The sequence below is a fragment of the Oncorhynchus tshawytscha genome, linkage group LG22 (assembly GCF_018296145.1).
Source record: "Oncorhynchus tshawytscha isolate Ot180627B linkage group LG22, Otsh_v2.0, whole genome shotgun sequence".
NCBI lineage: Eukaryota > Metazoa > Chordata > Actinopteri > Salmoniformes > Salmonidae > Oncorhynchus > Oncorhynchus tshawytscha.
In genome coordinates, this window is record NC_056450.1 from 1,557,379 (window position 1) to 1,629,467 (window position 72,089).

The 72,089-nt window shown below is 43.3% G+C and overlaps 2 protein-coding genes and 1 pseudogene across 2 annotated transcripts; 1 reads left to right on the plus strand and 2 right to left on the minus strand.

The window, feature by feature from the left end:
• Nucleotides 1–20,821: 20,821 nt before the first annotated feature.
• On the plus strand, nt 20,822–30,011 carry LOC112221379 (angiopoietin-related protein 7). Its single transcript, XM_024383531.2, has 5 exons — nt 20,822–21,386; nt 28,316–28,416; nt 28,499–28,693; nt 28,986–29,181; nt 29,266–30,011. Exons 1-5 carry the CDS (start codon nt 21,029–21,031, stop codon nt 29,433–29,435), a joined length of 1,020 nt encoding a protein of 339 aa, XP_024239299.1. The 5' UTR covers nt 20,822–21,028; the 3' UTR covers nt 29,436–30,011.
• A 17,304-nt stretch (nt 30,012–47,315) lies between these two features.
• LOC112221378 (intelectin-like) lies at nt 47,316–48,595 on the minus strand. Its single transcript, XM_024383529.1, has one exon. It carries the CDS (start codon nt 48,532–48,534, stop codon nt 47,542–47,544), a length of 993 nt encoding a protein of 330 aa, XP_024239297.1. The 5' UTR covers nt 48,535–48,595; the 3' UTR covers nt 47,316–47,541.
• A 4,777-nt stretch (nt 48,596–53,372) lies between these two features.
• LOC112221493 lies at nt 53,373–65,814 on the minus strand (annotated as a pseudogene).
• Between the last annotated feature and the right edge of the window lie 6,275 nt (nt 65,815–72,089).

A 72,089-nucleotide genomic window follows, 5' to 3' on the forward strand; every position in this document is an offset into this window, starting at 1 on the left:
CACCACAAACAACTTCAATAAGGGCAGCCTCAGACTGAAGTATGTAGCGAACAATAGAGCAGCTGAAGAATTCAGATTTGTGTCATCAGGCAACGAATGACCTCCTATGAACACGAAAGGCTGGAAAAAACAAACCAATAAAAACGCCTCTGGTGAGTGACAAAGCAGGGGTCCTGTCGACACACAGGGGATACTGTTGTCATAAAAGCACCCTTCAATCTGAGAGTAGCCCCCTGGACTCCTTTTACCTGCCATCCATACAAGTAATGGTCATTGCTAATTTGCTATCATGAACAAGCCAATTGCCGACTGGAATGTTCACTCACTGGCTTTTGTGTGTTAAACATGTATTTTTTTTCACCCAAAAAAGGTGTATATTGTGAAAGGTAAATGTGCTTGCCCGGCCCATCGGCATGTGTCACATTTAGGAGATAAATTATGTGTCATCCGCTTTTCGGTCTTGACAATGATCCCCCAGCTGTCTAATGTGTGTTTAAGAACCCCATACATCTGGAAGCACTCATCTGAAACACAATTCTGTAGTATTTCCTCAACTATGGAAATCCACGCGTGCAGTGCCAATACATCTGTTAAACTGTAGCATTTGAAGGAAGGGGGGTCCTGAGAACAGCAGGCGAGAGAGTTGAAAGACATTGGAGCCTATATGTCAGGAATCCCAGAGTGCCCTGGGGTCGGGGCCAGACTATTGTGTTGGCTGGACCCAGGGAAGTGGTCATCTGAACACAAACACTGCTGTTGCTAACCATATGTATTTTTATAATACAAAATTGGGCATATCAAACATTAAATATGCGGTAGGAAATAAGTAAAAGTAAAACAGAGTCCACATTTTCTAAAACCACAGGTAAGCACTATTTTATTTAGCTTGGCAAGTCAGTTAAAACCTCTTGCTCCTACCCCCTACTTTTTCGAACATTCTGTTAAAAATCGTGCAACATTTCAGCGCCCTGCTACTCAGGTCAGGAATATAGTATATGCATATGATTAGTATGTGTGGATAGAAAACACTCTGACGTTTCTAAAACTGGTTAAATCACGGCTGTGACTATAACAGAGCGTCTGTTTCATCGAAAAGCGCAGGAAAATCTGATCACTGAAAATGGAAAAAAAAAAAAAAATATCCATGCGCCACTTCCAGGAATTGTTAAAGGTGAACCGTATTAAATGAGGCCGAGGTTGCAGTACCTACAGCTTCCACAGGATGTCTAGAGTCTTCTCATTTGCTTCGGATTTGATTCTTGGTCGAACCGACCCAAGGGAACCGATTCCCTCCGGCCTCCAACAGGATGTTTTGGTTGAGATTTTTCCGGACATTTTTTCCAGACGACCACCTATAGAATTTACATCGCCTCCTGATGAATTGTATTGCTTATTAACGTGTACTAATACCTAAAGTTGCATTACAAAAGTATTTCGAAGTGCTTTGTGAAAGTTTATCGTCGACTTTTTTACTTTTAAAAAATGACGTTACGTTATGAAACGCTATTTTTTTCCGTTTATCACACAGTCTTCATAGATCGATATCTAGGCTATATATGGACCGATTTAATCGAAAAAAAGACCCAATAGTGATTATGGGACATCAAGGAGTGCCAACAAAGAAGATGGTCAAAGGTAATGAATGTTTTATATTTTATTGTGCGGTTTGTGTAGCGCCGACTATGCTAATTATTTTGTTTACATCCCCTGCGGGTCTTTTGGGGTGTTACATGCTATCAGATAATAGCTTCTCATGCTTTCGCCGAAAAGCATTTAAAAAAAATCTGACTTGTTGCCTGGATTCACAACGAGTGTAGCTTTAATTCAATACCCTGCATGTGTATTTTAATGAACGTTTGCGTTTTAACTAATACTATTAGCGTTTAGCGTAGCGCATTTGCATTTCCAGAGCTCTAGATGGGACGCCTGCGTGTCAGGTAGGAGCAAGAGGTTTTAAGAACAAATTCGTATTTACAATGACGGCGTACACAGCCTGGATTCGAACCAGGGTGTCTGTAGTGACACCACTAGCACTGAAATGCGCCACTCTGGGGCACTAAGCATAGGCTTTATTTATCTTCAAATGTTTATACACAGTATCCATGTTTGAAATCTGCATTGCCAACTACTTACTTAATCTGCATACTGTGTACTTATCATACTACGTACTATTTAGCACGTACTGTTTAGTAAAAGGTATGCAGTACCCCACGGCCGAAATACATACTTTGTGCGTTCAAGACCACTGGGAATTCGGAAACAAAACAAGCTCAGACTGGGAAAAATCGTGACATCGGTAATGTTAAGGTCGGAGAAGTCAGAGCTCTAGGATGATGACGAGTTTCTGACTTGTAATATCGAGTTGCATGACCTGAAAGGAAATATTTTCCCAGAGTTCCCTGTTGTCTTGTTGCACCCAGTTACGGCTTCATATGAACCGTAAAATAACATTTGTAGCCCCACCCAGTGACCTTTCGAGTTGTTTTGGGCTAACGACATACACTACATTACCAAAAGTGTGTGGACACCTGCTCGTTGAACATCTCATTCCAAAATCAAGGGCATTAATATGGAGTTGGTCCCCCCTTTGCTGCTATAACAGCCTCCACTCTTCTGGGAAGGCTTTCCACTAGATATTGGAACATTGCTGCAGGGACTTGCTTCCATTCAGCCACAAGAGAATTAGTGAGTTCGGCACTGATGTTGGGCTCTGTTAATGCCAGTCAAGTTCGACCACACCGATCTCGACAAACCATTTCTGTATGGACCTCGCTTTGTGCATGGGGGCATTGACATGCTGAAACAAGAAGGGCCTTCCCCAAACTGTTGCTACAAAGTTGGAAGCACAGAATCGTCCAGAATGTCATTGTATACTGAAGAGTTAAGATTTACTTTCACTGGAACTAAGGGGCCTAGGCTGAACCATGAAAAACAGCCCTAGACCATTATTCCTCCTCCACCAAACTTAACAGTTGGCACTATGCATTGGGGCAGGCAGCGTTCACCTGGCATCCACCAAACCCAGATTCGGCCATCGGATTGCCAGATGCCAGATGGTGAAGCGTGATTCATCACTCCAGATAACGAGTATCCACTGCTCCAGCGTCCAATGGCGTCAAACTTTACACCACTCCAGTCGATGCTTGGCATTGCGCATGGTGATCTTAGGCTTGTTTTACGGCTGCTCGGCCATGGAACCCCATTTCATGAAGCTCCCGACAAACAATTATTTTGCTGACATTGCTTCCAGAGGCCGTTTTGAACCCGGTAGTGAGTGTTGCAACTGAGGACAGGCGATTTTTACGCATTTCAGCACTCGGCGGTCCCACTCTGTGAGCTTGTGTGGCCTACCACTTCACAATAACAGCACTTACAGTTGACCGGGACAGAAGGGCAGGGCAGAAATTTGACGAACTAACATCGGTGACATGTTGAAAGTAACTGAGCTCTTCAGTAAGGCCATTCTACTGCCAATGTTTGCCTATAGAGATTGCATGGCTGTGGCACGGTTTTATACACCTGTCAGCAATGGGTGTGGCTGAACTAGCCGAATCCACTAATTTGAAGGGTTGTCCACATACCTTTGTAAATATAGTTTATTTGGCGTAAACTTGTACCGCAGGCCTACATGTGAAACAATTGAAGTCACCTGAAGTTTGAGAGGAATGGGAGATGCAGTCGGGGAATGATATGCTGAGGCCTTGTAATGAGGATGACTGGCTACTCTGAACTGTGTGTGGTGAGCTTTCTGATGCTCAGAGCTGTTGACGCATCACCCAAGTGGGTGCCTTACATTGTGAAGGAGAAGTCCAGTGGCTACACGACTCAGGCTGGTTTCCAGAGTAGCTAGCCTCTAAGAGATCATCACCAGACTCCATCTTCACCAACAGCAGGGAGGTTCCCAGAGTAGCCCTCCACAAGATCATCACCAGACTCCATCTTCATCAACAGCAGGGAGGTTCCCATAGTAGCCATCTACAACATCATCACCAGACTCCATCTTCACCATCACCAGGGAGGTTTCCAGAGTAGCCCTCCACAAGATCACCACCAGACTCCATCTTCATCAACAGCAGGGAGGTTCCCAGAGTAGCCATCTACAAGATCATCACCAGACTCCATCTTCACCAACTCAGGGAGGTTCCCAGAGTAGCCCTCCACAAGATCATCACCAGACTCCATCTTTACCAACTCAGGGAGGTTCCCAGAGTAGCCCTCCACAAGATCATCACCAGACTCCATCTTCATCAACAGCAGGGAGGTTCCCAGAGTAGCCATCTACAAGATCATCACCAGACTCCATCTTCACCAACACCAGGGAGGTTTCCAGTGTAGCCATCTACAAGATCATCACCAGACTCCATCTTCACCAACAGCAGGGAGGTTTCCAGAGTAGCCCTCCACAAGATCATCACCAGACTCCATCTTCATCAACAGCAAGGAGGTTCCCAGAGAAGCCCTCCACAAGATGGTCACTATACTCCATCTTCATCAACCCTGACCACCTTCCTCAAATAAAACCATGAATTGTCCCTCTCCATCTTTTTAGAATGCATGCACTGAGACTTGGCCTATATTAGTTGACCTAGCTAACAATAGCTAGGCTATTCATGATGTTTTGCTTCTTCCTTTTTTGCTTTTTATGTGCTTTGATATGATTAATTATTTATTTACACCAACAGTAGATGTATCAAATATATACATTTTTAATTACAAACAAAGACTTTAAATGAGAAAAAGATAAACCCACTTTGAGTTTAAAAAGACTTCACTAAAAACCATAGCTCAACACAAATAAACCGATGTGACAAATCAGGAGAACTACAAGAAAAGAGAAGCATTGGGACCAGCACCGCTGTGGAAAATAGGAATGTAGCTTGGCTACCGTGTTATTAACGTTAGCTATAGCTAGGCTACCGTGTTATTAACGTTAGCTATAGCTAGGCTACCGTGTTATTAACGTTAGCTATAGCTAGGCTATCGTGTTATTAACGTTAGCTATAGCTAGGCTACCGTGTTATTAACGTTAGCTATAGCTAGGCTACCGTGTTATTAACGTTAGCTATAGCTAGGCTACCGTGTTATTAACGTTAGCTATAGCTAGGCTACCGTGTTATTAACGTTAGCTATAGCTAGTGGAAGTGCATAGTGCTGCATTTTTGTGGTATTTTTTCTGCCGCGTTCGCCAATGCCTGGTATTGTCATATGATCCTGTATACAGTTTGAAAACAAGCCCTGGTATTTACAACAAGTAGCTAGCTAGCTAACTAGGCTAATCTTAATTATTAAGGTGTCGCTCAACAGCAAGCAAGTAATCCTGTAGCTAATGTTACTGTTCAAACAGGTATAATTTATAGTCCTACTAAAGCACATAGCTAGCTAGCTAAAGGCATGGCAGGCAGCAGGCTGCAGATCTGTTTTAAAAGATGCACCGTTACAATGACATTGTCGTGATCATTTTAAGGAGAACAAAAATGACTTAGATTTGAACGTCACTGCAAAAGCTTCGCTATTCACCTTCTCCCAAGTTGTGTTCTTGTTTACTTCAAGAGATCTAGCTATCAAAACACCCCCTTCCAATGCATAGTGGCTGTGAAATTCCTGAAAAATTTGCAGTGAATTATACTAAATTAGTAAACAATCCGGTCATTTAAAGTATCACCGATTTTCGAAATGTTACATACTATTAAACAATATTTTTTTCGCATACACAAATTGCTTACTATATAGGATGCAAGTAAGTCAGACAAGGCCAGTATCAAACGCACCACTTGTGTCACCACAAAACTCTATAAAGAAAACTATTGGAAAATTAAGTCATCAAAAATGTAATGTTCGTGAATAAGAAGGGTTTCATACTTTTGTGGTTTAATTTCCCTTTTGTGAAGGACCTTATTATGCAAGAGGAGGAAACGTCAGCCATATGTGATTGACAATAACTCACGCATCAAAGAGGCTCATCTCACTTGCCACTCGACAGTGTGGTGTTGTGATAGATCCCTGTGGCACTCTATCCATCTATATCGGGACTATAATGTATATTCCATACCATAATTTCCAAATGCCAAGTTTGGCATTTTAAGGCTATTCAGGAGCATGAATACCTTTCATAGGGCAGTGGAGTGCTTTACCTACAGTATGTGGCTGGTATGACAGGATATTGGGATGAAATTAGTACACAAAATATACCGTAGCAGCGTACGGTCATGGCGGATATGTCTGCCTGTATTCATTGCAAGGCTGTATCGTACCTCAACCCCCACACTTCTCTTTATCAGATATAATATAACCTTCCTAATTGAGGTGTAGAACAAGTAGGCAAACAGGTGAACACAGGGAAAGTGGACCACATTTTTATAGTGGGATTTCAAGATTTATAGTGGGTTGGATATCGATACATGATCTCAGAAGCTGTGTTGTAACTGTAATTCACAAGCTAGAGAAATAGTAGGACACAAAAGTTTCATAACACTCCATATCTCCCCCTTTATACTATAACGGCCTTGGATCATACTTTCCAATAAGTGGGCGAGACTGATAACAGCATTTTCCGATTGTTTTGTATAATGCAGCACCACAGGGGCAAGAGTCAAGTGACTAAGGGAAATCAAACTGGACAGAAAAGCTGCAGTTGCATAACATGGAAGGTGGCATCAATTCAGTCTGTCTGTCTGTGCATTTGCAAGATAGAAAGAGAAATTCTCAATAGTTTAGTGTCCAATAGTTTTTATTATTATTTTGTTTTATTTAACTAGGCAAGTCAGTTAAGAACAAATTCTTATTTATGATATGATGGCCTACCCCGGCCAAACCCAGAGGACCTATGGGACTCCCAATCACAGCCGGTTGTGATTGTAAATTGTAAATGTTTTCTCCAAGAAACAATGACTAGCCAAAAGGCTATTTACAGGATATGCGCTTTCTTGTTTACGATTAATGCTCCCACACAGGTACTCATTTCCTTGAGTCATTTTTATTCATCCCCTAAATTACCACCTCTAGGGGTAATTTAGCAAATACCTGAAGGACAAATCAAAAACAAAGAAAAATTAAAATCACACACACACACAGGCGCCCACGCAGCACTAAAGCTCCCCAGATGAGGTCTATTGACGAATTGGAATAAGTAACAGTGTCCCTCAGTCATAGCCCCAGCTTCAAATCAAATCAAATCAAATTTTATTTGTCACATACACATGGTTAGCAGATGTTAATGCGAGTGTAGCGAAATGCTTGTGCTTCTAGTTCCGACCATGCAGTAATAACGAACAAGTAATCTAACTAACAATTCCAAAAACTACTGTCTTATACACAGTGTAAGGGGATAAAGAATATGTACATAAGGATATATGAATGAGTAATGGTACAGAGCAGCATAGGCAAGATACAGTAGATGATATCGAGTACAGTATATACATATGAGATAAGTATGTAAACCAAGTGGCATAGTTCATTAAAGTGGCTAGTGATACATGTATTACATAAGGATGCAGTCGATGATATAGAGTACAGTATCAACGTATGCATATGAGATGAATAATGTAGGGTAAGTAACATTATATAAGGTAGCATTGTTTAAAGTGGCTAGTGATATATTTACATCATTTCCCATCAATTCCCATGATTAAAGTGGCTGGAGTAGAGTCAGTGTCATTGACAGTGTGTTGGCAGTAGCCACTCAATGTTAGTGGTGGCTGTTTAACAGTCTGATGGCCTTGAGATAGAAGCTGTTTTTCAGTCTCTCTAAGCTTTAAACACAAACCCTAAACACAACCAGGTGACAGGGCTCACATAATATGCTTCACGGTGAGGTCTCCGACAACACAGCCAGCAGCCACCTTACAAGACAACCATCCAGCCAAGCCACTTCTTTGCTGGAAATATGGCCCAGAGTCATTAACAGGCTGAAGTTACCCTCTGTTTTACCCCTGTGAGGCATTACCCCAGCCACCAAAAAGTCACTGGAAAAAGCTGTAACAGTAACGAGTGGCTGTAGCTAGATACCTCTGTTGTGACTGACTGTAACTGTAACTTTACTGAGTGGCTGTAGCTAGCTACCCCTGTTGTGACTGACTGTAACTGTACTGAGTGGCTGTAGCTAGCTACCCCTGTTGTGACTGACTGTAACTGTACTGAGTGGCTGTAGCTAGCTACCTCTGTTGTGACTGACTGTAACTGTACTGAGTGGCTGTAGCTAGCTACCCCTGTTGTGACTGACTGTAACCGTACTGAGCGGATATAGCTAGCTACATCTGTTGTGACTGACTGTAACTGTAACGAGTGGCTGTAGCTAGCTACCTCTGTTGTGACTGACTGTAACTGTACTGAGTGGCTGTAGCTAGCTACCTCTGTTGTGACTGACTGTAACTGTAACTGTAACTGTACTGAGTGGCTGTAGCTAGCTACCTCTGTTGTGACCGACTGTAACTGTAACGTGTGGCTGTAGCTAGCTGCCCCTGTTGTGACTGACTGTAACTGTACTGAGTGGCTGTAGCTAGCTACCTCTGTTTTGACTGACTGTAACTGTAACGAGTGGCTGTAGCTAGCTACCCCTGTTGTGACTGACTGTAACTGTACTGAGTTGCTGTAGCTAGCTACCTCTGTTGTGACTGACTGTAACTGTAACTGTACTGAGTGGCTGTAGCTAGCTACCTCTGATGTGACCGACTGTAACTGTAATGAGTGGTTGTAGCTAGCTACCCCTGTTGTGACTGACTGTAACTGTACTGAGTGGCTGTAGCTAGCTACCTCTGTTGTGACTGACTGTAACTGTAACTGTACTGAGTGGCTGTAGCTAGCTACCTCTGATGTGACCGACTGTAACTGTACTGAGTGGCTGTAGCTAGCTACCTCTGTTGTGACTGACAGTAACTGTAACGAGTGGCTGTAGCTAGCTACCTCTGTTGTGACTGACTGTAACTGTAATGAGTGGCTGTAGCTAGCTACCCCTGTTCTGACTGACTATCTGTAACAAGTGGCTGTAGCTAGCTACCCCTGTTGTGACTGACTGTAACTGTACTGAGTGGCTGTAGCGAGCTACCTCTGTTGTGACTGACTGTAACTGTAACTGTACTGAGTGGCTGAAGCTAGCTACATCTGTTGTGACCGACTGTAACTGTAACGAGTGGCTGTAGCTAGCTACCCCTGTTGTGACTGACTGTAACTGTACTGAGTTGCTGTAGCTAGCTACATCTGTTGTGACCGACTGTAACTGTAACTGTACTGAGTGGCTGTAGCTAGCTACCTCTGTTGTGACCGACTGTAACTGTAACTGTACTGAGTGGCTGTAGCTAGCTACCTCTGATGTGACCGACTGTAACTGTAATGAGTGGCTGTAGCTAGCTACCCCTGTTGTGACTGACTGTAACTGTATTGAGTGGCTGTAGCTAGCTACCTCTGATGTGACCGACTGTAACTGTAATGAGTGGCTGTAGCTAGCTACCCCTGTTGTGACTGACTATCTGTAACGAGTGGCTGTAGCTAGCTACCTCTGTTGTGACTGACTGTAACTGTAATTGTACTGAGTGGCTGTAGCTAGCTACCTCTGTTGTGACTGACTGTAACTGTAACTGTACTGAGTGGCTGTAGCTAGCTACCCCTGTTGTGACTGACTGTAACTGTACTGAGTGGCTGTAGCTAGCTACCTCTGTTGTGACTGACTGTAACTGTAACGAGTGGCTGTAGCTAGCTACCTCTGTTGTGACTGACTGTAACTGTAACGAGTGGCTGTAGCTAGCTACCTCTGTTGTGACTGACTGTAACTGTAACTGTACTGAGTGGCTGTAGCTAGCTACCTCTGTTGTGACTGACTGTAACTGTAACGAGTGGCTGTAGCTAGCTACCCCTGTTGTGACTGACTGTAACTGTAACGAGTGGCTGTAGCTAGCTACCCCTGTTGTGACCGACTGCCCCTTGAAGTCATAAGAACTGTGAGCTCTTGTCATATTGGCTATAGATTGGGCTCAAGCATCTTTTTCTGATTCCCCTGGAGATTTTTCCTCCCAGACCCAGAATTTGAGGTTGTTCCCTGGCTGACACTGTCACCATCGCTTTGGTTTATAAGAGACAATGGGCTTTAGCCTTTTGTTAAGTGCTTTGAGACACAGGGCTTAGTAGAAAGCACAATGAAAATCAAATGTAATCGTACTGCAGAGACCAAATTCATGCAATCATTTTTTTCACTAAACCTACAGAGGCCATCTAATTTGACCACACATTTCCATATAGTCCCAAACGACAGAGCTCAGCCATTTATTATGTAATATTTGTGTTGTGGAGAAATGACCAGGCAGGAGACGGGAGTACAGTTTGTTTTCGTTTAGTCAAAACCCCTCGTGCTCTACAGTTCCCGGCATAATAGTGCGCATATGCATTTCCTATTAGGTGTAGTAACGTAACACTGCCGTAATACATTACTGCTTAGTAACTAATATAAACAGATGTAGATCACACATATTACAAAAAAACTTTGGTCTTATTGTCGTTTATCATGTCAGAAAATAACAAATACTACAGTTCAATTAAACCCAATCGACCACCGTTGGCGGTCAACCATTCAATATTTCTAGTCATGGTAAAAGTATTCAGTTACCTGGGCTAATCAGAAACATTGACTAAGTGTTGCCTCTTGGCTCTCATGATTAATATAACTGAGGTAGAACCCCTGTAATTGAACACTGGAGGGGAATCACTCTACACTAGAGGAAGTTTTAAAGAGTGGCACGAACAGCTTATCATGTTACATAAATCATGGTTGAAAATAGAGGTGAATCATCTTGAGGGTCAGTCTATATTGTGTGATAAAAAAATATGTATAAATTACAGTTGATTTGATCCATTGCTTTACCAATTTAAAAGGGTATTATACATTCAAGTATTGAGAGACTTAACAAAAGCAAGACATGCTGAACTCTCTGGTCGATTAAAGCATCCACATAGAGAAACAAAACACACTATTCTCACGCAATCGTCCTGTTTTTTCTATAACATTGAGTAGATTGGCTTTTGGTTTTAAATTAGACAGAATATAATCCTCAAGAAAAATGATGTCAATTCTGCCACAGATCATAAAGTATGTGTGAAGGAGAGAAAGACAGAATTACTGAACCTAATCTGCAGTAATCAGGAAAGTATCATTTTAGGATTAATAGTGGCAAAGGTTTGACAGAAAAACCTGTAAAAAATTACACAACATTGTGCTTTTGTCAGAGTTATATTAAAAATCAGTTTTGGGAAATTAGGGATCAGGTTCTGTTGAATTGAGGTTTTTCAGATTGAGTATTGTGCACATATTTTCAGAGTATTTCTTCAATGTGTTTTACATAATCATGGTGGAAACTGTACACACAGTGGACGCTTTTCAGTTCAACACTCACAATAGGTTTATTGACAAAGAAGTGCCCTGGAGCTCTTTCAGCTTGAGGAGTCTCTGGAACTTCCCATCCTGATGATACGACCTCTTCAAAGCCCCATTAAAATTGATCATGCTGTTTTGCTCATCTGCAGCCTGGCTTGGTTTTCCGGCAGTATCGGCTTCACCTTGTCTGTAATGTATCGGCTTCACCTTCAATAATGACCCCTGACAAGAAAACTGGAAAGTCACAGAGCATTCTACGCTAGTGGCCGATTTTGTCTAGACTTTTCACCAAGGTTCAGGGCGAGAGCCAAGAATTGCACGTGTAGGCCACGTCTGAATCAGGAGGAGCAGCATGTGAGGAGAGGAAAAGTTATTTGAAGTGGTCTTTAAAGAGACTTCAAGCAATGGGCAGTGTCGGCTTCCCTGATGGGGGAGGAGGCGACCTGATCCATCTGCCAGAAAGAGAAAACAAATCCCCCACAATGCACAATGAAATGATACGGTAACAGATATGTTCTGTTGAAGAAAGTTGTTTGAGTCCGACGACACTGTGCCCTTTCGCCCCTCTGAAATTGCAGTGTTATTGGGGGAAGCTATGGCAAGCACTGGTTGATGGCTATATGGCAGGGCTGGAGTCAGATAAGGCAACTAACATTGGGTTTCTTAATATAATGGTTGCCTTTTGGTGTTTGACTCCTTGACTCTATTAACCCTATCAGTCCCAGGACTCCAGCAAAAATCGGCTTTTCATTTATCTTATTTCTATCTGCATGTCCAGCATTTATATTTAGCCTCACAATGATGTGTTTTACCATCTTCTTTTCAGGACAACCAGGGTTACAAGTAGAAATCAAAACTATTTGATATAAACAGTTGCATTCATGAGTTTTATTGATAAATGTCAATGAAAAAAAGATCCGCCAAAGCAAAAACCTGATCAAAATGTATTTATATGAATGCTGTAAGTACAGAAATGACTTGTTCAGTGGGAAATGAATATCCAACTAGTCAGTGGCAACTGTTTGGAGTTTGTGACAGTAACTATGTGAGCTTATTACAGTATTACAGACACTGTCCTTGGATTTCCTATTATCCACTATGTAGAAGAGCCCCTTGCTTTCTAACGACTCTTGTATAGCTTGTGAGCGTCATAGAGCAAAACATGTTCCAAGTGTGCGTTTGTGTGAGTCTCAGCTTTTCATAGATAGTAATTTAATAAGCCATTCGAACTCTACAGATATGTTTGCAAAAAGACCTGGCCTCGGGCCCTTTTGGGGGCCGCCTTTGGCTCACAAACAGCACTACTCAGCCCCACTAATCGCAGAAGAAACAGACGAATCCAATGGTACAACCCAGAATTCTGTAGCTCAAACACACGTTTAAAAGAGGTTAGAAGTGCAAATCGGTGGGACTCATTGGGATAAGGCTTTGAAAATGTGGAAAAGTGACAGCTGTTTGACATGTCTCTGGCCGTGGTGCATATTCATATTCATTTCTGGTTAGATCAGAATATCCATCATAATCATTGGCCTCTACAGAGACTTAAGTCAAAACCACAAGTCCAAATCCCCATCCCCATCGATGGCTTACAAAAGGGCAGATTTAGCCAGATAGCTACAGCAGGACATCACCACAAGCAGACAACGTACATGTTTTTTTGAAAATGACGTTTTGCAAAGGAAGTGATGTGATTGGTCTGAAGACAAATCTAAACTGGCCTCTCTTGGGGGACGTTTTGCTGCACTAGGACAACCCACAGTTGAGCTCAGCTCAACACTGATTGGCTAATTATTTTACAATCGTTTTATCAAGGGAGGCCAAATGCTTGCTGGCAGTGACCTACTTGGTGTGTGAACTGCTGACTGCTCACAACTTACAGATAGTTGTTGATACATCGACCAGGATCAAGTGGCAGGGAAATTTGTGACTTGTTTTGGTAATCAGTGACTTTATTGGAGTGGGAGTGGTTTCATCTCTTTTCTGAATGTTTACAGTTTTTTTATGATCTGTGTATTAATATTATTCGTATCAGAAATCCATTCGCATTGCTAGTTATAGCCTAATGTTAGCTAGCTAGCTAACATTGAACCTAGTTGGTTAGCTTTAGCTACCTGCAGATTCATACAACAGCTATGACAATCAGTTTGTATTGGTAATAGTATGTGTGGGATTATGCTGGTTCAATGTTTAACTAGCTAGCTTGCTACATGTCTAAACTAAAGACTCCACTTCGCCAGATGATTACATGACCCATCAAGGTAGCCAGGTGTGTCTGGGGGTGATTATTGTATTTCATTAGTGGTGTAAAGTACTTAAGTAAAAATAATTTTACGTACTACTTGAGGAGTTGTTTTGGGTACCTGTACTTTACTTTTTATTTCACTTCATTCCCAAAGAAAATAAATGTACTATTTGCTCCTTACATTTTCCCTGACACCCAAAAGTACTCATTTTGACAGGAAAATGGTCCAATTCACACACTAATCAAGAGAACATCCCTGGTCATCCCTATTGGCTTTGATCTGGCTGACTAAACACAAATGCTTTGTTTTTAAATTATGTCTGAGTGTTAGAGTGTGCTTCTGGCTATACGTCAAAAAAAAAAATTGTGCCGTCTGGTTTCCTTAATATAAGGAATTTTAAATGGTTTATACTTTTACTTTTGAGATAAGTACTTTTTAACAATTCCATTTACTTTTGATACTTATATACACTTAAAACCAAATACTTTTAGACTTTTGCTCATAGTATTTTACTGGGAGGGGTTTGCTTTTATTCTAAAATATTTATACAATATTTTTATCTGGCAGGTAACCATTTCACTGTACCATTTACACCTTCTGTATCCTGCGTCACAAATACACTTTGATTTTATTTGATCTAGTGTGTGTTCACCAGAGATGGGAATGTGAAGAACAACATGACCTGCACCAAGGTCAGATTAGGATATAGGACAAGGGCTAGATAACTGCATTTTAAGTGGAGTTTTCTCCCTCATTGTAGGCTACTACTTTAAACCACTTTTAGTCTTGAAATCTTTGTTTTTTTACTATACCTCCTTACTCCCTCTGTTTAGCACATGGCCTCACATGTGAATCCTTAAAGAGATGGGTGGGGCTAAGGCCTAAGAGGGTGAGAACGATGCTGAATGGGTGTAGACAATGAAGAGCTCTCCAATAGGTGTACCAAAATATTTCTCAAACCTTTATCAATTTTCATAGCAGAATTATTTCCCCATTGTTTCTCAACTGCAATGTATGATATACAGTTTTGTAGCTCTGAGTCTCTACCTATATCAAAAGTAAAGAACAGAATAAAAGATTTTGCTACATAAGATCGAATGGAGCCGGTCGGTCACATATGTGTCTTGTTGACTGTGATAAAGGCACGGGATCATAGGCAATGAGTGAGTTTCAAGTTAGTGGAAAATAATTTGCTGTATAAGAATGCACCTTTTATAATAAAGCTTTCCATGCATCATCGCATTTGCATACATATGTAAGAGCTGTTCATTGCATGGCTGAGTGCATATAGCATAGAGTAGTCCTAGGCTAAACCACAGCCTATGTGTTTTTCTTTCTTTGCATGGGAAAAAAATGTGTATTTTTATCAACACATTTCATGTAGTTCTACAAAACTTTATATGACTGGAGGCATTAGCAGAATATTTGTTTTATATATATTTTTTAAATGTAACCTTTATTTATCTAGGATAAGAACAAATTCTTATTTACAATGATGGCCAACCCCAGCCAAACCCGAACGACGCTGGGCCAATTGTGCGCCACCCAATGGGACTCCCAATCACGGCCGGGTGTGATACAGCCTGGAATCGAACCAGGGTCTGTAATGATGCCTCTTGCAATGTCAGAGTGGCATAGACTAAGATACAGTAGAATAGAAAACCGGTCAAAAGTTTTAGAACACCTACTCATTCAAGGGTTTTGCTATATTTTTACTATTTTATACATTGTAGAATAATAGTGAAGACATCAAAAATATGAAATAACCCATATGGAATCATGTAGTAAACAAAAATGTGTTAAACAAATCAAAATATATTTTATATTAGAGACTCTTCAAATAGCCACCCTTTGCCTTAATGACAGCTTTGCACACTCTTGGCATTCTCTCAACCAGCTTCATGAGGTAGTCCCCTAGAATGCATTTCAATTAACAGGTGTGCCTTGTTATTAAAAGTTAATTTGTGTATCACCACCTGGTACAGCAAATGCACCGCCCACAACTGCAAACTCTTCAGAGGGTGGTGTGGTCTGCCAAACGCATTACCTGGGGAAAACTTCCCGCCCTCCTGAACACCTACAGCACCCGATGCCATAGGAATGCCAAAAAGATCATCAAATACATCCACAGGTACACCTCCAATTGACTCAAAGGATGTCAATTAGCCTAACAAAAGCTTCTAAAGCCATTACATAATTTTCTGGAATTTTACAAGCTGTTTAAAGGCACAGTCAACTTAGTGGGTGTAAACTTCTGACCCACTGGAATTGTGATACAGTGATACAGTGAATTAAGTGAAATAATCTGTCTGCAAACAAGTTTGTTAACAAGAAATAACTTGTGGAGTGGTTGAAAAACGAGTTTTAATGACTCCAACCTAAGTGTATGTAAACTTCCCACTTCAACAGTTTTTATTTATTTTCTTCTTGGGGGGGAATGTGGGAGGGGTCTTGGATGTTTGAGGGACAGCTATTGGGGAACTGTGGGGGGACCCTGGAAGGTTCTGGTTCACTTTTATTGGCCTGATGGGAGATCTTGCAATGTGCCCTTGAGCAGGGCATTGACCCTGGATGCTTCTGTGTGTCGCTCTGAATGGGATTCTGCTGGATGACTGGTGTGGTGTCGTTGTTGAGTGGCTTCACTGCAAGTATATTGTACGTTTCGGATATTCAATTTTTTTTTTTTATACATTTTATACAACTAACCTTGTGTTCCTTATTCCCATAAAGAAGATTTGTCTTATCCTTGTGAGATCATCCTTGATTTTGTGGGAGTGTTGGAGAAGAAAAAATACCTCAATAGAGAATGTAACAAAACCTGCTCCCGACTTGTTTGTTCCACCTTTCCTTCCCAACCATTGCTGGCAGCAGTGCAGCTGCATTGTGAATTCACGTGGAATTTCATATTGATGGCATTTACAGTCACAAATACCCACTGGACATCTGTTTCTGTTAAAATGATTCCACTTCTAATGATAATCTGGTACATTTTTGCCTTTGTTCTCATTTACCAACTTATGTTATAATTAAGTTTCCTCTTAAACAATGGAACACATTTTGTGTACGGATTCCTTGTTTCCAAAACACATGAATTACATTGGTTTAGACTCATAGAATGGCAACACTGGTATAAGTGTATTTTTGCCTTTCTGTATGTTAACCTATTGGTCACACTTTCATTTTCGTTTTGAGCAAGTTAAACAAAAAAGTGTACTCAGAAATTCTATACTTAGGTCAACCAAAATACAAATGGGATTGGAGAAAAGAGTATGATTTAAGAAGAAATTTAAGCAGAACCTTTTTGCAAATGCACCCACATCGACTACAATTTAGTTCAGAGAGATCAGGGAGAACCCACAACTATGGAACCAGATTTAACTGTAATTTACCAGAAGTCACAAAAGTCGGGATGACTTCTTTCCCCCGGCACATTGTCACGCACCATGTCTTTGAAGAAAAGCCATAGACCACCGCTCGCTGAGATAAGAAAACAGGGGGCTCAGACGAGGAGAATAATATCTTTTTTTCTTCTCCCTGTACCCTCTGTTCTGTTGCGTCTACCGTTCTAAAACTGGGTGGTGACTTGGCGGTAAGTACCTGGCTCCTGTCCACCATGCTCTAATCCACACCACCTGGAAGCCATGGCAGTGTGAGGCACCAGACCCGCCAGTCGCATGCAAGGCCTTGAGCTCTTCCGCTCAGACACCAGGCGCATACTGAGGCACTCATTGTAGCTGAATATGGAACCATGTATTGCACTGCAAGGCAATTCTGGCTATCTAGATTTTAGTGGGTCAGGCCACGTTATTCACATTTAACAAAACAAATGTGCAGAATATTGAGCAGCCTCCTCACATGGGGCATTCTGTACATCCTGTTCCTTCTGCTTCATTATTATAAAACTGTAAGCACCAATAAAGAATACAAATAGCACTTGGAGAAAAAAAAAATTTGAAAAGCACAAGTATAGGATATTATATATTAATACACTTCCAAATGTATCAATACATTTATAAAGTATATCCCTACACTTTCAGTTCATCAATAGATTTCTATACTGGCTACATTACCACCTGGCTTTCAGGTTGATATTGATCTGGAAGAGAGAATAAACAGTAACTACACACTCCCTGCTTGCAATTTAAATAAATAGCTACCCCTATTTATTTTAGCTAACGATGTTATCCAAGTTTCTAGAAATCTTTCATCCATATAGCTACAGTATGGACCACATATCTGCATGGCATTGGCTCAGTACAAACCAAAAAAGAATTAGAGATTCATTCACATCACTACCAAATTAATGGAAATCATAGCAAAGGCAGAAGGTAAGGGACAGGTCATTTAATATTTATTTTATACTGAACAAAAATATAAATGCAACATGCAACAATTTCTTTGATTCTACTGAGTTACAGTTCATATGAGGGAAATCAGTCAATTTAAATACATGAATTAGGTCCTAATCTAAGGATTTCACATGACAGGAATACAGATATGCATCTACTGGTCACAGATACTTTACAAAATGGACCTCACAATGGGCCTCAGGATCTCGTCACGGTATTTTTGTGCATTCAAATTGCCATTGATAAAATGCAATTGTGTTCGTTGTCAGTTCAGGAATAAAAATGTGCTTTATATTATTCACATCATAAAGTGAAGAAGCCGGATGTGGAGGTCATGGGATGGAGTGGTTACACGTGGTCTGCGGTTGTGAGGCCAGTTGGTCATACTGCCAAATTCTCTAAAAGGATGTTCCGAAAGCACTGTAAATATAGTAGGCCTAGCCTGTAGAAAGCTGATGGGATCCTCCTATTTCAGTAGAGGCCATCACTCTGTTTTCTCCCGCAATTGCATAGCCTACAGAAATGTTGCGCAACATCAGCTCATGGGCTTTCGTGACGTGTTTAATTTAGATTTCCGATTACATTTGCATTGATGTCAGAGTGATTAGAGGAACAGTAGAGTGCTGAGTACCAGGCAGTTAACAAGTTTGGTAGGCTACTAAATGACCAGCAGCATCACAGCTTAGAGAAGCCTAATTACTGTGACTAAATGGTCACGTGGAATTTGAATGCCGTCATGACTGGTGACCGCCGGTGTGACGGTAATACGGTCACCGTAACAGCCATAGGTATAGATACCGAGGGAGGGTGCAGGCTTGACTGCATGCTGACTGCAGGAATGTCCAACAGAGCTGTTGTAAGATAATTTAATTTCTCTACCAACGTCATTTTAGAGAATTAGGCGGTAAGACCAACTGGCTTCAAAAGCAGACCACGTGTAACCACGGCAACCCCGGGACCTCCACATCCGGCTTCTTCACTTATAACGTGACTTATTAAGCACATTTTTACTCCTGAACTGATTTAGGCTAGCCATAACAGGGTTGACTACTTATTGACGAGACATTTAAGCTTTTCATGTTGTAATCATTTGTAAAAATGTCAAAAAACATAATTCCACTTTGACGTTATGGGGCATTGTGTGTAGGTCAGTGACACAACATCTCATTTGAGATTTTGTGTCACTGATTTAGGCTGTAACACAACAAAATGTGAAAAACCATGGGTTGTGAATACTTTCTGAAGGCACTATATTTTCGTGAAATAAACACACAATGATTTAGACAAACACTCACCACCCAGTTTATTAGGTACACCAAACCGTTCACAAAAATGGATCGCTCCTACAGACAGTGAGTCACGCCAGATCCAGTATCTCAGAAACGGCTGCCCTCCTATGCTTTCAAGTGAATAGTGCGACAAACAAAAAAACACCAGCAGCAGTCCTGTGGGAGAAAACAGCTCGTTGCTGAGAGAGGTCAAAGGAGAATGGCAAGAGTCGTGCAAGCTAACAGGGAAGCTAACTGGCGGCAATGTGGGGTCCGACCCGGTAATAGATGGGTATACCTAATAAACTGAGCAGTGAGTGATGATTTAAAAATGTAAAAGACTGCATGGGGGTTTTAACCAATCCCTTCGGCATGTAAAGAGGCTGCTGTTATTGATGAAACTTCCCCCCGAGGGTGCTACACAACTATCATTAACAAGGACAAGCACCGTCATGTGTGAAGGCCAAACCAAAGATAAATTGTACACATACTCCTACTTTAAGCAGTTAAATCTAAGCTTGACGAAAGTATCAACATGCATCAGCTAGGTGTGCCTCTGGGAATGAAAGGCTGTTGAATACAAAGCCAGGGAAGGTGAAATTGAGCCTGTTATTACCACATGTGAAGTGTGAGCTCTTTCAGACAGGAGCCTTTGTCCTTCGCTCTTCCAGACAGAGCGAAAAAACTGTGTCCCTCTGAAACTTGCAACACATGACAAAGAAACAAGGCACAGGGCAGAACCAACAAGAGTGAGCAAAAGTGTGTGTGTGTGTGTGTGTGTGTGTGTGTGTGTGTGTGTGTGTGTGTGTGTGTGAGTGAGTGAGTGAGTGATTGAGTGAGGTGTGTGTGTGTGTGTGTGTGTGTGTGTGTGTGTGTGTGTGTGTGTGTGTGTGTGTGTGTGTGTGTGTGTGTGTGTGTGTGTGTGTGAGTGAGTGATTGAGTGAGGTGTGTGTGTGTGTGTGTGTGTGTGTGTGTGTGTGTGTGTGTGTGTGTGTGTGTGTGTGTGTGTGTGTGTGAGTGAGTGATTGAGTGAGGTGTGTGTGTGTGTGTGTGTGTGTGTGTGTGTGTGTGTGTGTGTGTGTGTGTGTGTGTGTGTGTGTGTGTGTGTGTGTGTGTGTGTGTGTGTGTGTGTGTGAGTGATTGAGTGAGGTGTGTGTGTGTGTGTGTGTGTGTGTGTGTGTGTGTGTGTGTGTGTGTGTGTGTGAGTGAGTGAGTGATTGAGTGAGGTGTGTGTGTGTGTGTGTGTGTGTGTGTGTGTGTGTGTGTGTGTGTGTGTGTGTGTGTGTGTGTGTGTGTGTGTGTGTGTGTGTGTGTGTGTGAGTGATTGAGTGAGGTGTGTGTGTGTGTGTGTGTGTGTGTGTGTGTGTGTGTGTGTGTGTGTGTGTGTGTGTGTGTGTGTGTGTGTGTGTGTGTGTGTGTGTGTGTGTGTGTGAGTGAGTGAGTGATTGAGTGAGGTGTGTGTGTGTGTGGGGGGGGGGCAGTGGTGGGAAAGGCCCCTCCACACAGAGCATTGGAGGTTGAAGGCGGGTCAGTAACTGTGAGCACAACCAAAAAAGGGGAGGGCACACATGTATAGATATTTAAGATCCCCCAGCCACAGCTTTACTGAGGGAGCAAAGAGCCTGAGAAAGCAATTGGCTAAAGGAAGCTTCACTTCAACCAGTCAGATTCCTAACTCAACTAATCCAATCCTGTTCTCTCAGTTTCTTCAAGACCTCTGACACCGCTAAAGAATCAGACTGGACCAGGACAGCTTATATTCAACCAGAGCAAGACAAGAAAACTCATTTTAAAATTGAGAAAATTGTAAAGATGTCTTTGCGGACGGTGGCTCTGAGCGTTACCCTCCTGCTGCTGGTGCTGACAGAAGCGTGGGCGCAAAACCCAAGGAAGAGGCTGGCGCCACCCAAGCCTCCAAAGGCGCAGTGCTGTGATGAAGTGCGCTCCCTGAAGGTGCAGGTGGCCAACCTGACCAGCCTACTGGAGGAGCTGGGCCGCAAGCAGGAGACAGACTTGATGAACGTAGTAAGGCAGATGATCGAGCTGGACAAGCAGAACCGACAGCAGGAGTCCCGCGTCACTGAGGCCGAGAGCAAGTACTCTGAGATCAATAACCGGGTGGAGATCATGCAGCTGCAAGCCGCCCAGTCCGTCACTCAGACCACAACAGGTAAGAACCTAAGTTGTGGATATTTTAACATTTCTACAAACTTCAAAGTGTTTTCTCTCCAATGGTGCCAATTATATGCATATCCTGGCTTCAGGGCCTGAGCTACAAGCAGTTAGATTTGGACACATAATTCAGACAGAAATTGAGGAAAAAAGGGGCCTATCCCTAAGAAGTTTAAACCCCTTTGATTTGTTCATTGCTCCTCAGCAACAAAGTAACAGAGGAACAAAACACTACTTTAGTGGGAATAAAACATTTAGTGTTGTTTCCATTCATTTCATTTATTTGCATTGTGAAAGTTTCAACATCTAACCTTTTTTTATTGACTAATTAGCCTAGAAGGGGTAAAACACGTGTTTTTTGTGTGAAAATAACAGCCTATGAGTAGTAGAATGCAGTAGTACAGTACAGTAGTGATTGTGACAAATGGCCAGAGCAGAAATCTGGCCAGCTCCACATGACAAACCCAGTTCAGTTTAGACCGAGACAATACTTCTCTCTCCCTTTCTGCCGATTGTTCAGCATCTGCTTCCAGACACTCTCCACAGGTGTAAAAAAATCTTATCACTAACTGCCATACATAAAACACTGCCATAAATACTCATAGCACACACCTGTCACTTTATATAATGTTTACATACCCTACATTACTCATCTCATATGTATATACTGTACTCTATACCATCTACTGCATCTTGCCTATGCCGTTCGGCCATTTCTCATTCATATATTTTTATGTACATATTCTTATTCATTCCTTTATACTTGTGTGTATAAGGTAGTTGTGAAATTGTTAGGTTAGATTACTTGTTAGATATGACTGCATGGTCTGCTAACCATGTGTATGTGACCAATAAAATTTGATTTGATTTAATGTCAGACACACAAGAAATGTGGTTGGTAAAAAAAATTATCCTCTTTATGATCACATCACTCAGTCTGCAGTCAGAAAACAGAAAATCTACTTTAAAAAACCCCTCACAGAAATATTAGCCTACAGTTTCAGACAACTATTATTAAACAAACAACCAAAAAGGTTCAATTATATTTTTATGGAGGCCATTGTTCTTTGTTTAAAAAATGTACTATAATTATTACAGGTCATCCGATTAATCAGGGCCGATTTTAAGTTTTCATAACAATCGGAAATCCGTATTTTTGGAAACCGATTTGGCCGGTATCCACGCACTTTCGTGTGTTTTGCCAGCAGCTCTTTGCTGTGATTCAAGCATTGCGCTGTTTATGACTTCAAGCCTATCAACTCCCGAGATGAGGCTGGTGTAACCAATGTGAAATGGTTAGCTAGTTAGCGGGGTGCGCGCTAATAGCGTTTCAAACGTCACTCGCTCTGAGACTTGGAGTATGTTATTCCCCTTGCTCCGCAAGGGTAACGTTGCTTCGGGGGTGGCTGTTGTCGATGTGTTCCTGGTTCGAGCCCAGGTAGGGGCGAGGAGAGAGGGACGGAAGCTATACTGTTACACTGGCAAAACTAAAGTGCCTATAAGAACATCCAATAGTCAAAGGTATATGAAATACAAATGGTATAGAGATAATTAGTCCTATAATTCCTATAATAACTACAACCTAAAACTTCTTACCTGGGAATATTGAAGACTCATGTTAAAAGGAACCACCAGCTTTCATATGTTCTCATGTTCAGAGCAAGGAACTGAAACGTTAGCTTTCTTACATGACACATATTGCACGTTTACTTTCTTCTCCAACACATCATTTTTGCATTATTTAAACCAAATTGAACATGTTTCAATTTCTACTTGAGGCTAAATTGATTTTATTGGTGTATTATATTAAGTTAAAATAAGTGTTAATTCAGTATTGTTGTAATTGTCATTATTACAAATACATATATATTTTTTTGGTCCTCCAATAAATCGGTATCGGTGTTGAAAAATCATAATCGTTCGACCTGTAATAATTATCAGTGGGCGTTCTGAATCTTCGTGTTACGGTAAACTAGGAGTGGTGGGTGGAATCAGGCGCAGAGAGCAGGGTTCAGTCGTTTGTCAAATTTATTCACCAGCGCAACAAAACGGTCACGCCAACACACAGGGCGTATGCAAGTTGCCAGTCCAAACAACAGGACAAAAATAGTCCGGAGAATAAAGACACGAACAAATAACACCATCAAACACAGAGTAACAAGAAACAAGCCCGCACAAATACCCAGCGGGCCTAGTGCCCTTAAATAACCTACAAACAAACCCTAATACAAAACAGGTGTACCCAATTACCCAATAACCAAAAACAAACGGAAAGGGAATCGATGGCAGCTAATAGGCCGGCGACGACGACTGCCGAGCACCGCCCGAACAGGAAGAGGCACCATCTTTGGCGAGGTTCGTGACAGTATCCCCCCCCCTGACGCGCGGCACCCGCAGCGCGCCGACCCCGGCCTCGAGGACGACCCGATGACGAGGCGCGGGGCGATCCGGGTGGAGGCGGTGGAAATCTCTCAAGAGGGAAGGATCTAAAATGTCCCTCCCCGGGTATCCAGCACCTCTCCTCCGGACCGTACCCCTCCCAGTCCACGAGGTACTGCAGCCCCCTCACCCGGCGTCTCGAGTCCAAAATAGCTCGTACTGTGTACGCCGGGGACCCCTCGATGTCCAGAGGGGGTGGAGGGACCTCCAGTACCTCACTGTCTTGTAGGGGACCAGCTACCACCGGCCTGAGGAGAGACACATGAAACGAGGGGTTAATGCGATAATAAGAGGGAAGTTGCAATCTATAACACACCTCGTTTATCCTCCTCAGGACTTTAAATGGCCCCACACACTGCGACCCCAGCTTCCGGCAGGGCAGGCGGAGGTGCAGATTTCGAGGCAAGAGCCAGACCCTGTCCCCTGGTGCGAACACCGGGGCCTCACTGCGGTCAACGTCTCTCTTCTGCCGTTCACTGGCCTGCCTGAGAGAATCCTGGACTGCCCGCCAGGTCTCTCTAGAGCGCTGTACCCACTCCTCCACCGCAGGAGCCTCAGTCTGACTCTGATGCCACAGAGCCAGGACCGGCTGGTAGCCCAGTACGCATTCGAATGGCGACATATTCGTGGACGAATGCCGAAGAGAGTTCTGGGCCAACTCTGCCCACGGGACGTACCTCGCCCATTCTCCTGGCCGGTCCTGGCAATACGACCTCAGAAACCTACCCACTTCCTGGTTTACTCTCTCCACCTGCCCATTACTTTCGGGGTGATAACCAGAGGTAAGGCTGACCGAGATCCCCAGACGCTCCATAAACGCCTTCCAAACCCGGGACGTGAACTGGGGACCCCGATCGGAGACGATATCCTCTGGAACCCCATAGTGCCGGAAGACGTGGGTAAATAGAGCCTCTGCAGTCTGTAGGGCCGTAGGGAGACCAGGCAATGGGAGGAGATTTCAGGACTTAGAGAACCGATCCACAACAACCAGAACGGTAGTGTTCCCCTGAGATGGGGGAAGATCAGTAAGGAAATCCACCGAGAGATGGGACCATGGCCGTTGTGGAACCGGGAGGGGCTCTTCCCTCTAGGAAGGTGCCTAGGAGCCTTACTCTGGGCGCATACCGAACAGGATTGTTCGGTATGCTGGTTGAAGGCTCCATCAGCCTCTGCTGACCACCGCAGACGCACCGGCTGACCCCTTCAGCAGTGAGGTAATGGGCGCTGCTACTTGGCCAAAACCCCGGATAAACCTCCGGTAGTAATTGGCAAACCCTAAAAACCGCTGCACCTCCTTTACTGTGGTCGGAGTCGGCCAATTACGCACGGCGTTAACGCGGTCACACTCCATCATCATCCCCAAGCTGGAAATGCGATAACCCAGGAAGGAAACGGCTGGTTTGGAGAACACACATTTCTCAGCCTTGACATATAGGTCATGCTCCAGCAGTCGCCCAAGAACCTTGCGCACCAGGGAAACATGCGCGGCGCGTGTGGTAGAATAAATCAAGATGTCATCAATATAGACTACCACACCCTGCCCGTGCAAGTCCCTGAGAATCTCATCTACAAAGGATTGGAAGACGGCTGGAGCATTCTTCAACCCATACGGCATGACGAGGTACTCATAGTGGCCTGATGTGGTACTAAACGCTGTTTTCCACTCGTCTCCTCCCCGAATACGCACCAGATTATACGCGCTCCTGAGGTCCAGTTTTGTGAAGAAACGCGCTCCGTGGAATGATTCCACCGCCGTAGCGATGAGAGGTAGCGGATAACTAAAATCCACTGAGATCGAATTGAGACCTAGATAATCAATGCACTGACGCAGACCTCCCTCCTTTTTCCTCACAAAAAAGAAACTCGAGGAGACGGGTGACATGGAGGGCCGAATGTACCCCTGTCTCAGAGCTTCCGTGACACATGTCTCCATAGCCAGCGTCTCCTCCTGTGACAGTGGGTACACGTGACTCCGGGGAAGTGCAGCGTTCTCCTGGAGGTTTATCACGCAATCCCACCGTCGATGGGGTGGTAATTTGGTCGCTTTCTTCTTACTAAAAGCGATAGCCAAATCGGCATATTCTGGGGGAATGCGCACGGTGGAAACCTGGTCTGGACACCAATGGAAACTCCTATACACCTCTCTGAACACTCGTCTGACCACCCCTTAAGAGCCCCCTGTTTCCAGGAAATAAGGGGATTGTGAACAGCCAGCCAGGGAACCCCCAACACCACTGGAAACCCAGGTGAATCAATAAGGTAGAAACTGATCCTCTCCCTATGATTCCCCTGCGTTACCATGTCCAGCGGAATCGTGGCCTCCCTGACCAGCCCTGACCCTAACGGTCGGCTATCTAAGGAGTGCACGGGGACAGGTGGGTCTATCTGCACTAACGGAATACCCAATTTACGGGCGAGTCCGCGATCCATAAAACTCCCAGCTGCGCCTGAATCGACTAGCGCCTTATGCTGAAGAGAGGGGAAAAACGCAGGATTTTTTTTTTACAAAAACATGTGACCAACAGGGAGCTCTGGGTGAGTTTGGTGCTTACTCACCTGGGGTGGCCGAGGAGTGTTCCGCCGACCATCTCGACTCCGAGAGGGACTCCTCCAGCACCGGTCCGAAGTGTGTCCTCTCCGTCCACAATAGGAGCAGGAGGAGCCCCCTCCTCTGGTCCCCCTAGATGCAGCTCCTCCCAACTCCATCGGAGTGGGAGTGGGAGAGCTGGAAGGTGGAATTGACAGGACCCCTTCTGAAAGCCCGCGGGCAGCTAGCAGGTTGTCCAATCGAATAGACATGTCTATTAGTTCATCCAGGGAGAGAGTTGTGTCCCTGCAAGCTAGCTCCCTGCGGACGTCCTCCCGGAGACTACACCGGTAATGGTCCATCAGGGCCCTGTCATTCCACCCAGCACCAGCAGCTAGGGTCCTGAGCTCCAATGTGAAGTCCTGCGCGCTCCTCGTCTCCTGTCTGAGGTGGAACAGTCGCTCACCCGCCGCTTTACCCTCTGGTGGGTGGTCGAACACAGCTCGGAAACGGCGGGTGAAACCCAGGTAGTTGTCCCGAGCCGAGTCCGGACTGTTCCAGACAGCGTTAGCCCAGTCCAGGGCCCTGACTGTTAAACTGAAGGCGAGGAGGCTCACACTCTTCTCACCCGAGGGAGCCGGACGCGCGGTAGCCAGGTAGAGCTCTAGCTGGAGCAAAAATCCCTGGCACCCAGCCGCCGCTCCATCGTACTCCCTCGGGGGGGGGGAGAGACGCAGTGCGCTGGACCCAGAGGACGACGTAGGTGGAGTAGGTGGTGTCGGCAGTGTGGGAGCTGGGGTAGACGTCGGTAGACCACTCCTCTATCATCGTTTCATCCTCTCCATCATCTGGTCCATCGCTGTACCAATCCGATGGAGGACAGCTGTGTGGTGATGGACGCGCTCCTCCATAGTGGGGAGAGGGGTGGTCGCTGCTCCTGCTGACTCCATTTCTGGTGGTGCGGGCTTCTGTTACGATAAACTAGGAGTGGTGGGTGGAATCAGGCGCAGAGAGCAGGGTTCAGTCGTTTGTCAAATGTATTCACCAGCGCAACAAAACGGTCACGCCAACACACAGGGCGTATGCAAGTTGCCAGTCCAAACAACAGGACAAAAATAGTCCGGAGAATAAAGACACGAACAAATAACACCATCAAACACAGAGTAACAAGAAACAAGCCCGCACAAATACCCAGCGGGCCTAGTGCCCTTAAATAACCTACAAACAAACCCTAATACAAAACAGGTGTACCCAAATTACCCAATAACCAAAAACAAACAGAAAGGGAATCGATGGCAGCTAATAGGCCGGCGACGACGACCGCCGAGCACCGCCCGAACAGGAAGAGGCACCATCTTCGGCGAGGTTCGTGACGCTTCGGCATTAGACAGCTGCCATCAAATGGAGACTATAGTGTGCAAACTTGTCTGGGTGTCTCGTGATAGCCATTATTTAACCAGGCAGTGGGGAGATTTAACCAGGCAGTGGGGAGATTTAACCAGGCATGTCGCAGTGTATATTTTAAGACCCTATTAGCAGTAGTACATTTATGATGCTGCAACAGTGAACAGAGAAGCGATTTATAATGACTCTTCAAATTCTACAGACACTGTGCAGGCAGGTAAGCAGAGCAGGAAGAAAATCAAAGACTAGAGTGGCATTTCCACTCCAGCCTCTAGCCATGAAAACACTTGATACCTTTTTGATGCATTGGATCCATTACTCCCCAGTGATCTCAAAGCACCACAAATGGCATCACCATACCATCACAGAAACAATAGAGAGAACTATGCAAAGAAATGTAACCATGCTGTGTATAATATCCTTCTATCCAAAATTCTTTGACTTCTCTGGCAGACATCTATTCCCATGATACAGTATGTCAATTTGCATTTTTAAAACCCGCCATGAAACAGCATCTGGTTTGGCCATCTCTAATGACATAACCTTTTCTTTTCTAGATGCCATCTACGACTGTGCATCCCTGTACACCAAGAACTACAAGATCTCTGGGGAGTATAAACTGCCTGCAGATGACTTCCTGGGGACCCCTGAGATTAACGTAAGTGATAACCCTGGAACTACAAAAAAAAGGTTTACATTCACAGATCTCTGCTACATTGTAGTCTCTGTATAATTGGCAGGTCTTCTGTGACATGGAGAGCAATGGTGGTGGCTGGACGCTCATCCAGAGACGCAAGGTGGGCCTGACCTCCTTCAACCGCGACTGGAAGCAGTACAAAAATGGCTTTGGCACCATCCGCGGGGACTTCTGGCTGGGCAATGAAAACATCTTCCGTCTGACAAGGCAGCCCAGCATACTAAGGATAGAGATGGAGGTACAAAGGACCAGTCCCCAGATACTGAGAGCAGTAAATAGATAACGGCATGACTCTGACACACCCCACTCCTGAGGTAACTGATGATAGTGGTGGGAGGTTTTATCCAGAGCCAGGAGACTAAAGATACACCACCCAAACACAGTAAAAAGAAAACTCATGGTCAAGTGGTAAACCTCTTGCTCCACCAAAAGTTTTAACATTAGTTCAATATTCTCAGTTGCATAGTTGTACCACAAGATGTGCAGCAAACAACTAAATAATGTACTGTTTCTGTTGTTCTGTTCTCCAGGACTGGGAAGGCCAGACCCGCTATGCAGAGTACAGTTACTTCACAGTGAAAAACGAGTTGAACAGCTACAAACTGTTCATCGCCAACTACAGTGGAAATGCTGGGGACTCTCTGCGCTACCACAACAACACCAACTTCAGCACCAAGGGCAAAGACAACGACAAATGTGTGGACGACTGCGCTTCACTACGCAAAGGTACAAGAGGGACAAAATAACTCGGAGAATTAACACCTTCAAATTTCTTTCCAATGACTGCATTTTCACCTTTTTTCCCTACAGGTGGTTACTGGTACAACTGTTGCACTGACTCCAACCTGAACGGCGTGTTCTATCGTTATGGCGACCACAGCAAGAGCACAGATGGAATCAATTGGTACGGCTGGCACGGGCCCAACTACTCCCTGAAGAGAGTGGAGATGAAGATCCGGCCACAGAATTTTCAACCATAAACTCTTCTAACTTCAAACTCTGGATGATGAGCAATGCTTCAGATTTAACCAAACCTGAGCAACCAAATTGTCTTTCCCCTTTGTTATAGTCTGGAATTTTTCTATGGGTTGAATGTGTTTAAACATGTTTGATTGTAAATTGTAGTTCATTTTGTATATATCATTGAAATGTTTTCTTTTCATAAAAGCCTTAGCGAAGCCCCTTTACCACTGTTCTGTAAGGGTAGCGGAATGTTGCTTCCCTCCATCTTGTCTCATAGCAAGAGGTTTTATTTATCGGTCATAACTCAAGCTGTGGTTAGGTTGATTACACGTAGCGGGCAGGTATGACAATGGAAAAATATATACACACAGAGACCCAGCAAGTGTGTTGCAATGTCCCTTTGTGAGCTACTGGAACGGGAACAACCACCCAAAGTACTTCCATCAGAAGTACCTGACACATTTTATTGTAAGAAAACAAACACTTATTTTGGAATTGTGTCCTTTGTAAAAATGTGTACAGTACAGTACATACTATACAAAAATGTGTATAGTATGTTGTTTTGTGGGATAGGAAATAAACATGTATTTTTAAGAAAAGGTGTGCTGCTGATGGTAGTCAATGTGCTTTACTTGTCTAGCTGTCTGTCTTAGTTCAATATCATCAAATTATCCATGTACTCATCACAAGACGTCAATGGTTAGTAGGTTTGAGAAGCTGCCAGTTGATCACCCTCGTGTCTCTGATCAACCAATAACCATGCCTTTGCCTTCAGCCACCACTGAGCTCTGACTCACAGGTCACACTGACATTCATGCCACTGGGCAAAGGTCACATTGCCAATCTTCAGGGAGCAAGACCACACACACACACACACACACACACACACGTTTCCCAATCATCATGTCAATGGCTTCTACAGCCACTCTGACAGGTCTTGACCACATTCAAAAACAATGACTTTGCAACTAGAAGTGAGGCAGTGTGCTCAAAATGTGCTTATGGCATACCTTAAGCAGGGTGCACTGTCAGTGTATGTCCTTTTAAACAGGTGCCAAGGCCAGGAGAGGAGATTCCAAATAAGAAATAGTGGGTGCTTCCATTTGTGGCAGATGAGCGACATTCTTAAAAGTAAGTCCTTGGGAGCTTAGGGACGGTGATCAATACTGAGAATAATTTAGGATAGATGACAAATTACAGAGCCATTCTGTTGTATCTGCGGAGCTTGTGGCTCCACCTGTCCAAAAAGGTTTCCACGGGAAGCTGCGGGTCCAAAGGAGAATGTGAGGTCCCAGTCGGAGCCCTCATTAGTCTAGGAACCCTGTGGCCTGGTGCAACCTCTCGGATGTGTATGTGGACCCTGTGCTAATGGCTGACACGCTTCATTTCTTACAGCCATTCACTGCGAGGTCTGCCGGGGACATTTCAGAGTTCATTTACAGGGTAGCCTAACTTTCTCAAAGTGTTCTGCCAAAGCCTCAGCTATTTACAGGATATCAAGACATCGTTCAAAATAAAAAATAACTGAGAATTTGTTTTAGTGCCTTTTTTCAGCGCCAGCAAAGGGATATGCACGACTTGATTGTGAGACTGTGTTGCTAGGTCCCGTGTGGTTCAGTTGGTAGAGCACGGTGCTTGTAACGCCAGGGTTGTGGGTTTGATTCCCACGGGGGACCAGTATGGAAATCTATGCACTCACTACTACAAGTCTGTATAGGAGTGTCTGCTAAATGACTAAAATGTCAAAGTATCTTAAAAGTCAAATTAAGGAAATTACTAAATCAATATGCAGTCAAATAAAAAAAATTGACTCTCAGATGCAGCTTAGCAGAAACTAGGCCTATGTATTCATAAAGTGTAAAAAAACAAAAGAATATACAGTATAAGGCCGGAAAGCATAAGTGACATTAAGTGCTTTTACTGTCAACACAACATTTCAGAGTGTAGGCATATTGCATATGGATGACGGCAAGCATTTGATCTCCGCTAGCATTTACTGGCAATAAGTAACGCATAGGGCAGCAAGAGCTTATTTACATGGCAAATCAACAAAAGACTTAACAGGACAGCATGTGCACAGTCATTCCGTCAAGTGCTAAGGGATAGATACATCAAACCTGCATCAGTATCGGTTGTAAAGCATTTAGTGTTGAACCAACACACCGGTATGTCCACCATTGGTTCTATGTTGATATGCTTCATTCGGAGATGAAACAGTGTTGGTGGGTAATCGTATAACTTGTTGCAGTACCAAGAAAACCTTTAAATTCAACAAGTAAATGTTATAAAATCATCTGGAATGTGAGAACCCAATGACCTCAACTGACTTCCATCAAAATAAAATTGCTTTAATCCTCGAAAAGTATTCATTTATTGAGTGGAGTAATCAGCTACCAGACAGCAAAGGAGACAAGGAAAAAGACGTGGGCTTTTGAAAAGGGTAAGAAGAAAGGAAGAGCTCATTTTTAAGTATTTGAGCAGGGCCTTAGGCTTACCTAATGGTAAGTAATGGTCTAGACTAGTAGATTAACCCCAGATCGAGGCGCCTAAATCATTTTTGCCGACTCAAAATCCCTCATGTCTTAAACCCCCCCACATACGATTTCAGCAGTTTTATGCCACGATTTTGCCGTCCCGGACAAAAGTTTGCAGAATGTGACAGAACTGTAGCAAATGGTACAATCTGGCCAGGTTGACATCAAGATTTGAATTGGGTAACACCGAACAGTGTGATGTAATAATCATAAAAGACTGAATCCGACGTACCGTCTGGAAAATACTTAATAGTGTATAACCCCCGCATCTGGGCGGCTGTGGAGCATCAAAGTCGCCTTTAATTCCTAGGACAACGTGGGTAATCATTTCCGTGTCGGTACATACCTTCCACATATTTGCAATGCCTTAATGCTAAATAAATGAAGACCCATATGGTCTGACTAGACAACTTTTTGAGATGACTTTTTGGCTTACAAATGTCACAATCAAGGGTTCATTGCTAGGCCCACCAGCAACTGAGTTACTGAATTTAAAAAAAATAGGTGACAAGAAATGGGAAAATATCTTCAATATTTCCTGACTTAAGTGTATAATGCAATGGCCCCAGAAATCTACTACTTCTACACCAAAGTGATGGAATAGAACAGGCTACGTGTTGCACAGGAGTCATTTTATGGGAAATCTTGGAGAGGTGAGAACCAGATGGAGAGATTGAAAACACTGAGCTGCTGGCTCCCGTCATTCATCATCATCAAGGCAGGGAGAAATTGAAAACAGGCCACTGAGAGAACGCTATTCCAGACCCCTCGGTGGATGAAAGGGGGCAAACGCACAATTAAATGGCTGGAAAACAATGGCTGGAAATACAACACTAGCGTAAAAGACAAGGGCGAGAGGAGGGATGGAAAAGATGACAGGAGATATGAAAGAGATATGGGATGTGTCAACCATTATTTGATTGGTGTAATGACTCTCATAAAGGGGTCGTTAAACGTCCTAGAGTCGTCAGTGGTCAGCCGTGTCTTTAGTGAGGCTTTTAGGTTCTCAAATACACCAAAAGAAAAAACGAAATAATAGGTAATGGAAGAACTAAAATCGAAGTGTAAGCTATGAATTTGCATTGAGGTGGACACCTGTTCTGTGTTATAACTCAAAACAGACTCCAATTTGGGAAAGGTGAAATCTGCCAATGCTACAGTGACTAGGCCTAAGCAAGAAGCAAAAAAAGCATTCACTATGGCCGGGCGTTCCATTCATTGCACATTCATTGTGTGTACGGTACCAGACAAACATTTGTTACCCTTTTCAGGAAACGAGGTGCATGTCGCAAGTCACAACTTCACAGAGGAGCCATTTGTGTTTTTGGCCAGAAATGCCTTCTGGAACATGTGAACTTTTATGTGACTTAATAACAAACTTGTATGCCATCTGTAAATACGAATAAAATAGTTATATTACAAGCCTTGTTGGTTAAGCCACATAAAGACAGCAACCTTCCCATTAGCCATGATTGGCTGAGATAATGAGTGGGCTGGACATGTCGAGAGAGGACTTCAGATTGGTCTGCCATATAGAGAACTTCTGTCTATTTGAGCTGGTCAGTCTGTTGATAATCCTGTCGAACGCAGCTTTTTTTAAAATGTATTGTGTAGTGGAGCTGCATAAGTGTTGCTCTCCACTTTCTGGAGGATCGAGTTTTGAAATCAATGGAATTAGAGTATGATAGTTAAAGAGATGGAGAAAACACCTGTCTCTGGATTACATCTTCAAACTATGGGCAACCATGGTATGGCATTCCTGACAGGGAGATGCGTCCATCATGCATGATGATGTATACAGGTAAGATAGTCTAGCGTTAGCTAGCTACATTTTCAGATATTACACATTTCTAATTTTGACAGAAAGTGGTTTCATTTCAAGCTAAAGTGTACTATTAGCTAGCTAGCTAACGTTGGCTGGCTGGCTCCTAGCTGAGGCTATTATTTGTTTCCTAGAGCTGTTTGCTATTCTAGTTAGAGCCTAATGTTAGCTAGCTAACATTGAACCTGGTTGGTTAGCTCCCAGCAGATTCATGCAGGGTAGTAATGACATGATTTGGCACCATGTTCATTGTTGTTTAACTAGCTATTGTTACCTGGGCGGCAGGTAAAGTCATGTTAAGTTAAGTATGTGATCTTACACATTGTTTACCTAGCTAGGTTCAATGTTACCTAGCTATATGTCTTAAACTAAAGTGTACAACACCTGTTGAATATGGCCAGTGTCAGTAAACGTTGGCAAAAAAGCGTAATGAAATTGTTGCCAGCAGAGCTGGTTAGGCTGTTTTCGTGTTATCCATTGGCCAGTGTGTCAAGTGTGCACTCTGAACGCTCTGAGAGCGAAACGAGATGGGTGGGGCTAAAGCTTAAGAGGGTGTGAATGATGCTGAATGGGTGTAGACAAAGAAGAGTTTTTCACTACATACCAAAACAATTCTCGAAAGTGAATTTACAAGTTGATCAACTTTCAAAGCAGAATTACTTTCCCATTGTTCCTCAAATGCAGTGTATGATATACCATTTTGTAACCTCTGAGTCTCTACTTTTATCCAAAGTAAAAAACTACATTTTGCTACATAAGACCAAATCCAGGTGGTGAGTCACATTTCATATCAAACGGAGGTATTCTTATTTCAGGGGAATGTACATCTCTTCTCCCCAACCATGTGCCATCACACGCATTCCACCAATACTGACACGGGGAAGCCAAAGAAAATGGCCATTAAAAGCACCACATCATCCATTCTAGCAATTTCGTGGTTAGGCTTCACAAAGTAAAAGTGCAGTATGACCCAACAAAAGCAAGAGTTCTATAACCCAAGGGGAATTTGAAACCTTCCAGCCATACAGTAGCCGCACTGCCTCAGTAGCGGTAGCTACTGATAGAATGTCTCAACAATTGATGTTGGCTATGGCCAAGTCTGGGAAGCACAGGAAATGTACAGCATGGACCCGCCAAACACTCCACTATTCACTCAAAATGGATTCTGCTGATCATTGTGTTCTCTTCTTGAGGTTCCTACCTGATGAGGGACTCTAGAATGAGATGAGAGGCACCCTTCTGGAAAACCAGCTCTTTTCAGTGGAGGGCCTTGGCATATGTATGGCATTTGGCAGCCCTTTCACCAAGCAGAACAATGCCACTGTCTCTCAGAGGAAGAGGAACCTGAAAAAACACAGGACATTCCTTAGATGGGTGGATTAATGATGTGGCATTGCTCTAAAGAAGGGTTCTCCAACTACGGGGCGAGCCACGGGGTGTGCAGGCCTTTATTCCCTTACCTGATTCAGTTAATAAGGGCCCAGATTGAGAATAGTGATGAGTTTAATATTTGAATTAGGTGTGTTACTGCAGGGCTAGAACGAAAGCCTGCACACCAAGTAGCTCTATCCAGGACTGGAGCTTAAGACCCATTCTATAGGGCCCTGCTCTGAATGTGAACCCACCTTATCGCTGTGCTCCATGAACATGGCCCGATTGAGCAGGGTGAACTCGACGATGTCCTGGGAGTTGAGGGCCACCTCGATGTTGCGGATCAACTCATCCTGCTGGTCCTCACTCAGCTCCAACCAGCAAGACAGGGAGGCTGTAATGAACAGATCACTAATGATGGATGGGAGAATAAACATCCATTAGATCAGATCACAATCAGTATGAAGGATTCTGGGGGTGAATGTTTCATCGTAATAGTGATAGTTTCATTCATTAAGCATTTTTTGGGGCTCAAATCACTGTTACAGAAATAATGTGTTTTCTAATTGGATGCGTTGTGTATTTCGGTTAGATAGTTATGAATAAATAATATACAAAAATGTCAAGCAATGGTGTTGTTTATGCACCTTTAGTCAATTGTAAGTTACAGTGAATCGCAAGTATCTTTGAATTGTAAATCTGCTGAATGGCCACATCATATTGGCTAGGCTTCAGAAAAATAAAAACAGCCTGTGGATGCAACACCAGTCAAAATATGTCAGCAAAAAAAATATGATTTGGTTTAAGAGTGGAAATGAGGACCTCTGTTGGAAAATGGGGGACTGCTTGGTGCTCGGAAGGGTGGTGGAGGGAGGGAATAGCTATACCTGGCCAGGGGAATGTAGATTTGGGCCAGTGACTATCACGAGTGCAGGACCACGCTCAGCCGCCTCAGCCACAAAAATCACATTAATGCGCTTCACATGGCGTCAGTTGGGTGAGGGAAGAAATCAGTAGATCTGACAGGTCAGTCTCTCGCACTGTTTTGAAATGATTAGACATGCTGTGACAAAGGCACTTCAAAATCATTGTGCATTGGTATCTTATGGAGAGGGAAATTTGGATGTAAACTGAGCAGACTGTCAAATATGTGTTTTATATATCCACCACAAACCGACTATTTGAAAAAGTACTTATCAACTCTGATCATGAAGTGATTTGATAATCGGCCTCTAAAACCAAAACCACTACCTGTTTGAGGACAAAAAAAATAAATTCATTGAAATGGAAGCATAATACAAGACACAGTTCAGGAATGGAAATGACATGTTATTCCTCCTGAGGGCCGTGGTGCTGACGTGGAGCTTCTTCATTGGCCCCGCCTCTGCTGTGTTGCTCAGGTTCCTGCGCAGCTGGAAGATTAGAGGGTCCTCTTCCTGCTCTGCCAAAGTGTACCCCTGAGATAAACACGGTTACCATGATGATGCGCACACACACACACTCAGTGAGCCCAGGGCTTCTAAACATCTGTTCTGCCCACAAGTTTAATTTCCTTCCTGCAGAGAAACACACTAAGCAAGGTGCCTCAATTAATCCTGTTCTATTACACTGTCTGATTGGAATTATAATTGTTCAAACTTGCCTCGTGTGTTTCTCACAGATTGCCTCCTCGCTAATCTCAACACATTTCATAACACGTGCTGTCCAAAAACGCGAGACCAAAAACGGACCTTGACAATCCGACAGATCGGCACATCATAGCGCTGGTGTTTGATCCTTCAACATCACGTTGTTCACCATGGGGATAAAGATCTGGTACTAAAGCAGGGAAGGAGAGGAAAAGAGGAGAGATAAGAGACACCCATGACAGACTGGCAAATCTTTTGATGGTTTGATCAAAAGCTGCTGCAGGGCCAGACTTCCCTGCATGTGGTGGGGTTGGATTTCTAAGGAGGGGGGGGTGACATCATCGACTCTTAAAGAATAACCCTCCCTACTGCCGCTGTGGCACTTTGTGATGGCACAGGATGTCACGCCTTGGTCTTAGTATTTTGTGTTATTTTAAATTATTTGTTCAGGCCAGGGTGTGACATGGGTTTATTGTGTTGTCGTATTGGGGTTTTTGTAGGCATTGGGATTGTGGCTGATTAGGGGTGTGTCTAGCATAGGCTTGGCTGCCCGAGGCGGTTCTCAATCAGAGTCAGGTGATTCTCGTTGTCTCTGATTGGGAACCATATTTAGGTAGCCTGGGTTTTACTGTGTATTTTGTGGGTGATTGTTCCTGTCTCTGTGTAGTGTTCACCAGATAGGTTTTCACGTTTCGTTTGTTGTTTTTGTATTTATTTAGTTATTTCATGTATCGCTATTTTTTCATTAAAGAACATGAGTAACCACCACGCTGCATTTTGGTCCGACTCTCCTTCAACAGACGAACGCCGTTACAGAATCACCCACCACACCCGGACCGAGCAGCGTGGTAACAGGCAGCGATAGCAGGAGCAGCGAAAGGAGGAATGGACATGGGAGGACGTTATGGACAGCAGGAGTATGGAGTATACGACTTGGGAGGAAATAGACAGGTGGGCGGTCGACCCAGAGAGAGTGCCGGAGCCCGCCTGGGATTCGCTGGAACAGTGCGAAGAGGGCTATAGGAGAATGGAGTCGAAGAGAAAGACACGGCGGCGCAGAAAGAAACCCGAAAGTCAGCCCCAAAAATGTATTGGGGGGGGGGCTCAGGGAGAGAGTGGCAGAGTCAGGAGTCAGACCTGAGCCAACTCTCCCTGTTAATCGTGAGGAGCAGCGATCAAAGGACTTCTGGACTTGGGAAGAGATATTGGACGGAAAAGGACCCTGGGCACAGCCTGGTGAATATCGACGCCCCAAAGAAGAACTGGAGGCGGCGAGAGCGGAGAGGCGCTGGTTTGAAGAGGCAGCACGGCGACGCGGATGGAAGCCTGAGAGTCACCTCCAAAAATGTATTGGGGGGGGCTCACAGGGAGTATGTCGATGCCAGGTAGGAGACCTGCGCAAACTCCCTGTGCTTACCCGGGGGCTAAAGAGACCGGGCAGGCACCTTGTTAAGCTAGTGAGCGCACGGTGTCTCCAGTGCGGGTGCATAGCCCGGTACGGCACATACCAGCTCTTCGTATTAGCCGGGCTAGAGTGGGCATCGAGCCAAGTAAGGTTGGGCAGGCTCGGTGCTCAAGAGCTCCAGTGCGCCTGCACGGTCCGGTCTATCCAGAGCCACCTCCACACATCAGTCCTCCGGTAGCAGCTCCCCGCACCAGGCTTCCTGTGCGTGTCCTCGATCCAGTACCACCAGTTCCAGCACCACGCACCAGGCCTTCAGTGCGCCTCGCCTGTTCAGCACAGCCAGAGCCTTCCTTCCCTCTAGCGCTGCCGGAGCCTCCCGCCTGTTCAGCACAGCCAGAGCCATCCTTCTCTCTAGCGCTGTCGGAGCCTCCCGCCTGTTCAGCGCAGCCAGCGTTTTCCTCCTCTCCTGCGCTGTCGGAGTCTCCCGCCTGTTCAGCGCTTCCAGAGCCTTCCTCCTCTACAGCGCTGCCGGAGCCTCCTGCCTGTTCAACGCTGCCAGTCTGCATGGAGCAGCCAGAGCTGCCAGTCTGCATAGAGCAGCCAGAGCTGCCAGTCTGCATGGAGCTGCCAGTCTGCATGGAGCTGTCAGCCTGCATGGAGCAGCCAGAGCTGTCAGTCTGCATGGAGCAGCCTGAGCTGTCAGTCTGCATGGAGCAGCCAGAGCTGCCAGTCTGCATGGAGCAGCCTGAGCTGTCAGTCTGCATGGAGCAGCCTGAGCTGCCAGTTTGCATGGAGCAGCCAGAGCTGTCAGTCTGCACAAAGCCACCAGTCTGCATGGAGCAGCCAGAGATGTCAGTCTGCATGGAGCAGCCAGAGCTGCCAGTCTGCATGGAGAAGCCAGAGCTGTCAATCTGCATGGAGCAGCTAGAGTTGCCAATCTACATGGAGCAGCCAGAGCTGTCAGTCTGCATGGAGCAGCCAGAGCAGCTAGATCTGCCAGTCAGCCATGATCTTCCAGATCTGCCAGTCAACCAGACTCTTCCAGATCTGCCAGTCAACCAGACTCTTCCAGATCTGCCAGTCAACCAGACTCTTCCAGATCCGCCAGCCAGCCAGGATCTGCCAGAGCCAACTACCTGCCTGAGCTTCATCTCAGTACTGGGCTTCCCCTCAGTACTGGGCTTCCCCTCAGTCCCGGGCTTCCATTCAGTCCCGGGCTTCCCCTCAGTCCCGGGCTTCCCCTCAGTCCCGAGCTGCCCCTCAGTCCCGATCTTCCCCTCAGTCCCGAGCTTCCCCTCAGTCCCGAGCTGCCTCAGTCACGAGCTTCCCTCAGTCCAGTGGGTTTCTGGGTGAGGACTACGAGGTCATGGTCCCCAGGACGCAAGGGGAGGAACTAAGACATTTATGGAGTGGGGTCCACGTCCCGAGCCGGAGCCGCCACCATGGACAGACGCCCACCCGGACCCTCCCTAGTGGGTTTTGGGTGAGGGGACCGCACGGAGGGGGGTGTTCTGTCACGCCTTGGTCTTAGTATTTTGTGTTTTTTTAAATGATTTGTTCAGGCCAGGGTGTGACATGGGTTTATTGTGTTGTCGTATTGGGGTTTTTGTAGGCATTGGGATTGTGGCTGATTAGGGGTGTGTCTAGCATAGGCTTGGCTGCCTGAGGCGGTTCTCAATCAGAGTCAGGTGATTCTCGTTGTCTCTGATTGGGAACCATATTTAGGTAGCCTGGGTTTTACTGTGTATTTTGTGGGTGATTGTTCCTGTCTCTGTGTAGTGTTCACCAGATAGGTTTTCACGTTTCGTTTGTTGTTTTTGTATTTATTTAGTTATTTCATGTATCGCTATTTTTTCATTAAAGAACATGAGTAACCACCACGCTGCATTTTGGTCCGACTCTCCTTCAACAGACGAACGCCGTTACACAGGAGTCGATTGAAGGGGTGTGCGTGAATGACTATGGGTGAATGATGTGCAAGCCGAGGATCCCAGTGACTCTGAAACATGGATAAACAACACCCCAAACACAGCTCAGCTACCAAAGTGCACTGGGAGAGTGTTGACAAGCTGAGAGGAACATCGAAATGGGAGCACTTCTGCCCTAAGCCCACCTATCAAGAGGTTCCTGTGCTTGGCCCTAATATGTTGAACATAATAAATGGCTCCCTATCCACCGATGTGTACCAAACTCACTAAAATTGGCAGCAATAAAGCCTCTCATGAAAAAGCCAAACCTTGAACCAGAAAATATTAAAAACTATTAGCCTATATCGAATCTCCCATTCCTCACAACATGTTTAGAAACAGCTGTTGTGCAGCAACTCACTGCATTCCTGAAGATTAACAATGTATACGAAACGCTTCAGTCTGGTTTTAGACCCCATCATAGCACTGAGACTGCACTCGTGAAGGTGGTAAATTACCTTTTAATGGCGTCAGACCGAGGCTCTGCATCTGTCCTCATGCTCCTAGACCTTAGTGCTGCTTTTGACACCATCAATCATGACATTCTTTTGGAGAGGACAAGTTTTGGCCTGGTTTAGATCTTATCTGTCGGAAAGATATCAGTTTGTCTCTGTGGATGATTACAAATCAACTGAAAATGTTGATGTTCCTCAAGGTTCCATTTTAGGACCATTGTTGTTTTCACTATATATTTTACCTCTTGGTGATGTCTTTCGGGAAACATAAATGTTAACTTTCACTGCTATGCAGACAATACAAAGCTGTACATTTCGGTGAAACATGGTGAAGCCCCAAAATTGTTGCAGACATAAGGAAGTGGAAGGCGGCAAATGTTTTCATTTTAAACTCTGACAAAACCGAGATGCTAGTTCTAGGTCCCAAGAAACAAAGAGATCTTCTGTTGGATCTGACAATTAATCTTGATGGTTGTACAGTCGTCTCAAATAAAACTGTGAAGGAACTCTGCATTACTCTGGACCCTGATCTCTCTTTTGACGTAACATTGCAAAAATCTGAAGCTTTCTGTCCACAAATGATACAGAAAAATTAATCCATGCTTTTGTCACTCCTAGATTAGACTACTACAAATGCTCTACTTTCCGGCAACCCGGGATAAAGCCCTAAATAAACTTCAGTGAGTGCTAAACACGGCTGCTAGAATCTTGACTCAAACCAAAAATGTTAATCATATTACTCTGGCTTCCTTTTAAGGCTTAGGGCTGATTTCATTTTACTGCTAATCTACAAAGCATTACATGGACTTGGTCCTACACATCTCTCCGATTTGGTCCTGCCGTACATACCTACATGTACACTACGGTCACAAGACGCAGGCCTCCTTATTGTCCCTAGAATTTCTAAGCAAACATCTGAAGGCAGTGCTTTCTCCTATAGAGCCCCATTTTTATGGAATGGTCTGCCTATCCATGTGAGAGACGCAGACTGTCTCGCCCTTTAAGTCTTTACTGAAGACTCATCTCTTCAGTAGGTCCTATGATTGAGGCACTGGAGCAACGAACTGCTGTCTCTGCCTGGCCAGTTCCTCTCTCTCCCCCGGGATTCTCTGCCTCTTACCCTATTACAGGGGCTGAGTCACTGGCTTACTGGTGCTCTTCCATGCCGTCCCTATGAGGGGCGCATCATTTGAGTTGGTTGAGTCACTGACGGGATCATCCTGTCCAGGTTTGGCGCCCCCCTCAGGTTCATGCCGTGGGGGGTGATCTTCGTGGGCTATACTCAGCCTTGTCTCAGGGTAGAAAGTTGGTGGTTTGAAGATATCTAGTGGTGTGGGGGCTGTGCTTTGGCAAAGTGAGTGGGGTCATATCCTGCCTGGTTGGCCCTCTCCAGGGGTATCATCGGATGGGGCCACAGTGTCTCCTGACCCCTCCTGTCTCAGCCTCCAGTATTTACGCTGCAGTAGTTTATGTGTCGGGGGGCTAGGGTCAGTCTGTTATGTCTGGTGTATTTATCCTGTCTTATCCGGTGTCCTGTATGAATTTAAGTATGCTCCCTCTATTTCTCTCTCTCCCTCGCCCTCCCCTCTCGGACCTGAGCCCTAGGACCATGCCTCAGGACTACCTGGCCTGATAACTCCTTGCTGTCCACAGTCCACCTGGCTGTGCTGCTGCTCTAGTTTCAACTGTTCTGCCTGCGACTATGGAACCCTGACCTGTTCACCGGACGTGCTCCTGTCCCAGACCTACTGTTTTCAACTCTCTCTACCGCACCTGCTGTCTCGAACACTGAATGCTCGGCTATGAAAAGCCAACTGACATTTACTCCTGAGTTGCTGACCTGTTACACCCTCTACAACCACTATGATTGTTATTTGACCCTCCTGGTCATCTATGAACGTTTGAACATTTTGGCCATGTACTGTTGTAATCTCAACCCGGTACAGCCAGAAGAGGACTAGCAACCCCTCAGAGCCTGGTCCCTCTCTAGGTTTCTTCCTAGGTTCCTGTCTTTCTAGGGAGTTTTTCCTAGCCACCGTGCTTCTACACCTGCATTGCTTGCTGTTTGGGGTTTTAGGCTGGGTTTCTGTATTGCACTTTGACATCGGATGATGTAAAAAGGGCTTTATAAATACATTTGATTGATTGATTATGAACACATTTCCTCCATCCAGCCCAGATGGTTAATGAACAGAGTGTGACAACAAAACCTAAGACCCTGGCACTTTGTATCTAAGAAAGTAGGCCCCATTTCTTCGGTACAGTAAATTCTATAGTACAAATTGGTAAGAGGTGGGAAAGAAAATTTAACATGGAATGAAAATACTCATGTGAATCAGAGCTGTACTAAAAATGTACTTTTTGGGAGGCAGCAACATGTGGAGCTAGTCGTCCAGGTTGGCACCTAACAGAGGAGCTGAAGACACAATAGAGCCAGTAGAGTTACAAAGGGCAATCTAAGGACCAGATACAGAGCTCATGGTACACCTAGTGGGAGCCACTGGTATAGGTAGCACACTATGCATCCTTATACTGGTATGATGGTCAAAAAATATAACAGGGCATGTGGTACGAAATAACTTGTTTTGCATCAGCAATGTCAATTGGACGTTTGTATTTATAAAGCATACGGATGCAACCTGTACAGTACAGTACAGTAAGTGATTGCCAATGCCAACATTTTCATCTTCCAAAAGCGATTCTTCTTCTTCGTGGGTAGACCTTTTCTGTGGAACTAACTGATTTTCCTGTACACGATTTCTCAATGGGATGGGGCGGACAGCTCCCACGAATGATGGAGTTCTGTTTCCCTTTCTCTACTTGGACTAGGAAAGTAACCCGATTCTTTCTGGCTCTGCCATGAGCCTCTAGTGATAAGTATCGAGGTTAGACCTGCATCCCAAATGGCACCCAATTCCCTATATAGTGTACTACTTTTGACCAGAGCCCCCTTATTGGCTCTGGGGAAAAGTATGGCACTGTATAGGAAATCGGGTGCCATTTGGGACTTAACCCAGAATTCAGGTTCGAAAGACCATACCCAGACATAGTGTAGGGGGTTGAAACTAGCATGCTTCTGGTTAGCTGATATTCAACGCTTCCTTAGAGAAACAAGACAAGCGCTACAAAGGAGAGTTGAATAACTGTGATGGGTTAGAGTGCGATGTGGTCTATTTTCACCGCCGAGATTTGCTGTTTGAGGAAAACCTGTATTGTTGTCATTACTAAAATCGGTGAAATAGAAGAGTGCCAGCTATGCTTCATTGGCTGGGTTGTTGTAACAATGGTGCTTTGGCTAGAGTCAAAGAGTCATGGGGTGAGTTTTGATGGCAACCACAAACAAATGGTAACTGGAAGAACAGGAAGTAAACTGGTCTGTGATGGAGAGCTGTTGTTGCAGTAGATAAATCATTTATCAGGTTTGTAAGATCATTACATTTTATGTTTCCTCAAATCCTCAGACTGTATATTTCACTAACCATGACTGCAGCTGTACAATTACAATGCGTGTTGATGTAGTCATCATTGGTTACAGGAATAACAAGTTTTCAGAACAAATATTAATGAGCGCAACGGCACACTACCTCTATGGTGCTAGGAAAATAAAGCACCCGACATAGTCCAAAGTGATGAGACTCCCACACTCACATGACCTCTGTGGTGCTGGGAAAATAAAGCACACGACAGAGTCCAAAGTGATGAGAGACTCCCACACTACCTCTGTGGTGCTGGGAGAATAAAGCACACGACAGAGTCCAAAGTGATGAGAGACTCCCACACTACCTCTGTGGTGCTGGGAGAATAAAGCACACGACAGAGTCCAAAGTGATGAGAGACTCCCACACTCACATTACCTCTGTGGTGGTGTGGGGGCTGTGCTTTGGCAAAGTGGGTGGGGTTATATCCTTCCTGTTTGGCCCTGTCCGGGGGTGTCCTCGGATGGGTCCACAGTGTCTCCTGACCCCTCCTGTCTCAGCCTCCAGTATTTATGCTGCAGTAGTTTATGTGTCGGGGGGCTAGGGTCAGTTTGTTATATCTGGAGTACTTCTCCTGTCCTATTCGGTGTCCTGTGTGAATCTAAGTGTGCGTTCTCTAATTCTCTCCTTCTCTCGGAGGAGTACCTGAGCCCTAGGACCATGCCCCAGGATTACCTGACATGATGACTCCTTGCTGTCCCCAGTCCACCTGGCCGTGCTGCTGCTCCAGTTTCAACTGTTCTGCCTTCTTATTATTCGAACATGCTGATCATTTATGAACATTTGAACATCTTGGCCATATTCTGTTATAATCTCCACCCGGCACAGCCAGAAGAGGACTGGCCACCCCACATAGCCTGGTTCCTCTCTAGGTTTCTTCCTAGGTTTTGGCCTTTGTAGGGAGTTTTTCCTAGCCACCGTGCTTCTACACCTGCATTGCTTGCTGTTTGGGGTGTTAGGCTGGGTTTCTGTACAGCACTTTGAGATATCAGCTGATGTACGAAGGGCTATATAAATAAATTTGATTTGATTTGATTTGGTGCTGGGAGAAAAAAAGCACACTACATAGTCCAAAGTGATGAGACTCCCACACTCACATTACCTCTGTGGTGCTGGGAGAATAAAGCACACGACATAGTCCAAAGTGATGAGACTCCCACACTCACATTACCTCTGTGGTGCTGGGAGAATAAAGCACACTACATAGTCCAAAGTGACGAGAGACTCCCACTCTCACATTACCTCTATGTGGTGCTGGGAAAATAAAGCACACTACATAGTCCAAAGTGACGAGAGACTCCCACTCTCACATTACCTCTATGTGGTGCTGGGAAAATAAAGCACACGACATAGTCCAAAGTGACGAGAGACTCCCACACTCAAATGTAACTCTGCATGTCTGTGACGGACCAGACATTTATGTCATTACTGGCTAAGGCAATGGGATAAATGAGCAGGCAATGACATAACTGGACCGATATACACATCCAGAGGTAAATGTCATTTCAACCAGTTCTGCCCGCTGACACTTTCTTGGAAAAGGTCCAACTCTGACCAAAAGGTGGGCAAGCAATCCCCCAGAAGTAAATCTGTGTGGAGGTAGATGACGTTATCCTCATGACCTTACCATGATGGTCACACGGCAGCCCTTGCTCATGTCGTGCATGAAGACGTACAGCAGTGTGGAAGGAGCTGCAGCAGGTAGAGTTTGAACTCCTAGGGCCACTGCAATTTGCTCAATCATTGCATTCAGAAAGTATTCAGGCCCCTTGACTTTTTCCATGTTTTGTTATGTTACAGCCTTATTTTACAATTGATTAAATAATTGTTTTTCCTCAATGTACACCTGAGACAGGTTTTTCTCTAGGGTTTTGCTTGCGCTTAGCTCCATTCCGTACATTTTTTATCCTGAAAAACTTCCCAGTCCTTAAAAATTACAAGCATATCCATGAAATGATACAGTCACCACTATGCTTTGACAATAAGGAGTACAGTAAGGTGTTGTATTGGATTTGCCCCAAACATAGTGGTTCTTCCTTTAAAAGTTTGGAGCTTACGTCACAACTGTTTGTGGTAGATGGTGGCAGATTATGGTAAATTGCGTCATTCTGGCAACAATGGCTGACACCTTGCCATAAAATTCTGCGGCACCCCGCAAGCTGTGCTGCAGTGCACAGCAACTTTTAAAGGAAGAACCACTGTAAGTTTGTTTTCAGGACAAGACGTCAATTGCTTTGCCAAAATGATTGCAATATATTGCCTTGTTGCAAACAGGATGTATGTTTTGGAATATTTTTTATTCTGTACAATCTTCCTTCTTTTCACTTGTCAGTTAGGTTAGTTAGTAGTGGAGTAACTACAATGTGGTTGATCCATCCGCAGTTGTCTCCCATCACAGCCTTTAACCTTTCACTGTTTTAAAGTCACCATTGGCCTCATGGTGAAATCGCTCGACTGTTCCCTTCCTCTCCGGCAACTGAATTAGGAAGGATGCCTGTATCTTTGTAGTGACTGGATGTATTGATTCACCATCCAAAAAAATTAATAACTTCACGTTATTCAAAGGAATATCTGCTTTATTTTTACCCCTCTACCAGTAGGTGCCCTTCTTTGCGGGGAATTGGAAAACCTCCCTGGTCTTTGTGGTTGAATCTGTGTTTGAAATTCACTGCTCGACCGAGGGACCTTACAGACAATTGTATGTGTGCGTTACAGAGATGAGGTAGTTATTCAAAACTCATGTTTAACACTATTATTGCACACAGAGCGAGTCCATGCAACTTATATGACTTGTTAAGCAAATGTTTACTCCTGAACTTATTTAGGCTTTGCCATAACAAAGGGGTTGAATACTTGACTTTTAAAACATTCAGATAATCTTTTAAATTTGTAACAATTTTGAAAAACATTCCACTTTGACATTATGGGGTATTGTGTGTAGGCCAGTGACCAAATTATTATTTTTTAAATAAAAAAAAACATACGTTTTAAATTCAGTCTGTAGCAATATAATATAGAAAAAGTCATGTGGTGTGAATCCTTTCTGAAGGTATGTGAATGTACAGAACCTGTATTTGTTTGTAGCAAGTTAAATAAACATGTCATTTGTTGCAATATTGAAGTTACACAGGGAATGGACATATTGAGATTTGACAGCGAACAGTAAAGTTAACCGAACTATACATTTTGGCATGTCTTTCATGCCAACAAGACAAAGCATATTGACACCACAACTTATATATCCTTTAGAGTAGTCTTTATTTCAGCCATTCATATTCACAAAATTGTAATAGTCTCTTTCAATTTGAAAACAGGGAAATACGATACGTATGTATTCGGAATTTATAGACTAAACAAATGCAAATCATAGTGCTGTGATGTCGACTATAGTATAAGCATCAGTATTAACTAAATGTATCTTTACATCTTGCCATCTGAAGGCATTGATAATCAATAGAATGGATTTTAACGGTAGAAGAGTAACACAGCTGCTTCAGTAATCTCCTTTGATGAACTCCATTCTGTGTTGGTACCATAGCCATTCCAGTCAAAGCCTGGGAAGTCACCACACTGACGAGGGGCCTGCTCAGGGAAGTGTCCACCACCACCAATACAGTAATGTTCAGTGTTGCAGTGAGTGTTTGGCTTTGGTTTGACCCCAGAGCAGATAGCCATGGCTGCACGTTCATTATTTATTGGTCTGAAAGTAATGAAGCCAGGCTCAAACTGGTTTCTTATGTTGGGCCCGTAAAAATCTCTGGTGGTCTCTATGTTCCCAAAGTCATACACGATTGGAATGGCAGGTCCTGTGTTGCCACATGCCCCAGCATTATATCTCACTGGGTAGAGCTTGAAGAGTTGGTGCAGGTTTCCCCCATAAATGGTGAGAAAGCGTCTCTCTGTGTGGTAGCGGAGGATGGCGGCTATGTTCCAGTGTTCCATAGGGGAGTTGTTGGGAACGTGCCACACCGACATGTCTTCTGCCACAATGTCATAATACCCAGGATTTTTGAAGTCATCTGAGGTGGCACCATCTGTGGTTCCAAAAGTAACCATGTTGGCCCAGTTTCCATCTCCGTCTGGCCAGTTAGGGTTGCTGCCTTGCTGGCTGGACCAACGGTCACCCACTGTGCACTTCCCATACATGTTGTTCTCGTGCACGCTCGCCACAAGTGTCCAGCCACCGCCAGCAGTAGTCATGTCGCAGAAGGTCTGGTAGACCACCCCGTTGGCTGTGGTGAGGTAGTACAGCCCATCTTCTTTTTGGTCATATCTGTCTCTTATTTCCTTACAGCTTTTGGCAATGAAACTCGCCCTGTTTCTCAGCCTCTCCAAACCGTTCAAGACTGTTGTGGCTACTGGAGACTCTGCATGCCCATTTTCTTGTAATGCTTTTACAAATTGAGGCAGTTGCACCATCAGTAGATGGATCATCAGCAGGAGAAAACAATGCTTCATTTTTCCTCAGTAAAGTATCTGTTCAGTATCGTGCTCTAGTCTCTTTGACAGACTGGGCAAAGACCAGTTCAACATCCAAATGGAGTTAATATTTGATTTAGTTGTCAATAGGGTTGCTAAATTCCGGTATCTTTCTCAATATGGAGGTTTTCCAAAAACCCTGGTTGAAAGATTCATAGAAATCAGGAGGGAATAAGCAGGAAATCCAGAATCCTCCAACGGTTTTCTGGAATTTTAACCATTTACACTCAAGGAAAGAGGTCTATATGGATAGGGCTAAATTGAAATGTTTCTTAGAGAAGAAATGTGGAAAGCATATGCATAACCATGGTAGTAAAAAGGGAACAGTTGAGATTATTAGACTAAAAGGTGAGGAAAACAAACAGTTCACCTGAGAAGACAATCATTTTTTAATTTTTCTAATTTAGCAGATGCTCTAATCCAGAGCGACTTACAGTAGTGAGTGCATACATTTTTCGTACTGGTCCCCCGTGGGAATCAAACCCACAGCGCTAGAGTTGCAAGCGCAATACTCAACCAACGGAGCCACACAGAACCAAATATTGAATCCAAACACTACTGTTGATTTCACATTTACTGTACTTTTTGCCGCATTTGTTGACAACAAAAACTGAAAACACTGCAGATATATTCAGTAACATGATTATTAATTCATTATTTTCTGTAAACATACATACAACATAAGACCAAAAATGGACAAGGTTTCAGTGAGAGGTCTGCTGGTGTCTCCAAGTGGCCACATACACACCCCTCTCCAAAGTGTGCACAGTTCTCTTTGGGAAAGGGGGCAGTATTTTCACGTCCAGGTGAAAAGCATGCCCAAAAGCTAGGATACGCGTAGATTTGGATAGAAAACTCTAAAAATTCTGTCTGTGAGGATAACAGAACTTATTTGGCAGGCAAAACCCTAAGGGCAAACCATCCAGGAAAAAAATAATAATTGAGGTGACTTTTCTATGGGGAACTAGATTTATGAGCCACCTGGTTGCAGTTCCTATAACTTCCACTAGATGTGAGTCTTTATAAATTGGTCAATGTTTTTCCGTTGAGGAATGAAGTAGCCCTTTCCTTTGAGTGTCAAGCCAAGTGAACTCTTTTGTTTGTTGGCCGCACCAGGTCATGCGTTCCACGTTGATTTTATCCGCTATTGAACACAATATATGCAGTCTTAAATTTGATTGATTATTTACGTTTTAGGATACCTAAAGTTGAATTCCGAAAGTTGTTTGAAATGTTTGGAACAAGTTTACAGGTAACTTATTAGATCATTTGTAGTCATGTTGGGCGAGTTGGAACCAGTGTATTTCTGAATCCAACGCGCCAAATAAAATGGAAATTTGGGGGATATAAAGACGGAGTTTATCAAACAAAAAGGACCATTTGTGATGTTTCTGGGACATATTGGAGTGCCAACAGAAAAAGATCTTCAAAGGTAAGGCATGAACTATATCGTTTTTTCTGACTTTCGTGATGCACCTGCTTGGTTGAAATATGATTTCATGTGTTTGTATGGGTGCTGTCCTCAGATAATCACATGCTTTGCTTTCGCCGTAAAGCCTTTTTGAAATCTGACACAGCGGCTGGGTTAACAAGAAGTTAAGATTTAATTTGGTGTATTGCACTTGTGATTTGATGAAAGTTAAATATTTCTAATAATTTAATTTGAATTTCGCGCTCTGCAATTTCCGCTATCAGAACGTCTAGCCGTAACCAAAAACTGACAAAGGTTTCAGTGAGAGGTCTGCTGGTGTCTCCACGTGGCCACATATATAGCCCTCTCCAAAGTGTGCACAGTTCTTAAGTAATTTCAATGCACTTTGACAAAGAAGAGTCATCAAATATAAGGTGCTCTTTTGAGCTCTCCTAGCTGTGCTTTTGAGGAACTAGAGTTAGCACACTTGTGGTCGTTTTGTTTGGAACACAGCCCGGCATCCCTGTCACACAATTAGTGTTGTTTACGCAAACCAAAAACTGTCCATTATAAATTGCAATCTGGTCCAGGTGGCATTATTTGAAAGCTTGTTCTATATCCAACATGACTAGCTAAATGATAAAAACTGAACTTAGTGTTAGACTTTCACAAGGCAATTCAGAGAAGCATATCGTCATTTTGGTGCGAATAGAATGGAGTCATGAGTAGGGCTGTTGCGGTGACCGTATTACCGCCACATGGCAGTGACAAGTCTGGAAGGCAGTCAAATTCCACATGACCGTTTAGTCACAGTAATTAGGTTTATTAGTAGCCTACCAAACTTGATAACTGCCTGGTACTCAGCACTCTATTGTCCCTCTAATCACTCTGACATCAATGCAAATGTAATCGAAAATCTAATCAAACACGTCATGAGAGCCCGTGAGCTCATGTTACACAACATTTCTATAGGCTATGCAATAATAAATAGAGGATCCTATCATCTAATAAGAGCATCCTATCATCTTTCTGTAGGCTAGGCCTACTATACTTATTTCTCAACTTTCCTAATATTTAGTACATTGTTTATATTTACGACATGAGTATAGCCTACCTGGCTGGCATGAAAATAAACCAAGTAGAATGGCATGCATAGATTACATGTATTTTTGCCCACTGCCCCTGTTGATACAGGTGCATGATAATGGTCCATTCTAAATCAAATGTCACATTATTTTGTAAATGTAAAGACAAGATTAAATCAAGAATAGTCTGATGGGTGACAATATTAGCATATGTGAATTATATATTATCACTTGTGAATGATGCCCAGCATAAGAAACAATGGTTGACTTGTTCGAATCATAGTCGCACACCTCACGTAGCCTAGCCCATAAACTTTATGAAAACATATAGGCCTGTCACAACGAAAGTGGCCAAATAACTTTAAGCACATTAATCTGCTTTACAAGGAGTATAGAGCCTAACTGGTATACATAAACTGGGGGATAGATTGACATATGCTAGTGCTTTTCGTTAGGCCTACTCATCTTGTTGGTTGACAAAGGTTAATGTGGACAGTTCTTCCATTATCTTCAATATGCAACCTGGAATTGGACAAGGATGCAAGTAGTCGTGTCCCCGATGTGTCAGTCTTCACTTGTAGCCTGTGAGAAAGACGCTTCAGATTGTGCAGCACTCTCAGGGAGAAGGGTACAAGGCAGCACTCTGGGCCACAATGGGCATGGATTTTTTAAGGTGCATTACGGCCACAAAGGGGATGCCACCGCGGAATTTGAGGCATTATCGAGTGCTTGTCAATTTGTGAATTAGAGCCTATTAGAGCATGTACAGCCTGCGAAAAATGTATGCCTTTCCAAATTTTTTCAAATCATTATTATAGTCTCATCATGCAGTCTTACAATGTATTAAAAATCAAAACATACAGCCTGAACTTAAAACTACTAAAGTAACATTGATAACTAAACATATAGGAGTTCCTATTTATTTGTTAACCGCTCAACACAGAATAGTCGCATGTGCACACTCCCTAAAATCATTTGAGAAAATATTTATTTTTATTCAGCTTTATTCAATTGTATTCTTCATACTATAAAATACTGCCACATAATAAGCTAATCTTGTCTGCTAAATGAACTAGTGTAGCCCACAGGACCTATTCTCTTCATCTGGAATAGTCTACATTTTCTTCATATCATGCTTCTTTAGGCCTACAGTGGTTCTTCCTTTAAAAAGATGGAGCTTGAACCGCGAGACTTCGCACCAAATCATCTCTAGGAGAGAGAACTCGTCTCCTTCCTGAGCGGTATGATGGCTGCGTGCTCCCATTGTACAGATGAACTTGATACCTTCAGGCGTTTGGAAATTGCTCCCAAGGTTGAACCAGACTTATGTGGGTATACATTTTTTTTCTCCGAGATCTTGGCTGATTTCTTTTGATTTTCCCATGTCAAGCAAAGAGGCACTGAGTTTGAAGGTAGGCCTTGAAATGCATCCACAGGTACACCTCCAATTGACTGAAATTATGCCTATAATCAATTAGCCTATAAGAAGCTTCTAAAGCCATGACATCCTTTTATGGAATTTACCAAGCTGTTTAAAGGCACAGTCAACTTAGTGTATGTAAACTTCTGACCCACTGGAATTGTGATACTGTGAATTATAAGTGAAATAATCTGCTGTAAGCAATTGTTGGAAAAATGACTTGTGTCACGCACAAAGTAGATGTCCTAACAGACATGCCAAATCTATAGTTTGTTAACAAGAAATTTGTGGAGTGGTTGAAAAACGAGTAAATGACTCCAATCTAAGTGTATGTAAACATCCGACTTCCACTGTACATGTATATGTAGTTATTACCATGCATGAGATCCCCACATTGTAGCCTATACATTTAATATATTCACTGATCATATACTCTACCTTGATAAATAAAAGGTAGAGTTCAGGTATGAATTCAATTATTTTTCACTCATATCCAATACCAGGAGTATCAAATTCCAGTCTTTGAATGATGCTGTGTCTGCATGTATGTATTACAATTATACACTTCAACAGTGTTTACCACTCCTGCTCCATCAATGATTACACATTGTAACTATGTAATAGACTAGAAACATGATTTAGGTAAAGGCTGATTTGTAATTCACGCAGAAAAAACCTATGCATATCTAACTCCCTTCATCTGCATTAATCTGAGGACACAGGATAGTTTTTCAATGAGATACTTCATTTCAACCAGTGGAGAATGTGAAACGCTTTATTGAAAGAAGTTCATTGTCCAGATGGTTTAAATACATAAATGCATTATAGTTATGATAATTGTAATATTATAAAAACTTCACATACGGTGTATATTATAAAAACGAGGAAGAAAGAGAGGTGATTAGACTGAAAGGGAAAGAGATAAGAACAGCGCCAGACAGCATATGATTAATGAATTACAGTGCTATCATAATTATCTCTCAGTTTATTACAAATGCGGTGTCTCCTAACCAGACGAGAGACAGAATTTTTTTTTTAAACAGACGAGACAGAATTTTTTTTTTTTTAAAACAGGCTTAATCATGCTCTCTCTAACAAGGTCAGTCATCATAATCATCAGGAGGTGAAATGCAAAACCGACCTTGGATCATTTATGCTGGGACTACAACATCTATCTGAATTTCAATGTTAAAGCATCTCTTTAATAATACTTCCTGTTGACCCGACCAAGTGACCTCCCTATGATCATGCTGTGCCCTGTCAGCCAGTTCAGATGAGGGAGGGGTTCACCAAAACAGCTGATATAACCTAGAGGATTTAGGGAGAAGGATGAAGTGAAGAGATTGTGTGTGTGTGTGTGTGTGTGTGGTCTCACTTGGTGTCCACACTAAGTGGCAAGAGTACTTTATACTTGAAAAACAGACACAAGGACAAACAATAGAAGATAATGTCAATAGACGATACTGTATGTGACGCAGACACCTATCGGAATGTACCTGAAACATTTAAATAGAGGGCTAGTCTCACCACTTGGTTATTGCAAGGCTAACCCCGCAGGGAAATCATGACTTGGCAGCAACAGATAAAACACAGCTATTTTCACTGGACTATGTGGTGTAAATCTGAAAATTGGCAGCTGACATCTTAAGGTTTTTTTAGTTAATGCATGCGAGACAGGTTCCATGTACAACAAGACCAGGATGAGATGGAGAGAAAAAGAACATAGAACAGTTTAATTACCTCTGGTCATGGACAATTGCCAGCAATAACGCTTCACGGCCTGGTCCCCAGACAGTGAACATCTGGCAAAAACTACATTTTCGACCCCTTGATCAGCTCGCTCTCTGAAAGTAAAGAAAATAGCTTATTTTTTGTAGATATGAAAACAATAACTGAGATACAACCGTTCCATTTAAAGCAGCAGATGTCATTTTCAGGATACGTCAATACAGCACAGAAAGATTAACACCAGACTGGTACTGTGGTTGTTCATCAGGTGATGGGAAATATACAATGATACCGGCACCATCTACACGCTGCAAAGACTCCCTAACTCTTCATGACAGACATTGTCTTCTTTCATCCTTCTGTAAACAAAGCTAACCATTACACTGTCATGAAATATGATTATATATATATATATATATATATGAAACAAATGACATGGCCTGCTTATGAGTTGCCATGAAAGAAGGTTGGTGAATTGAACTGAAGATGGTGAGAACAGGCGTTTGCAGCTAAATGCTTTTGGTTATCTTGAGGATAATAATTGCATGATTTATCATTCTGCGGTATGCATGTACTGTATGTAATAGAATGATATGAACTGACACTGAATCGTAGGAGCTAACTAGGGGGAGCTAAATCCAACCAGGCTGTGGGAAATCTGAGGCTTGTAGTTTTTTTAAACTCAACCAATATCCCACTATCTACGATAGCGGCTATGTTGCACTTCCTAAGGCTTCCACTAGATGTCAACCGTCTTCTTTAGAAACTTGTTTGAGGATTCTACTATAAAGGAGGGGCTCATGAGAGCTATTTGAGTCAGTGGTCTGGCAGAGTGCCTTGGGCTCATGACTCGCGGTCACGAGAGAGTTAGCTCTCGTTCCATTGCTTTTCTACAGACAATGGAATTCTCCGGTTGGAACATTATTGAAGATTTGTTAAAAACATCCTAAAGATTGATTCTATACTTAGTTTGGCATGTTTCTACGACCTGTAATATAACTTTTTGAACTTTCTCCGACTGGACCTGAACGCGCGTTTGGATATGTTTACCAAACTCCCTAACAAAAGAGGCTATTTGGTCATAAATTATGGACATTATCAAACATTTATGGTGGAACTGGGATTCCTGGGAGTTCATTCTGATGAAGATCAAAAGGTAAGTGAGTATTTATAATGCCATTTCTGACTAATGTTGACTACCCAATATGGCAGATATCTTTTTGGCTGCTTTGTTGTCTGAACGCTGTACTTAGATTATTGCATGGTTTGCTTTTTACATAAAGTTTAAAAAAAATCTGACACAGCGGTTACATTAAGGAGAAGTATTTCTAATTCCATGTCCAACACTTGAATTTTCATCAACATTTATGGTGACTATTTCTGTAATTTGATGTGGCTCTCTACAATCAATGCATCTTTTAGAACTACTGAACATAACGCGCCAATGTAAACAGATTTTTTAAATATAAACATGAACTTTATTTAAAACAAATGTATTGTGTAACATGAAGTCCTATGAATGTCATCTGATGAAGATCAAAGGATAGTGATTCATTTTCTCTATTTGTGCTGGTTGAGAGAATGCCAAGAGCGTGCAAAGTTGGCCTCCTGAGTGGAGCAGTGGTCTAAGGCACTGCATCGCAGTGGTTAAGGCATCATTACAGACCCGTCGTTCAAACCCAGGCTGCGTTACAGCCGGCCCGATAGACCCATGAGGTAGCGCACAATTGGCCCAGCGTCGCTCGGGTTAGGGGAGGGTTTGGCCGGCAGGGATTTCCTTGTCCCATCAGGCTCTAGCGACTAATTGTAGCAGGCCGGGCACCTGCAAGCTAATCCCGGTCGCCAGCTAGTCAGTGTTTCCTCCGACACATTGGTGTGGCTGGCTTCTGCGTTAAGCGAGCAGTGTGTCAAGAAGCAGTGCAGTTTGGGAGGGTCGTGTTTCGGTGACGCATGGCTCTCGACCGTCGCCTCTCGAATAAGTAGGGGAGTTGTAGTGAGGGGACAAGACTAACCACCAATTGAGGAAAATAAGCAGTAAAAAGTACAAATAAAACGGTCATAAAAAAAATAAGTGTGCAAAGATGTCAAGGCAAAGGGTGGCTACTTTGAAGAATCTAAAATATATTTTGATTTATTTAACACATTTTTGGTTACTACATGATTCCATATGTGTTTCATAGTTGATGTCTTTACTATTATTCTACAATGTAAAAAAATAGTAAAAATAAAGAAACGCTGAAAATGAGTAGGTGTCAAACTTTTGACTGATACTGCATCGCATGTTCCTGTACTGCATTCCAATGTAGGCCATTTTCAATCCATATACGGGAAGAAGTGTAAAGGGTTAGGAAAGTTAATGTTTCAACACGGGTCATCTACAAACGTGAAATAAACCGTGAGACCTTATTTTATTATATTTTGCCTAATCATACAGGTAACTTAGTCCCTGCCCTGAGCGACTAAAGTGAAATCATTTTATAATACCTTTTGCCTATTTCTTTCAGCATTGAAACTGAGAACTGTCTTGTTTTTAGTTTATCATTCATATAGGGCCCATCTGTTGGGCTACTTAGATACCTTTTCAAATTCTACAAGTATGACTAATTGCTCATGTAGAACCAACATTTGATACTTCTTGATTTGATGAGCTAATATTTTATATAAGGGGCATGATAGAATGCATTCTGAAAACATTCCAACCCCTTGACTTGTTCCACATTGTTACGATACATCTTTATTCTAATATTGCTTAAATAAAAACGAATTCTCAAAAGCGAAAACCAGTTTAGAAATGTTTGTAAGAATTCAGACCCTTCGCTATGAGACTCAAATTGAGCTCAGGTGCATCCTATTTCCATTGATCATCCTTGAGATGTTTCTTCAAGTTGGAGTCCACCTGTGGTAAATTCAATTGATTGGACATGATTTGGAAATGCAGACACCTGTCTATATAAAAAGGTCCCACACTTGACAGTGTATGTTAGAGCAAAAACCAAGCCGTGAGGTCGAAGGAATTGTCCGCAAAGCTCCGAGACAGGCTTGTGTCGAGGCACAGATCTGGAGAAGGGTACCAAAACATTTCTGGTTTCCCAACACACCGACCTACATTGTTAAATGGAATAAGTTTGGAACCATCAAGCCTCTTCCTAGAGCTGGCTGCCTGTCCAAAGTGAGCAATCGGGGGAGAAAGGCCTTGGTCTGGGAGGTGATCAAGACCTCTATGGCACTGATGGAGCTAGCTCCAGAGTTGCTCTGTGGAAATGGGAGAAACTTCCAGAAGGACAACCATCTCTGCAGTACTCCACCGATCACGCCTTTATGCTAGAGTGGACAGACGGAAGCCAATCCTCAGTAAAAGGCACATGACAGCCCGCTTGGACTTAGCCAAAAGTCACCAAAAGACTCAGACCATGAGAAACAATATTCTCTGGTCTGATGAAACCAAGATTGAGCTCTTTGGCCTGAATGCCAAGTGTCACATCTGGAGGAAACCTGGCACGGTGAAGCATGGTGGCGGCAGCATCATGCTGTGGGGATGTTTTTCAGTGGCAGGGACTGGGAGACTAGTCAGGAGAGGGAACGCTGAACACAGCAAAGTACAGAGACATCCTTGATGAAGACCTGCTCCAAAGCACTCAGGACCTCAGACTGGGGCGCAGGTTCACCTTCCAACAGGACAACAACCCTAAGCACACAGCCAAGACAACACAGGAGTGGCTTTGCGCAAATCTCTGAATGTCTTTGAGTGGCCCAGCCAGAGCCCGGACTTGATCATCTCTGGCAAGACCTAAAAATAGCATTGCTCCCCATACAACCTGACAGAGCTTGAGGATTTGCAGTGAATAATGGAAGAAACTCCCCAAGTACAGGTGTGCCAAGCTTGTAGCATCATACCCAAGAATACTAGAGTCTGTAGTCGCTGCCAAAGGTGCTACAACAAAGTACTGAGAAAAGGGTCTGAAAACGCATGTAAATTCTGTTTTTATACATTTGCAAAAGAGTTCTAAACCGGCTTTTGCTTTTTCATGAGGTATTGTTTGTCGATTGAGGCAAAATAAAAACATTGATTCGATTTTAGGGCAGTGCTAGAGGCCTCACTACAGATCCAGGTTTGTTCTCGGGCTGTGTCGCAGCCAGCCACACCGGGTGACCAATGAGGCGGTGCACAATTGGCCCAGCGTCATCCGGTTCAGGGGAGGGTTTGGCCGGCTGAGATGTCCTTGTCCCATCAGGCTCTAGCAACTCCTTGTGTCACGCCCTGGTCTTAGTATTTTGTGTTTTCTTTATTTATTTGGCCAGGCCAGGGTGTGACATGGGTTTATTTTGTGTTGTGTTTATCTATGGGGGTTTTTCATAGGTTTTGGGATTGTGGCTTAGTGGGGTGTTCTAGCAAAGTCTATGGTTGCCTGAGGCGGTTCTCAATCAGAGGCAGGTGATTCTCGTTGTCTCTGATTGGGAACCATATATAGGCAGCCATATTCTTTGAGTGTTTCGTGGGTGATTGTTCCTGTCTCAGTGTTTTGTATTCACCAGATAGGCTGTATAGGTTTTCACGTTCCGTTTGTTGTTTTGTATTGTTCGTATTGTATTGTTCATATTCATCTTCATTAAAGATGTATATTATTAACCACGCTGCATTTTGGTCCGACTCTTTCGACGGAAGAAAACCGTAACACCTTGTGACTGTCCAGGCGCATGAACACTGACTTTGGTCGCCAGGTGCACAGTGTTTCCTCTGAAAAATTGGTGTGGCTGGCTTCCGGGTTAAGCGAGCAGTGTTTCAAAATGCAGTGCGGCTTGGCGGGGTCGTGTTTCGGTGACGCATGGCTCAACTGACACCTCTCCTGAGTCCGTACAGGAGTTGCAGCGATGGGACAAGACTAACTGCCAATTGGATATCATAAATTGGGAGAAAAAAAAAGGTCTAAAAAGAACCAAAAAAAGTGTATGTAACCAAATGTGGAAAAAGTCAAGGGGTTTGAATAATTTCCGAAAGCACTGCATCTCTTTAATTTGACTAATAAGTAGACAAAAAAGTTGGAAATATGTCTGATTATTTTTTTTACATTTAAAGAGCACTTCCCAAGCCAAAACTCTTTGCTTCACAGTCACAATACCCTAGGTGACCAAGAACAGCCCTGTCTGCTGCAGTGAGCAGGGTTTGGTTTTACAGGCGGGTCGAGGAAACAGATGTCTGATATTAAACGTTTAATTGCCCAGTGAAGGAGTTGAGTTTCAAACCCTAACGCAAGTCCCAGTCTTTATAAATTGCCCCTCCCTTTACGCTGTAGTTTAGAAGCCAAACGCAATAGATTGGCACTTGGGCAGAGCGCCCGTGTTCCTTTGGACAGGCAAGTATTTCTATCGCCTTGTTTTATTTTAGCTAAGCAAAATCAGTTAAGAACAAATTCTTATTTTACAATGACAGCCTACCCTGGCCAAACCCAGACAATGGGTCAATTGTGCACCGCCCTATGGGACTCCCGATCAAGGCCGGTTGTGATACAGGCCGGGATCGAACCAGGGTCTGCAGTGACACCTCTAGTACTGAGATTCTGTGCTTTAGACCGCTGCACCACTCGGGAGCAGTATACGGGGCCTTTACTAGGCCCTACACAACGTGGAGATTAATGGAGACACAAACATCAGGTTCTAGGCCATGGTGGAGAAGACGGCCAAAGACCACTTTGCTGCTGCCCTATGTGCCAGCCAGAGCAATGGGGATGAGGGAGTGTTGCTCCCCTAGTCTAGACTGACAGTCTTTAGGTGACAAAATTGCATAGTGGTGTCATATCTGTAAATTCTCTCAGATTACTGCTGCGCAGTACAACTGTAGATAGCAGCTGGTCAAAGTCATGATGCCTCCTTCATGCAGTGGTATAAAGTACTTACAGTACTACTTTACAAATGTAAAGAAAATAATGTACTTAACTCCATACATTTTCTCTGGCACCCAAAAGCAGGACAGGAAAATTGTGAAATTCACACTAAAAGAAAACATCCCTGGTCTTCCCTATTGCCTTTGATCTGCCGGACTCACTAAACAAATGCTTTGGTTGTAAATTGTGTCAGTGTTCACCTGGCTAAAAGTGTATATATATTTTTTTTTATTATTTAAAATGGTCCCGTCTGGGTCGCTTAATATAAGGAATTTGAAATAATTTATACTAAGTTTTGAAACTTAAGTATATTTTCCGCAATTACTTTTACTTTTGATATTTAAAACCAAACACCTTTACTCAAGTAGTATTTTACAGAGTGACTTCATTTTACTTGAGTCATTTTCTATTAAGGTATCTTTACTTTGACAATTAGGTATGACCATTTCTTCACCAATGCCTTCATGGGACCTGAAGTGTTGTCACCCCCCCGAACACATATCTAGGTTTTGTGTGAGTTACATGGCGTCAGAGCATGCAGAGCACTGTTGGAACTGGGGCATTTTATCAGATCTGAGCTGTAACATCATACCATTATCATTCTTGAGGCCTTGGTGTCCAACTCTTGGCCTGGATATTGTATTCACTGGAGTGGTGGTTCAGGTTAAGTGCTGCACCTAGCCCAGGACTTCCTACCACAAAGGAGCAGCTATGGAGTCACATGCAGATCTGCAGCCACAAGTTGAAGACCCCTAACATAGCCAATTGCTTTCCAGCACTGAAGCAGGACCTGCAGTATCCCCAGTGCACAGCAGCAGCCAACTGCCATAGACTATAGCTGCTCCAGACACTGACCTCTTGATGTAACCATATCCTCCATTGGAGAGCCTCAATTCCAAACTAAGCCCTTTTAGCAGGCCTGCTAAAACTATTACTGTCCACAGAGCCCAAAGTCACAGCGCATCTGTGTGTTAGTGACGAACACATCAGTTCAAAAGTTTGGGGTCACTTAAAATGTGCTTTCCTTTCAAAAACAAGGACATGTTTCTCCATTAAAATAACAAAATTGATTAGAAATACAGTGTAGACATTGTTAATGTTGTGAATGACTATTATAGCTCGAAACGGCAGATTTTTGTGGAATATCTACATAGGCCCATTATCAGCAACAACCACTCCTGTGTTCCAATGGCACATTGTGTTAGATAATCCAAGCATATCATTTTCAAAGGCTAATTGATAATTAGAAAACCCTTTTGCAATTATGTTAGCACAGCTGAAAACTGTTGTTCTGATTAAAGCAGCAATAAAACTGGCCTTCTTTAAACTAGTTGAGTATCTGGAGCATCAGCATTTGTAGATTCAATTACAGGCTCAAAATGTCCAGAAACAAAATATCTTTCTTCTGAAACTGTCTATTCTTGTTCTGAGAAATGAAGGCTATTCCATACGAGACATTGCCAAGAAACTAAAGATCTCATACAACGCTGTGTACTACTCACAGCACAGCACGAACTGGCTCTAACCAGAATAGAAAGAGTGGGAGGCCCCGGTGCACAACTAAGCAAGAGGACAAGTACATTTGGGTGTCTAGTTTGAGAAACAGACCTCACAAGTCCTCAACTGGCAGCTTCATTAAATAGTACCGGCAAAACACCAGTCTCAACGTCAACTGTAAAGAGGATGGGATGCTGGCCTTCTAGGCAGAGTTGCAAAGAAAAAGCCATATCACAGACTGGCCAAAAAAATAAAGATTAAGATGGGCACGAACACAGACACTGGAAGTCTGCCTAGAAGGCCAACATCCCGGAGTCGCCTCTTCACTGTTGATGTTGAGACTGGTGTTTTGCCGGTACTATTTAATGAAGCTGCCAGTTGAGGACTTGTGAGGTCTGTTTCTCAAACTAGACACCCAAATGTACTTGTCCTCTTGCTTAGGTGTGCACCGGGGCCTCCCACTCTTTCTATTCTGGTTAGAGCCAGTTTGCGCTGTTCTGTGAAGGGAGAAGTACACAGCATTGTAAGAGAGTTTCTCGCATTGAATAGCGTTAATTTCTCAGAACAAGAATAGACAGTTTCAGAATAAAGGTCTTTTGTTTCTGGCCATTTTGAGCCTGTAATCAAACCAACAAATGCTGATGCTCCAGATATTCAACTAGTCTAAAAGCCAGTTTTATTCCTTCTGTAATTAGCACAACAGGTTTCAGCTGTGCTAAAATAATTGCAAAAGGGTTTTCTAATAATCAGTTAGCTCATTCAAGTTTCACTTTAAAAGGCTAACAAAGTGCCATTAGAACACAGGAGTGATTGTTGCTGATAAATGGGCCTCTGTACGCCTATGCAGATATTCCATTTTTTTTTTTTTTTTTTAAATCAGCCGTTTCCAGCTACAAAAGTAATTTACAACAATGTCTACACTGGATTTCTGATCAATGATGTTATTTTAAAATGGACAAAAAGTGCAAAAAAACGAGGACATTTCTAAGTCACCCCAAACGTTTGAACGGTAGTGTAGGTCCGTTTGACATTTTCCAAGCAATGCTCCCGATATTGACAAAACATTTGTCACATATGACAAAACATAAAAGTTGCAGATTTTTTTAAAAAGCGTGTCATTTTTGCAAGCCTTTTCATCTCTGGACTGAGTAAAAAGATGGCTGCATATGTTATTATCTTGGAGGACTGAATTCACCTCGGGGGATCAGTCTAACACACAGAATCGAGTACTACCTCCATGAGAAAGATGAGTGATTTACGGTGTGGGTATAATGCATAAATGTAATATATACATGAATATGAGTAAAACATTCACTCTCAATCTACAATGGACAGTGTGGCCTAATGCTGTGACCCAAATGACGTCAAGGCGTTGGTCTCACCAGTGCATGGGCCATTAGGAATTTTATACGACCTGTAAAATCATTACAAAGCCGTATACATCAGGATTTATGGTAAAAACTCCAAGCCTTGGGGCCAAATATGTGGGTCACTTCACTTTGTCTGAACGGAGGTCAGCCTCCCCGTGTTGGATCTTTTGGTTCGCAATCAGACAAAGTGTGCAGACGCACAAAGACACTTGGGCTCCGACAGGTTGTAAAGCCAAGCCATAAATTCTGTTGACATTGCTAGGCCTCAGCGGTGCCCTACATGCAGCAGATTCCAGTGATAATAAAGTCAATCAGTGGATATGGCCATTTGTTAGCCCAGCTCATAGCTGCAATTGGGTACTTGTGGCAGCTAGAACCGGGACCTTTGGTAACACAAATAGCTTTTCTCTAGTGTAAAGTTAATACCACAGAAAAATATATATAAAATAAAAAATAAAGAGGTGATCTCTACCTACCAACAAAGCTAATGTGCGTATATGTGTGTGTGCGTGTGAGAGAGAGAAGAGGTGTAAAGACAGCGGCCGGAGCTCACCGGTGTCCTGGCTGGACTTGGAATCCGAGAGGCTGACAGCCGAGGCGTCTCGTGACTGGTCGATGTTCACCTTCTGCTTGTAGTGGTCCAGGGCTCCAGCAAGCCCAGCAGACGAAAAGCCTGATGGACAGAGACACAATATTAGACCATATGACATCTCAATCGACAGAACATTAGATCAGTGGAGAAAGCCGGTGTAGTAACATGTGAGATGGTGAAACAAAGAGCAATTCCCACCTCATTCTTAACTAGGAGTGTAATTTAAAGGTGTTACCACACCTAGGGCTTTATTAGTGTTGTGAATCTTGACAGCTGCATCTGGCGTCATACAAGACATTTTGTGCTGTCGCTTTGAGTTTAACCATTGCTTCTATGAAACTGTGGGTGAAGCCCAAATGGAGAATGAGGAGTACCCCTCTCCTTATTCCCTGCTTTTGCTCCATCTTGAGGAAGTTGAGCAGCAACTCCAGACGAGAGGGGTATTTGTTTTAGGGCTCCACCACGTATCCCGTGCTGGCAACCTGTTCGCCTGAAGTCCACAGTGCCACCTGGTGGAAAGGAAAAAGTGTTACCACACTGACAATGTCATCAAATCACAAATACATCTGAAGCCATAATAGTACCATAAAATGCCTGCTAACAGTACTGTGTGGAATATGATCAATACAATAGCATCCCTTTTGAAAGCAGGTAAATATAATAACACCAGATATTACAAGAGATGGTCGGGGGAAAGGATTGCAATTGAATATAATGAGAGAAAAAAATATTAACTTATGCCTATACAATTGCACATAGTACTCTTCTCTTGGCTAGGGAAGAGGATTCCCAGAGCATGTCCATGATGATGGGGAACAGCTCATCCATGCACTTCCTCATCTCCAACCCGTTCACCTGGAGGGCCTTGTGTCAACAACCAAATCAGAGCTTGCCTCTGGTGCAAAGAGGCCATCTATCCTTGCATAGCTAATTTACAGTAAGCCTACATTGCACCTCACCTATCAGATATACAACTTACTGTATTCAGTCTGTCATTTCGCTCCACTCGGCCTGTGTTGTTCACAATTCACAAATCCGGGATTGCCAATGCCTTACATAACACAGTGCATAAACAGTACTCTGTGTTTATAATTGTCGTAGCCTAGGACGTGTCTAGTAGGGAGAAAACATCTTGGAGAGTGACAATCAAAATAAATAAATTGTGAAAATACAAGGTTGATTCCCACAGGGGATCCCAAAGTTGGCCACCATTGGCAGACAGTTAAATAATACAGAACACACTATACACTGAACATGAAAAAAAAAATCTATTTACTGAATGTCACTAGCATTTGCTGGTAGGGCCAGATGTTGGCAACATTTCATACCTGAGCCAGCTCTCCAATGGTAGCCAGGACACTGATGACTACCCCAGGATTGGGGTATGGATGTTTCAGCTTTAGAATAAGAGCCTGAAATAAAGAGTAAATGACCTTAGAGCCAACGTCACTTGTATAAGTTGAATGATTTAAACATGTCCAACTTTAAAAGTAACAACAGCACTAACTTATATGTTATGGTGGACTAACAATGATCTTTCATTGAGTAAAACATTCAGAGGATTTTATAGGGTAGTTAACATACGGGCCAGCACTGATGGCGGTACCTTTAAGATTAAATTTATCCTATATATAGTATGTTACTTTCATTGAGTAAAACATAGGGGACAGTGCTGATGACAGTACAGTATGTACCTTTAGAATGGGCTCCATGTAGAGGTGTTGGAGACCAGGTGACCGAGAATGGGAGCGCTCTGCTCCTTGTTCCTGTCCACGCCACTGTGCTCCAACTCAGTCGGGATCTGGAACAGGCAGAAGCACACACCATCGTTTAGCAGCCATTCTGAGCGACGCTTTTATTTTTAATTTAGCTAATAAAACATGGTTTTAATTGTGAGCGAGAGTCACAGTCCCAAAGCATAGTTTAGAATAGTTCAACAGTCTGATATTTGTAATTCAAGCCACATTGTGAAACATTAACTTGGCCATCTGCTGGTGTGTTATTGAAGTGGCTGGTCCAGCACTGACACTCAGGAAGCAATAGCATCTTGGGTACTACATACAGAACTACACCTAAAATAGATCAAAACCTGTTGGTTTCTTCTGAAGCATCGTTTTGATACATCTTGCACAGAAATACACAAAATACCTACAGATAAAAGTTGTTTCTGTAAATTAAAATGGGTTCTCAGTCAACTAACCTGGTGAATGGGATCAATTACTCAAATAAAACAAGACAGGTTTGCATTACCTGGATGAGCATTTTGCACAGGAAGAGGGGGGGGGGGTGCAGTGAGATTAGTATGTGCGCAGCCTCTAGTAAAGATTAGGTCAAGTGTATGAGCCTTGTGAGTTGGAGGGGATTGGGAAAGTGTGAGGTCAAAAGAGGCAAGAGAGTTGGGAAGGCAGATGTCAGGAAGTTAAGTCACGAAGTACAAAGAGCGGTGTGCCATCATCAGGAAATAAGGTTATCAAGGTGTCAAGCTCATTGGGGAACACTCCAAGGGCACCTGGTGGGCAATAGAGAATGTTAAGCTTGAGTGGACAAGTGACAGCATGGAATTCAAATGAGGAGATGGACAGTGTCATCACCGAGACGACCAGATGCTCTCAGACTATGAGAGAAAACAGTCAGATGAAAGAGCAGCTGGAGTAGCAGTGTTCCCTGGGGTGATCCGTCTCCATCAGGGCAAAACACTCAAGGGACTGAAGGGCAGCATAGGCTGAGATGAAAGCTGCGTTCTTGACCACAGATCGGCAGTTCCAAATGCTGCCAGAGACACGGAATTGGGCACGCAGGTTACACTAAATTAGATAGGTTGCAGCCAAGGGGTGGGGAGCGTCTGTAAAGCCTACAGGGAGAGGAGCGAACTGGGATAGAAAACACACACACAGTTGACAAGAGAGCAAAATGAGATAGATCTAAAATAACTAGTTAAGATACTCAAGTGAGAGTGTGGTGTGGACCTTTCCCCTCTTTCCTTCCTTAAAACAGCTCCCCAGAACCATCTTAGTTCTCTGACAAAACTGCCATTGACACAACCGCCCAGGGGAGACTGAAGAAATAACACTAATTGATAATTGCAGAGCAGGAAAGCACAAGTCCCTGTACTAATAGCTGATTGCCTAAGAGAGGTGAAACAACTCCCCTTGCAATACAACCACTGATTACCAAAACAAGTCACACATGTCCCTGCCGCTTGATCCTGGTTGATGTGTCAACAACCATCTGTAAGTTGTGAGCAGTCAGCAGTTCACACACCAAGTAGACCACTGCCAGCAAGCATTTGGCCTCCCTTGATAACACAATAAAATAATTAGCCAATCAGCATTGAGCTGAGCTCAACTGTGGGTTGTCCTGTTGCAGCAAAACACCCCCCAAGAGAGGCCAGTTTGGTCTGAAGCCAAATCACTTCCTTTGCATAACTTCATTTTCAGAAAAACGTGCCTGTTTCTGGTCTGCTTGTGTTGATATCCTGTACTAGCTAGCTTGCTAAATTGGCCCTTTCCTAAGCCATAGATGGAGATGAGGATTTAAACTTCTCTGTATAATTATGAGGAAAGGCCCATGATCTAACAATAAATTAATATATTGTGCCACTGGCCTGAGAGGTTTGAAGTTCAATGTAGCCGAGTAGGTTCACATTAACTAGCTAGCTAACTTAGCTGGTTCATTGTTGCCCATGAATGGAAGTTAGGCTAGTAGGTTCACATGACCTAGCTAGCTAACTTAGCTGGTTCATTGTTGCCCATGAATGGAAGTTAGGCTAGTAGGTTCACATGACCTAGCTAGCTAACTTAGCTGGTTCATTGTTGCCCATGAATGGAAGTTAGGCTAGTAGGTTCACGTTAACTAGCTAGCTCTCTAACTTAGCTGGTTCATTGTTGCCTATGAATGGAAGTTAGGCTAGTAGGTTCACGTTAACTAGCTCTCTAACTTGGCTGGTTCACTGTTGTCCATGAATGGAAGTTAGGCTAGCAAGCATTTTTGCTAAGTAGCCGATGACAACAAAAACTTAAAGTGTACTGTATAAAAGAGCCATAGACCATTTGCTAACATGAAAAAGAGGTTGGCATTGGTGTTCAACTAGTCTACAAGCAGGGTGAGTCAACATTTACAGTGGGGCAAAAACATATTTAGTCAGCCACCAATTGTGCAAGTTCTCCAACTTAAAAAGATGAGAAAGGCCTGTAATTTTCATCATAGGTACACTTCAACTATGACAGACAAAATGAGAAAAAAATCCAGAAAATCACATTGTAGGACTTTTAAAGAATTTGTTTGGAAATTATGGTGGAAATAAGTATTTGGTCAATAACAAAAGTTTATCTCAATACTTTGTTATATACCCTTTGTTGGCAATGACAGAGGTCAAACGTTTTCTGTAAGTCTTCACAAGGTTTTCACACACTGTTGCTGGTATTTTGGCCCATTCCTCCATGCAGATCTCCTCTAGAGCAGTGATGTTTTGAGGCTGTTGCTGGGCAACACGGACTTTCAACTCCCTCCAAAGATTTTCTAGGGGGTTGCGATCTGGAGACTGGCTAGGCCACTCCAGGACCTTGAAATGCTTCTTACGAAGCCACTCCTTTTTTGCCCTGGCGGTGTATTTGGGATCATTGTCATGCTGAAAGACCCAGCCACGTTTCATCTTCAATGCCCTTGCTGATGGAAGGAGGTTTTCACTCAAAATCTCACGATACATGGCCCCATTCCTTCTTTCCTTTACACGGATTAGTCGTCCTGGTCCCTTTGCAGAAAAACAGCCCCAAAGCATGATGTTTCCCCCCCATGCTTCACAGTAGGTATGGTGTTCTTTGGTGTTCTTTGGATGCAACTCAGCATTCTTTGTCCTCCAAACATGACGAGTTGAGTTTTTACCAAAAAGTTATATTTTGGTTTCATCTGACCATATGACATTCTCCCAATCTTCTTCTGGATCATCCAAATGCTCTCTAGCAAACTTCAGACGGGCCTGGACATGTACTGGCTTAAGCAGGGGGACACGTCTGGCACTGCAGGATTTGAGTCCCGGGCGGCGTAGTGTGTTACTGATGGTAGGCTTTGTTACTTTGGTCCCAGCTCTCTGCAGAGCATTCACTAGGTCCCCCTGTGTGGTTCTGGGATTTTTGCTCACCGTTCTTGTGATCATTTTGACCCCACGGAGTGAGATCTTGCGTGGAGCCCCAGGTCAAGGGAGATTATCAGTGGTCTTGTATGGCTTCCATTTCCTAATAATTGCTCCCACAGTTGATTTCCTCAAACCAAGCTGCTTACGTATTGCAGATTCAGTCTTCCCAGTCTTCCCTTAAAGAAAAAGTTACAGGTCTGTGAGAGCCAGAAATCTTGCTTGTTTCTAGGTGACCAAATGCTTATTTTCCACCATAATTTTCTAAATAAATTCATTCCATCATTTTGTCTGTCATAGTTGAAGTGTACCTATGATGAAAATTACAGGCCTCTCTCATCTTTTTAAGTGGGAGAACTTGCACAATTGGTGGCTGACAATACTTTTTTGCCCCACTATGTATTGACAGGGGTTGCATTTTATATTGAAAGTCAACTGTGTTTTTTTTTGCTTGAATAGCGTGATCAGGGACGTGCAACTAGTTTTTCTTCACAGAAAATACATCAGTGCAACACATTTGGCAGAAAATAGCTTTGTTTTCATCAAATGACAACAGAAGTACAATGCTATTTGGTTGGCTGCCACAGTAAATGAGATCACAAAAGCACTGTATTTATTGTAAAATAACAATGCATGGCCATCATATTTCTAATGTTTATCATAGACAGACTGTAGTCAGCTTAATTTCCTAATCTTTTGCTTAAAGTTCATCTTGAATTTTACCAACGAATAGTAGGCTGGCTGCCTACACAGACAAAAAAGTACTGGAGAAAAAAGCTACACAGGAGTCAAAGCACTGTCTGCTGATAGAATGGCCCGGTTGTGAATTCTCATCTGGAGTGGAGAAGTGCAAATGAAGCACAAAGTTTGATACTGCACAGAAATTACAATAGAAGAAGCCTTTTTGATCTGTGTTTACAAAACGCAGCAAGAGATTTCTTAGGCATTTCATATTTTTTTTCTGCATGAAAATGTAATAATTCTGCGTTAACACTTGCTAAGTTTAACTTGCTAGTTATCTAATTAAGTTGTAGTATTGTGGAGTAACTACAATGTTGTTGATCCATCTGCAGTTTTCTCCTATCACAGCCATTAAACGCTGTAACTATTTTAAAGTTACTCATGGTGAAATCCCTGAGAGATTTCCTTCCTCTCCTGCAATAAGTTAGGAATAACGCCTGTATCTTTGTTGTGACTGGGTGTATTGATACACATTTCAAAGTGTAATTAATAACTTCAACATGCTCAAAGGGATGTTCAATGTCTGCTACTTTTTGTTTACCCATCTATCAATAGGTAGATTTGCGAGCCTCCCTGATCTTTATGGTTGCTTGACTGAGGGACCTCACAGATAATTGTATGTGTGGGGTATAGAGGTGCGATAGTAATTCAAAAATCATGTTAAACACTATTATTGCAAACAGAGTGAGAGTCCATGAAGCGTATTATGTAACTTGTTAAGCAAATGTTTACTACTGATCTTATTTAGGCTTGCCAAAACAAAGGGGTTGATTACGTATTGGCTCAAGACATTTCCTCTTTTCATTGACAAAAAAAATCTGCATTTAATCCATTTATAATTCAGGCGGTAAAACAACCAAAGTCAAGAATACTTTCTGAAGGCACTGTAACTGTAGTGCCTCTCTGCCATTCACCACAATGCATCCAGATGGTGTCTGTTTGCCTGTTAGTTGACTGTATTGACAGACTACAGGAAACACTGCACCTCTGCTCAAACAGTAGATAAGAGTGTGTCTCTCTTTTTTCTCTGTCTCCCTCTCTCTCCCCCTCTTTCTCTCTGGAATGCAGCATCCCCCCACCCCCTTTTCCATCAGTCTGTCCATCTCCCTCCAAGACGGGAGAGACAGGACACAACCTTCTCCAACTCTGGGAAACATGTTGGATAAGATATCGAACCTTACCTACAATTGCCTTTACTACAATCATTTGTAGCCCATACAAAGTGCTGCCTTGCAGCCTTTAGTCATGATAAACGTTCTGGTGTGTTCAACATGAGGTTAGTATAACGTTCCTCTAACACCTGGTGAACACTATGAGACGTGGTTCAGGACCAGCATGTATTCTCACCCCAGAACCACAACAAAAACCCAATGTTCTATAATCAGTTTGTTGTTTGACCTAGGGTGGGATACAAGATTTATTCCTGTTCACAGTTGTTTCTGTTTGCTTGGCCAATTGGGTTTCCTGCTCCTTTCATTCAGAGCAGTTTAAACCAGGCTCCCTGTACTTCCTCTTATTTGATAGCAGCTCTTGAATAAGTGAAGGATGGGTTCAGTGTGAGAGGTTGAAGTGAAGAGTTCAGTCCACCTCCTCACTCTCATGTTGCGTTTTAAATGAGCTGCCTTGTCGTCAACAATGAGGCGCGCACACTTACAGTATACACACACCAATGTATTTGCACACAGCATGCACACACATTTGCATACCTGACACAAACACATACCCATAACGTGCAGAAATGCACATACACACACATAACGACATACACACTGACACACAAAACATATCTCCTCTATTTCTAAAATAAATAATAAGTGTCCCTGAGAGTCATGCTCAATTGAGATTTAACTGTCGGAGTGGGATTACTTGCTAATGACATTTTGTTGACCTCCATTTTGTTTCTACAGTGAGTAAAGAGGCACAGAGAGCCAGAGGCTAGGGTTTGCCGGGCAGGCTGGGACACTGGACACTAAGTGTCAAGATGCCAAGCAGGCGAGGTTTGCTGTTAATTTCCATTATCAGGTATCTGCTTGGGAACATAACGCTGTCCCCTGTAAAAAACAAACTTTTTATAACGCTGTACTGTCTACTGTCTACTGCAGTGTGTGTATGTGTGTCAGGTGACATTGGTGATGTGCGTCTACATAAGAATGGGGGGTTGTGGGTGGCTGTGTGAGTGTTTCCATATCTGTGTGTGAGTGTTTCCATCATATCAGGGACACTCAGAAAACAAACAGAGGTTGGGTCATTTAAGCCCTGTTATCTGTCTTTGTGTGTGTGTGTGTGTGTGTGAAAACAGGTTTTTCAGACCCTTTGCTATGAGACTCGAAATTGAGCTCAGGTGCATCCTGTTTCCATGATTTGGAAAGGCACACACCTGTCTATATAAGGTTAGCAGTGTATGTCAGAGCAAAAACCAAACCATTAGGTTGAAGCAATTGTCCGTAGAGCTCCGAGACAGGATTGTGTCGAGGCACAGATCTGGGGAAGGGTACCAAAAAATGTCTGCAGCATTGAAGGTTCCCAAGAACACAGCGGCCTCCATCATTCTCAAATGGAAGAAGTTTGGAACCACCAAGACTTTTACTAGAGCTGGCTGCACAGCCAAACTGAGCAATTGGGGGAGAAGGTCCTTGGTCAGGGAAATGACCAAGAACCCGAAGGTCACTCTGGCAGAGCTCCA

What these genes read in the sequence shown, in the direction of transcription:
- LOC112221378 (XM_024383529.1), bottom strand. Translation starts at nt 48,534, where the DNA reads ATGAAGCATTGTTTTCTCCTGCTGATGATCCATCTACTGATGGTGCAA.
- LOC112221379 (XM_024383531.2), top strand. Translation starts at nt 21,029, where the DNA reads ATGTCTTTGCGGACGGTGGCTCTGAGCGTTACCCTCCTGCTGCTGGTG. An exon ending in TGGGGACCCCTGAGATTAAC is followed by an intron (nt 28,417 to 28,498) that starts GTAAGTGATAAC and finishes TATAATTGGCAG; the next exon opens with GTCTTCTGTGACATGGAGAG. An exon ending in CTGCGCTTCACTACGCAAAG is followed by an intron (nt 29,182 to 29,265) that starts GTACAAGAGGGA and finishes TTTTCCCTACAG; the next exon opens with GTGGTTACTGGTACAACTGT.